General features: G+C 37.7%; 1 non-coding gene and 1 pseudogene across 1 annotated transcript; both read left to right on the top strand.

Annotated features, from left to right (window-relative positions):
- The first annotated feature begins 7,567 nt into the window (after positions 1-7,567).
- Positions 7,568-7,667, top strand: LOC127099586 (uncharacterized; annotated as a pseudogene).
- A 49,191-nt stretch (positions 7,668-56,858) lies between these two features.
- Positions 56,859-56,965, top strand: LOC127099850 (small nucleolar RNA R71). The gene has a single exon (XR_007794317.1). It is a non-coding gene; the product is annotated as a small nucleolar RNA R71 (small nucleolar RNA).
- The last annotated feature ends 15,124 nt before the right edge of the window (positions 56,966-72,089 follow it).

Genomic DNA, 72,089 nt, shown 5'->3' with positions numbered 1-72,089 from the left:
TGAAAGAGGAATGTTGAAAGAGAAGTAATCATAACTGAAACAAAGTTTTCCCCCACACACTTAAATGAAACATTGTCCCCAATGTTTCAAAGAAAACAAAAGAAAAGGAAAAGAAAAGGGAACCCAAACTCAACTCTGCCTTTCGCCTCTTGTTCTCGGACCCGGTGATCTTTGACGAACTTCCAAGTCATCAAACCTGTTGAGCAAGTCAGTGAACCGCTGATCGGTTAGTGCATTCCTCGCTTCTTGTTGTTGTTGCATCTGGCGCATCAGTTGCATCACTTTGTTATTCTGCGCCTGCATGGCATCAATAGCATCCATGATGTCATCATTAGTTGCTGGCCTTCTTCTTCGACGACGTCGGGAGGATGGACCAGTTGCATTATCGGAAGGGTTAAGCGGGGCTGACTGTTGTTCAGGACCTTGATCACCTTGCTCCATTTCCTCAAACTCGTCCTGGAGCGGGTTTGTTTGTGTAGGGTCGGTAGCTTCGGGAGCATTCAGATCATAGATGAATCGGTCGGGGTTGGTGACATCTGTGAGGGCAATGTTGGGCAAAACAACGCTTGGGACTTCTTGGTTATTCACCATAAGATAATACCTTCCGCCTACCCTATTTTTGATTAAGCGGCTAGAGCGACATTAACTTATATCCATAAATAGGGGTGGCAGAGATTGCAAATTTTGAAGTCGGTCCCCTAGATTCAGACCAAGTGCTATGGTGGTTATTAATCCTCCAATCACAAAAGGTTGGCGGCCTCTAGCACAAAGGGTACGAATATGGTGAAGTAAGAAAGAAGCGGCGTTTACCTTTGTATCCATTTCAAAGACGCAGTGGAGGAAGAATAATTCCTTCGCGTTGACTTTGTTGTTGTTGGGTCGACCAAAAATGGTGTTTTACAGAATGCGGATAAAATACCGGATAGTGGGGTTATGTATGTGTGAAGCAAGTAGTGCATCCCAGTTATTGGTTTCCACACCGGATATTTTTCTAAAGAGGTCGAAGGCATTTATGTGCCACTGTGAGTTCGGAGGGATTCTTGGATGGACTTGGCCTCCTACAGGAAAGTGTAGCATGACACTCAACTGGTCCTGGGATAGTGAGTACTCGGTGTTGAACATGCGGAAAGTTGCGGTACCGGTTAAGTACTCGTCTTCACCAGTTGGAGTGATGTATGAATAAGAACTTAAAAATTCTAAGGTGAGTGATGGGTAGGTAGGTTGATTTTGTGAGCAAAGAAAAGTTAAATCAGAAAGCCGAAGCATCCATTGCACACCTTGAAGTAATCCTAATTCTTGTAAACAATTTAAATCAGGATACCTGGTAGAGACGACACCTCGTTGTTGGAACCGATCGAACTGCTCTCGTTGATAGTTATCATCTTCAGATCGGAAGATGATATTTCCGAATTGTTGGTTCTCTGCCATAGTTTATAGGTAGGTTGAAAGAAGGAAAGGGGATGAAAATGTATTTGTATAGAAGTGGTTTGTTGGAAGAAAGGTATTGTAGGTATTTATAGGAAAAGTTTTTGGAATTGGGAAGGTGAGTGGGTGAGAGAAAGATAAATGTGGATGAATGTGAGTGGGATGGAGTAAAGGTGAGTTGAATGGAAAAATGAAAAGATGGGGAGCAACGGTCATGTCCCCAACGTTCACCTATTCTGAAGCTGTCACGCTCGTGACAGAAGGTGTTACGGGCGTCATGTGCATTTGTGTGACGACCGTGATGGCTTGTGTGACGCTCGTCACACCAGTTAGCTTGCAACGGTCACTGGCGCTCGTGACTGCTGACGTGGGTGTTTCATAAATTATTTTTATTAATAATTTTTTTTTTTGTTTATTATATTTGCTATTGTTATATTTTTGAATTGCCATGTATGCTATTCTACTACACACCATAGTGTATATATATATATATATATATATATATATATATATATATATATATATATATATATATATATATATATATATTTCTCTAATAGGCTATGTAAGTAGTAGCATATAGTGAATATCATTACTGGTAATTGTAGATATTGCATAAATCAAAATAAAATAAAATAAACCAATAATGCAAATAGCTTTAATAAATATAATGTAACATTTGAAGACAAAAGAAAACATGGAAAAGCAAATTAAAAGCAATGTTAAACGAAACTATAAATTGCCTAAAACTAAAACTAATTAACTAAAAACTTCTAGCCACTTGTAGGATCTCTGGCCGGAGGAGCAAAGGAATTGACACAGTTTAGCAACTCGTGAAATTGATTTGTCATACTACTCATGTATCCCAGAAATTCATGTCCCATATTAGTTAACTCTTCTCTAATGGCATCTTGTTCTGACATCAAGGCTTGAATGGCGGTGTTATAATCAGTTCCGGGCATATGATGTCTATGATCAGGTATTGCCGATTCTGCGGGCGGGATAGGATGAGGTGGAGAGGCAACATCTTGGTAACCAGTTGGTGTCTGTGGATCAGACTCAGCATAAGGAATTTGGTCGTCACAAATCTCATAATCTTGGATGGATTCAACAGATCTAACAGGAGAAGGTATTCCATTCAGGTTGTAGAGCCAATTATTTCGGTTATGGACACTAGTCATCGGACTAGGCATGGTGAATAGGTAAAGAACTTGGTTATTAATTATTAGTTCAAACTCTTCAGGTCCAAGGTTTCTTATAAACATAGTGTTGAAAAGGAAAGGTATATTCATAGGCTCAATGCCACAAAAAGGGTTCAAGTCAAGCATGGGTTGGCGCAGTCCAATAGCATTAGCAATCATAGTTATCAATCCTCCTATTAGGATCGGTGCACGGTCATCTTGAATAAGGCGGTCAAGACTCGCCAACATATAAGTGGCACCATTCACTGGACGGTTCTGGGAAGCACAAAATATTATGAAGAGTTCATCACGTGATACTTTGGTAATGTTTGATTTCTTCCCAAAAAGAGTGTGTGCTAGGATCTTGTGGAAATAACGAAAAATCGGGTTATGTATGTTTCCAAAAAGAAACTCGTGTTCCTCAGGGTCGTCATTTCCCGTCAAACTTCCCCAAAAATGCTCAAGCTCTCTATATTCAAAAAGGTCTTCTTGGCTCATGGTGAATGTATCAAAAGAAGTAGGGAACCCTAAAAGGTTAGTAAATTCTTGAATGTTATACTGATACTCCATGTTGAACATCCTGAACTGAATGAAACCTCGGCTTATTCCTTTTCCATGGTTTGGTAGATACATCAGGGAGCTAAGGAATTCTAGAGTTAGCCTCCGGTAAGTGACAAATTGTCTTCGAATAGGAGTGGTTTCCCACCCTATTTGACTCAGCAGATACAGGACACTCTCTCTTAGTCCAAGGGCAGTCATTGCCCAATCATCAGCATATAAACTTGGGTGCATCTCTCTCTTTGCTAGTTCTTCAAATTTTTGTCTCTGAGCTCTCCCTCTGAATTTTATACCCATACGATCAATATGTCCCATCAGGTTAATGTTAACTAAAGAAAAGAAAAACAAGAATTTAGTCAGGATTTGGCCAGATGCCGAAAGGAGAAAAGAAGAATTTTTTTATAAAATAAAATAAATGAAGAATGGATACTGAATAAAATCAAAAAGAATAATCAAAGAAAAAATAAAATAAAAATAGAAAATAAAATAGAAAGTTGTGGGTTGTCTCCCACGAATCGCTTTGTTTAATGTCGCAAGCTCGACATAAAAGCATTAAATGTTAATCTATAAATTTTGGAGACAATACGTCTAAGTGCAGGACTTGCGAGTCTTCATTGTTTTCATCATAGTGATAATGTTTCAGACGCTGCCCGTTTATGATAAATGCTTCAATAGATTTTCCCTTAATTTCCACAGCCCCACTAGGAAAGACATTAGTGACTTGGAAAGGGTCTGACCATCTAGAGCGTAGTTTTCCTAGGAATAACTTAAGTCTAGAGTTGAACAAAAGGACTACATCGCCTTGTTTGAAAGTTTTTCTTGATATACGTTTATCATGCCATTTTTTCGTTCTTTCCTTGTAGATTCTGGCATTTTCGTATGCGTCTTGTCTAAGTTCCTCTAATTCGTTTATATCAAGGATTCGCTTTTCACCGGCGGCCTTATAGTTTAAATTTAAATTTTTAATAGCCCAATAGGCCTTATGTTCTAACTCTACTGGGAGGTGGCAAGATTTACCATAAATAAGCCTAAATGGGGTTGTTCCTATGGGAGTTTTGTAAGCGGTTCGATATGCCCATAAAGCTTCGGGTAATTTTGATGACCAGTCTTTCCTTGATGTAGCGACTGTTTTTTCCAATATCTGTTTAATTTCTCTGTTAGATACTTCCACTTGCCCACTGGTTTGAGGATGGTAAGGTGTTGCTACTCGATGTTTTACGCCATACTTAAACAATAATTTTTCGAGTATCTTAGATATGAAATGTGATCCACCATCACTGACGACTATTCTTGGGACACCAAATCTTGGAAAGATTATATTCTTAAAGAGTCTAGTTACTACTCGTGTGTCGTTTGTTGGGTAAGCTATAACCTCAATCCATTTTGATACGTAGTCAACCGCTACGAGTATGTACTTGTTACCGAAAGAAGGTGGAAAAGGTCCCATGAAATCTATTCCCCACACGTCGAAAACTTCTACTTCCAAAATGCCTTTTTGTGGCATCTCGTCACGTCTAGATATGTTTCCTGTGCGTTGACACCTATCACATTTCTTGGCAGCAGCATGCACATCCTTCCATATGTTTGGCCAATAAAGACCGACTTGTAGGATTTTAGAGCAGGTCTCGGATGTACTTGCGTGTCCACCATAAGGAGCGGAATGACAATGTTGGATTATACTTTCTACCTCTTCTTCAGGTATACACCGGCGGAAAATACCATCGGGGCCTCTTTTGAAAAGTAAAGGGTCATCCCAGTAATAATGTTTTATGTCATGGAAGAATCGTTTCTTTTGTTGGTAGGATAAATCAAGTGGAACCACTCCGGCGGCTAAATAATTGACAAAATCAGTGTACCATGGTGTAACGCATACAGCCAAGGTGGTCTATACCTGTTCATCACCTCTATTTTCTTCCAAATTAGCTATAAGTTTATCGTACGAGAAATCATCATTGATCGATGTTCTTTCCGGTTCCAGGTTTTCAAGTCTAGAGAGGTGATCTGCTACTACGTTTTCAGTTTCTTTTTTATCTTTGATTTCCAAATCAAATTCTTGTAACAACAAGATCCACCTTAGGAGTCTAGGTTTAGCGTCTTTTTTTGTTAAGATGTACTTAATGGCAGCGTGGTCAGTGTAAACGATTATTTTAGCTCCGACCAAGTAGGAACGAAATTTATCTAGTGCAAATACTACTGCTAAAATTCTTTCTCGGTCGTGGCGTAATTCATTTGTGCTTCATCTAGAGTTCTACTCGCATAATATATGACATGAAGTTTTTTATCCCTTCGTTGTCCTAAAACAGCGCCTACGGCGTAGTCACTTGCGTACACATTATTTCGAATGGTTCATTCCAATCCGGAGTCTGCATTATGGGTGCGGAGGTCAATGCTTGTTTAAGTGTTTGAAATGCTTCTAAACATTTATTATCGAAGATGAATTCAGCATCTTTCATTAATAATCCGGTTAAAGGTTTAGTTATTTTAGAGAAATTTTTAATAAATCGTCGGTAAAAACCGGCATGTCCTAAGAAGCTTCGTACTTCTCTCACAATTTTCGGAGGTTGAAGGTTTTCGATTACTTCTATTTTGGCTTTGTCTACTTCAATTCCTCTATTTGATATGATGTGTCCTAAAACAATTCCTTCTTGTACCATAAAGTGACATTTTCCCCAATTAAGTACTAGGTTTACTTTTACACATCGTTCTAGAACTCTTTCTAGGTTTTCAAGACATTCTTCGAAACTTTGTACGCATACGGAAAAGTCATCCATAAAGACTTCCATGATGTTTTTGAGAAAATCGGCGAATATTGCCATCGTGCACCTTTGGAAGGTTGCAGGAGCATTGCACAAGCCAAACGACATTCATCGATAAGCGAAGGTACCAGAAGGACATGTGAACGTTGTCTTTTCTTGGTCATCAGGATGAATTGGTATTTGAAAGAAGCCTGAGTAACCGTCTAGATAGCAGAAATGAGAATGCTTGGCTAGTCGTTCTAACATCTGGTCTATGAATGGTAAAGGAAAATGATCTTTTCGGGTTGCTTTATTTAGCTTCCTATAGTCAATTCACATTCTCCATCCCGATTCGATTCGTTTGGTTATAGTTTCTCCTTTTTCATTTTCGATCACGGTTATACCCCCTTTCTTTGGTACTACGTGTACAGGGCTAACCCATTTGCTATCAGATATAGGATATATGATACCTGCCTCTAATAATTTCATTACTTCCTTCTTTACTACCTCACTCAGGATCGGGTTTAGTCTCCTCTGATGTTCCCTAGAAGTTTTACAGTCTTCTTCTAGCATGATGCGGTGCATACAAATAGAAGGACTTATCCCTTTAAGGTCGGTGATGTTGTATCCTAGTGCGGTTGGATATTTTCTTAAGATATGTAGGAGTTTTTCGGTTTCGAGTTTTCCTAGGTCTGCATTGACTATCACTGGTTGTTCAAGTTCTGAGTCTATGAATTCATATCTCAGATTTTTGGGAAGTGTTTTCAGGTCGAGGGTTGGTTTCTTAAGGCATTGCGTAGGATCCGATGTTATTGCTAAACATTGGTTCAGTCTATCTTCTACACGACAGTTAGACAATTCGTCATTTCCTAATTCCGTTTCTTTTATGCATTCATCGATGATATCCATGAAGTAACATGTGTCATCTATTGCAGGTGCTTTCGAAAATTTGGAAAGAATGAACTCAATTTTCTCTTCTCCTACTTCGAAAGTGAGTCATCCTCGTTTTACGTCTATGATAGCACCGACGGTTGCTAAGAATGGTCTTCTCAAGTTGGAAGCGATGAAGTTCTCCATCATGATTTCCAAGTTGGATTTCCTAGGAACGTTATTGTTAGGTGTAGATGGGGTCGGCTTTTGATATCCGGGAGGTATAGCTGGGGCTTGACTGGGAGCTTGACCTGGTGCGTATAAAGCATTATTACTCTTATATAAAAAATTAGGATGGTTCTTCCAGGTTGAGTTATAGGTATGCGAGTAGGGATTTCTTGAGCATAGTTCACTTGCTCTGCTTGGATTCCTGTTAGGAGTTGACAATCTGTAGGAGTGTGACCTTGAATTCCACAGACTTCGCAATTTTGAGTTACGGCAACCACGGTGGCTGGAGGTGATACATTTAAACTTTCAATTTTCTGGGCAAGAGCATCCACTTTTGCATTAACATGATCAAGGCTACTTATCTCGTACATGCCTCCTTTTGTTTGAGGTTTTTCTACCATTGTTCGGTCGCTTCCCCACTGATAATGGTTTTGGGCCATGCTCTCGATAAGTTGATAAGCGTCAGCGTAGGGTTTATCCATAAGCGCACCACCCGCGGCGGCGTCTATTGCTAACCTTGTGTTGTACAAGAGACCATTATAGAAGGTATGAATTACTAACCAGTCCTCTAAACCATGGTGTGGACAAAGTCTCATCATGTCTTTGTATCTTTCCCATGCTTCGAAAAGAGACTCGTTATCTTTCTGTTTAAATCCATTTATCTGGGCTTTTAACATAGTTGTTTTGCTTGGAGGAAAATATCGGGCAAGAAAGACTTTCTTCAACTCATTCCATGTGGTGACTGAGTTGGAAGGAAGAGACTGAAGCCATCTTCTAGCTTTATCTCTTAACAAGAAAGGAAAGAGACGAAGTCGAATTGCCGCTGAAGTGACACCATTAGCTTTAACAGTATCAGCGTATTGGACGAATACGGATAAATGAAAGTTTGGATCCTCGGTAGGATTTCCAGAAAATTGGTTCTGTTGCACTGCCTGCAACAGCGAAGGTTTAAGTTCGAAGTTGTTTGCTTCGATTGCGGGTGGAGCAATACTCGAATGCGGCTCATCTTGCGATAGAGCAGCGTAATCTCGAAGAGCACGAGCTGGTTCTGCCATCTCGGGTATCGGCGAAGGAAGAAGATTTTTGAGATCAGGAATTTCGATTGGAGGAAGATTGTTTGCAGCACGATACTCCCGAATTCATCGTAAGACTCGGAGATATCGTTCAACGTCGTTGATTCGTAAGTAGTACGGTTCGCCTTGTGGGCGAGTGTGTGGCATACAAATCAACGAAAGACAAGGGAAAAATAAAAATTGCCTTAGTCTCTACAGCGTAACAGAAGAGTTACGATATCGACTAAATAAAAGTCCCCGGCAACGGCGCCAAAAACTTGATCGCGACTTTATGAGTCTATTGGGGTATTAACTGCAAGTGCACAGTCTAATCGCGTAGGTTTAAAAGATATCGATCCCACAGGGACTTAATGAATCGATATACCGTTTTTCTAAGGTTACTTCGTAAAGCTAAGGCGGATGATACTTTGTTGATTAGGGGGAAAAGTAAAACTAAAATCGGATCTAGATTAAATATCAAATACGCGGATATCGGTATGTAGTTCGTCGTAATTAGGGAATCAAATCTTCGTTGGTTTCTTAGTTTTAAAATAAGTCTTTTCAGTAGACACTATTGATTAAAAATCTTTTCTCAAACTCTCGCTCTGTTGAATCAGACTATGACTTTATATTAACGTACGCTCTCACTATTTAGTTAAGTCTAAAATCACTTTTTGAAAACAATAGAATTTATAGAAACTCTTTTTATTAAAATACTAACCGTTTAAACACCCTCGTCTCAAACTCTCGCTCTGTTGACTTAGATTATATGATTAAACTTAAATGCTTAACTCTCGTCCTCACATTTAACCTTTAAAAATACTTTTTGAAAATGATTAGAATTTAATTAACTCTAAAAATTGCTTTCGCCCTGATTTAAAGTTAATGTCCAATTTACACTGTCCAGTTAAAAGCTCAAACCATCGTTCTATTGATTTTAACTTCTTTATGTTCTTTACTCTCGTACAAAAACTTTGGTATTAACTCTGTAAATTGAGACCATAAAAAGAGTGACTATATTTTTAAATAAATTTAAACCAACTTAGCTTTGATTCCTTTATTCCGCTTACTTTACATACCGATATCTAAGTTTATTTAGCCAGACATGCTAAACAAGCCTAAATAATAATTATGCTTAAATACAGCCATATCAGACAAACAGTATAGATAAACAGCAGTACAGAGCATATATAAATTAAAACAATAAATTAATGAACCTGTAAAATTAATAGAAATCTTGGTTGTTCCCTAACTTTGATGCTTGAACACTCCACCACAAACCGGTTGGATTTGTTCTTCACAATCTTCGTTCGGACAGGAAAATAAAGGCGAAGGAATAAAATACTATGACCTAACGTAAGGTTAGATCCAGTAAAAACTACACAATAGTTTCCGGTGTAGAAACTAGTGTGAAAGAAAATAAATTCAATGCTTTGGAAATTAACTAGAAAAGAAAAGGAAATAAAAATGCTAAGAAAGTAGAATGCTGTAAAATATATTTTTGTAAAAGCTTGCACGGCGAAAAAGAAAAGGAGAACGCAGACAGAGCACCACTTAAGATCTATTTATATTCATCCCTCATGTAACCGTTTCCCAAAAATTCCTTCAGTAGGTTTCCTCGTGTGTCAACGAGTCAAGCGAAGAAAAAGGGCGAACGTGCTTCTGTTACGCGTCAAAGCCAAAAAAATAGGAGTGGGGGTGTGACGTCCGTCACACCCTGTGTTACGCTCGTAACACTGAGCAGAGGGGCGTGACGCTCGTCACGCCTTGTGTGGCGGTCGTCACAGCATCACAACGCTTCTCCTTTATAGTTGTGGGCTGGGCTTTAGTGGAATGCTTCTTTTTGCACCCCTTTTCTTTCTTTTTCACATATGCTTTAAATAATGTCGCCTGAAATAAATAGAAGGAAAATACCAAGTAATATCGAATAATATAAAATAAATCGGATCAAATAATAATATAATTTAATTAAATCAAGTCCAAAAATGTGATATTATTTCATGTTATCAACATTCACGATTAAAAGCTTAGAGTGACACAACACTTACAACTCAATGAACACCCTAGTCCAATGCAATCATCTTGGTGATAATTGCTTGGCTCACAAGATACACCTAATACAAGACACACATAAAATACAGCAGTGAAGAGTACTGGAACAATGAATGCTTCACGCTAAAAACCCCTGAGTTGCTGAAGGTAGGATTTCCATCCTTTTATAATGCAGCACTTGGGCCTTGTACTTGTATTTCCTAAAATTAAGGTTAAGCAAGTTAACCTAATTTCCACATATTAGGGTGCTAACAAATAGGCTATTTGTTAGGTTCATTAAATGTAGCTCAGTTGTTAGTTTCCTGGATTTTAGCTCAGCTTTGGATTCCTGAAAAATAGCCTGAGAAAAATACTGAAACAGAAAAACTAAGCATCCTACAATTTAGCATATGCTGTCAAGAATGAATGTCACAACATTCAGTTTGACGTCCATAACATAGGCCATATGCTAGGTCTGTTATTTTCCTGAAAACAGACTGTACTAAATGCTGAACTGTAAAAGACCAACCAGTCTATACTTTAGTATCAGCTGTCAGAGATAAATGTCATAACATCCAGTTTGACATTTAGACAATGAGCCATATGCCAGGTCAGTTATTCCCTTGATAAACAGACTGAACTACATACTGAACTGTAGCAGAAAAACCAACCTGCCTATTATTCAGTATATGCTGTCAATGATGAGCGTCATAACATCCAGTTTGACATTTAGACAATAGGCCTTATGCCAGGTCTTTTATTCCCTTGATAAACAGACTGAAGTACATACTGAGTTATAACAGCCAACCAGCTATTCTATACCTCAGTATCTGCTGTCAGGGATGAATGTCATACCATCCAGGTTGACATTCAGTAAATCCTGTATTAGCTAAACCTGTAGCATACTACTCAAGTATGTCATGACATCAGTCAAGACATCAGAGTACACAGAATGCCAATCAAACATCTACAAGGTATGCCATGACATCAGAGTACAGTTAGTGTGTTAACACAAAATGCAGCCAATCAAACATCTACAAACTCCCCCTTTGGCAAATTTTTGGCTAAAACAACTTGGCATCACAACAGAGTTCACAACAGTGAAAACACATATCCTAGCAGAGTAATACCATAGCTAATACACTCAGAACAGCAACACACTCAGCACACATAGAAGTTAAACTTCAAACAACAGCATCACAAGTAGAATGCACACAACACCATAACCTCTTATTTAGAGGACCTTCAATGAAATCTGTTGTCCTGGGGTACATTTGTTACTCCCCCTTTTTGTCAAAAATGTTGCCAAAGCAACACTTAATCTTACAGACCAACAAAAATAAAATTACAATAAAATTTCAGAAACACACACTTGATTTTACTTCACAGTTTCAATCAAGAATACACACTCTTGATCTTGCTTTACAGCTTTGATCAAGACTACACCCACTTGATCTTGCTTCACAGCTTTGATCAAGTAGACACACACTCTTGCTTCACAGCTTTAGAGTGACGAATTTCAGCCACAAATCAGATCTTCAATCAAACACAGATTGCCATTAAGTGTGCAATCACACAACACCAGACATTCACACTGAATGTTCTGTGTATAGGGTGTCATGACATCGGGTCTGACATCCTGGAAAATTCCTACATAATTCCATAATTCCTTTTATAACTTCCAGCAGGTACAATCATATCAGATGCCATGACCTTGTGTATGACATTCTGAAACAAATACTGCATGAACATGATTTTGAACTCCAGCAGGTACATAGGATATCTTATGTTAAGACATCACACATAACATCTTGTGAACACTCTTTGTTTTACCAAAATTGCTCCCCTTTGGCAAATTTTGGCTAAAACATATATCTTTCCTTTTTGTTCACAAGGTAAACTATCAGCAGTTAAATAACATAACAGTAGTTTAAACAGCAGTAGAAGCAACACAATTACTAGCTTTATAGTTACTAGTACTACACACATGCACAAGGGTACTTCTCCTCCCCCTAAATCTGTGCAACAACAACAGAATTACTAGTTAAGGATGCAACTAGTAAGACACGCAAACACACAGGCTCATTCTAATATATCATAATGAGACACACCACATCCACATTTCCTTATGACTGTAAGTTTCAGAAGGAAATAACAATATTGTCCAAGGCAATGTCATGACATCCGGTCAGACATTCTTCTGCTCACTCAGCCTTGACACACACCACATCATCTCAATAACTAACAAGGTGCCATACCTTGTTATCTGAGAACACATAGACCACAAGCTTGATGATTACTTGCAGCACAAAGACATAACTCCCCCTGTCATGAACAACCAACTCTCCTCTTGAAGCTTGGAGATCACACATGAACATATCCAACACCTCAAAGTTGGACCTTCACATACTTCCTGATTCAAAGAGAACCCAGACCACTTGATGTATGGAAAACATAAGACGCATCTTCATGTCTTCAAGAGCACACCCTCTGTTCAACCCTCTTGGCTGAACACATCCACACTCTATGTCAATCTCTCTTCTAACCAGAACAGAAAACCACTTCACAAAATGTTCTAACATTAGTTAGGACATCCTTCACAACATAACAAAGAACACCATCTGATAATCTTCAGATATCACTAAGTCACTAGCTTGATCCAAAAGAAACCAGACACAAATTGGGACATATACATTCTCATCCCATTACAAGAGATAATCTTCCATAGATAGCTCAGAACTCCTACCACAAGCTCCAAGAGATGAATAGAAAACACCTCATTTTGTCTTCAACTTACTATTTTTCTGCTCAAAAGTAATTTGTCTCAGACTTTCCTCAAGAATAATCAGCTGCCATATGTTGATTATCTTGATTCTTCAAACTCACTTCTGAGATAGACCAAATGCCACTGGTTGATTACCTCCTTCATGAATCCTCATATGAAAAAGTCAAATGCCACTTTTTGACCTCTCCAAGTTTATCAGACTTCTCCCAAAGATATTCTGACCTTCCAAGTGAGACTTGAACTTCAAGCTACATGTTAAACAAAACTTAGATTCTATAAGACATGAACATGTAACATCTTCTCCATCCAGCAACTCCAAAGAACTGCAATGAGAACGATCTTTTTGAAGTACCCAATCTACAACTCTGTAGACCCTTCTATCTTAAGTTGATGTGCCACTTCACCAACTAAGATTCTGATGTTGAACCAAATGTCACAACATTGTGTTTTAACATCTAGCTGTTGAATTCAGCTCCTTCTTTTGCCACTTGAAAGAACTTCCTCCCTACATAGAACAAGAGTTCAACGCTCTCATAAACTTGATTGTGGAACCAAGTTTGAGTAAACAACCTCCATCCTGCAGGTTTGCAGTTAAGTCATCCAAGCTCACACCTTGATGAATCCCTGCTTCTTCTCCAAAGACATCAGACACTCTGATGCATGAGTCTTCAGAAGGACCAGTTAGAGACTAACCCTTCAGCTATACCAAGGATTCCACTTCCTAAAGCAAGGCTGTTTCCATGATGTCAAGAATGCTGTCACTTGTTCTTAACTCCACAGTGTGCATTAGCCAATGCACTTCCTTACTTAGATCAGAAATAAACTGATCCAAGTAACCACCATCAAGACTATGATGTCTTCTTCTTCTTGTACACACCAAGGTTGAACATGTTTCTTGCCAGGAAACCTTTTCAGAGATCATATGCTTTTGCTGCCACCAAAGAGATAGATCATAAACCAATGTACTATCCTTCCTGTGATTCTGCACAGGGTCTTGAAGAAGAGATGTTCCAACATCTTTAAGAACATCAGTTATCTAGAGCTCCAAGGATAATCAATTAAATACTTGTACTTGGCACAAGTAGACATTGATCTTAAATCCTTTCCCAATTATCCTTTCAGATACTTCCACCATAAGAATACTTTGAAAATACTCTTCTTGTGTCAACATCTTCTGCTTGCAAGCACCTCAATAGTTTTGAGAATATTTCCAGATTAGATTCACCCTTAGGAATGAGAGAGATGAATCCTTCCTTGCAAATGTGTCACACAACAACCAGAACCCATGTGACACAGGTCAACAGCCAACCAGACCCTAGGCTGACCAAACGTGAGGAGGTTAACCAAAACTCCCCCTCAAATTAACAATCATGGAAACTCCACACCAATATCCATGCATTTTACACAAATGTCTCAACATGACATACACCATCCCTACCAGTGGCAACTAACTCTATGAGTTATACCTACACATACTCCAATAACACCAATCCGACTCCAACTGACCATAAGTACTAGTGAAAAAAAAACAGCACCAGTCAATAGTAGATATGCATTGCCAGAGCATACTACCTCAACCAACCTCTGAATCTTCATATTCTCACTCCTTGAAAGAACTGCCACTTCTGAGCGTGGTGTTTCAATAACAAGATTCATGGTCCTAATCCTCTTAAATGAAATAGCAATTAGGTTACCCCATTATTGACTTCTAACATCCAGGGGACTTGTCTTCCAACACAACATAGTACTTCAGGGAACAACTATCCAACCATGATCAATCTACAGGAATAAGACAAACAACAAGAAATTGCACAATGTCACATCTCAACTAGCTCCACTTCTAGAGATCAGACTTCTAAAAGTGACCTTCTTGAGCACACACACAGTTGACCCTACCCTTGTCAACTTAGCACACACAGATGTCTCCTCTTCCAGGTCAGGAGTAGGTTCCAAACAAAAGTATCCCTTTGTTTGACACCTAAAAACATCTTCTCTTCAACCAGTAGCTGCATACTTGTTGAACAACATGTTCTAACATCACATAGAACATTAGTTCCACCTCCTTGGAACAAACCCTCCTTGAAAGTCTTCAAGGTCTTCATATACACTACCCAAGAGAGTAAAAGAATCAGTGATCAGGTGATTCTTACCATGATGAGTGGACTTGAGGAGACTCAAGTATCTTTGACATCTTCAGTAGATTATGATGAAATCTTGAATACAACAGCCTTTCATCCACATGAGGGGAAACTACATCAGAGTTTGAGTTTTGCCAGGTATTATGCAGCGGAAATCATAATACAACTCAACCTATGAACACACACTTCACCAGATCAGCCTCCAAGAACATACCAAGTTTGAATATGATTCAATACTAGCACAGTTGTCCCACACAAAGGCCAATTGCCAACCTCCAGAGACAGGTACACACAGTTCCTGTCATGAATAGTCCATCCACCTACTTCAAGGGACCATTCAGGGAAATCACAGAACCTTCCACAGGTTCCAACATCAGTACTAACATAACTCCTTGCAAGATACCAGAAAGTATCACCCATGGATCTCATCCAGAAACAGAACATGATGCCTGCTCTGATACCAATTGAAATTCTGGTGTAGTCAGAGTTCAGATGTTCTACTCCAAGTAATGACATCTGATCCAACATTGTTACTAATACAGCAAGACAGTTATACAAATTAAAACCCAGTACTGATATGCACACATTCACAGATGTCACGACATCTGCTACTATATCACCATAGAATGGAAGAACACCCAGTTATGTCCATCTGGTACAAAGACACAACAGAGATCAACATTGGATGTTATGACATCCAATTCTGCACAGACAAGAATGATGCAGAACTTAAATTTAAAGTGCAGTAAATAACACAAGGAATTGTTTACCCAGTTCGGTGTCACACACACCTACGTCTGGGGGCTATCAAGCCAGGGAGAAAATCCACTATTAGCAGTATTAATTCAGGCCTTAAACCACCAGTTTAATCCTATCACTTAATACCTACCCAATGCAATTTCAATCTAAACTAAGACCAGAGTTCCTACTCACTCCCCCTCAATCACCTCAGTGATTACAACCTTTAATTAAGTTTAAAGACAATGGTGAAGTAATACTTCAAACAACTCTTGATTGTGCTTAACAGCTTTAATCAAGATACACAGCACTCACGCTTAAAAGCTTAGAGTGACACAACACTTACAACTCAATGAACACCCTAGTCCAATGCAATCATCTAGGTGATAATTGTTTGGCTCACAAGATACACCTAATACAAGACACACATAAAATACAGCAGTGAAGAGTACTGGACCAATGAATGCTTCACGCTAAAAACCCCTGAGTTGCTGAAGGTAGGATTGCCATCCTTTTATAATGCAACACTTGGGCCTTGTACTTGTATTTCCTAAAATTAAGGTTAAGCAAGTTAACCTAATTTCCACATATTAGGGTGCTAACAAACAGGATATTTGTTAGGTTCATTAAATGTAGCTTAGTTGTTAGTTTCCTGGATTTTAGCTCAGCTGTTGGATTCCTGAAAAATAGCCTGAGAAAAATACTGAAACAGAAAAACTAACCATCCTACAATTTAGCATATGCTGTCAGGAATGAATGTCACAACATTCAGTTTGACGTCCAGAACATATGCCATATGCTAGGTCTGTTATTTTCCTGAAAACAGACTGTACTAAATGCTGAACTGTAAAAGACCAACCAATCTATACTTCAGTATCAGCTGTCAGAGATAAATGTCATAACATCCAGTTTGACATTTAGACAATGAGCCATATGCCAGGTCTGTTATTCCCTTGATAAACAGACTGAACTACATACTGAATTGTAGCAGAAAAACCAACCTGCCTATTATTCAGTATATGCTGTCAATGATGAATGTCATAACATCCAGTTTGACATTCAGACAATAGGCCTTATGCCAGGTCTGTTATTCCCTTGATAAACAGACTGAAATACATACTGAGTTATAACAGCCAACCAACTATTCTATACCTCAGTATCTGCTGTCAGGGATGGATGTCATACCATCCAGGTTGACATTCAGTAAATCCTATATTAGCTAAACCTGCAGCATACTACTCAAGTATGTCATGACATCAGTCAGGACATCAGAGTACATAGAATGCCAATCAAAAATCTACAAGGTATGTCATGACATCAGTCAAGACATCAGAGTACAGTTAGTGTTTTAACACAAAATGCAGCCAATCAAACATCTACAATTATGGAATGTATTTAAAATTGAAGTAGATTTGAATTCTTACCCAGAAACGATCGATTTGTTGATTACTGTTTTGGGCCGGCCAGAGGATCCAAAAAATAAAAGTCCATAATTTTCTTTACCTTTCCACAAATGTAGTTCTGCTAAAAAAAGAAATGGTGGAGGAATTGTTTTTAAAGAGAGTGATGCTTGGATCATATTTGAGCTATTAAACCTTTACTTGTTGCTCGCTCTTGGAGGCTGAAGTCTTTGTTTGGTTCGCATCAAAATGGATGTTGCATACTCTTTTTTGAAAATGTATTCGGGGTCACGCAAGGGCGGTAATTGAGTTTGATTGGTTGAGTGTTTTGTTGGATGACGATTACTCGAATGATCGAGTAAGGCTACTCGTATCCAAGTACTCGAAAAGAGGAATATAAGGCTCTAGAGCATCTCCTTTTTCATTCTTAATTGCAAAACGATTTAAATAAGGTTAATGTATTTTGGACATACGATAAATACTTGAATGACCGAGTAAGGCTACTCGTATCCAAGTACTCGGGGAAGGGAAAATAAGGCTTCAGACCACCTCTTTTTTCGTCCAAGTTTAGTATGAAAATGAGTTTTGACTTAAAGTTTGATTATGAAAAAAAGTTTGGATGTGGCGGGGTCTATTGATCCGTTGTCACACACGGGTCAAAAACGAGTAACTAAAAACGATAGTTTAGGGAAGCGACACTCGAGTATCGTATCACAAGGACTCTTGACAACTTAACCAAATAAGAAAACTAAATAGGGGGTTTCGATTTGATTTAGAAAAAGTGATTATAAAAAGTGATTATGAAATAAGTCGATCTACTGGTTTAGTTTCCTAACTTATCATTGATTAATACAATTTCCATACCCTAAGCGGATTCTAATCTCTTTTCGATTATAGTAACAATAACAATCGCATTGATACTAATATATGATATGTGTTCCTAATTTCTGAATTAAGCAAATAGATTCCGAATTAAGCAAACGGGTTAAGCACACGTGAATTAAGCAAACGCGATTATGGAACATATATCAATCGAAATTAATCAACACATATTCTATAGAACTTGAATAAATCATACAAGATATAGAACAAAATATTGAAAGGGAAAAGACATTTGATTAAAAATTAAGAAACCTCAAAGTATCGGCGGAAATCGATTACAGCAGATCAACCTTGTGAACTTTAGTTCTCCATGAAATCTTCTAAGCAATATTGTATCATGAAAATTCAGAATAGAACTATTATAGTAGTGAAATACCTAATATAATAAAAGGTAAACTTGGAACCTTATGGGGTCTGGCCCGAAAATTACAAAAACTGCCCCAAACTAACTATTTTAATTAAGTCTGGAACTTCAACGAATTATTATACCCTTCTTCACTTCTAATAAGCTTTTGACTTTAACATGAAACTTGTAGCTCTTTCTCTTAACTTTCCAACGCATATTAGAATGCATCAATCTGATTCTTGTAGCTTAAGTTATGGTCTGTATAGTAACAAGGTATCAAATAACTGTTTATACTGAAAATAAAGTACGAAAATAAAATAAAAACAAAAATAAACTTAAATATAAAAATACACTAAAATAGTAAAAATAATAGAATAAACTATAGAAATAACTAAGTACAATTATAGAAGAATGTGCATTAAAATGCACTGATCAAATTCCCCCACACTTGAACTTTTGCACTCCGAGCAGAATTACAATTTCAAAACAAAAGGAAAGAAAACAGAGCATGCACTTCTAAAAGTTTTCAAGATATAAGGTGCAAGCAAAATTCTAAGTCTAAGCTTCAAGAATATGGTGTTAGTAAGCAACTTTTTGTGACATTCAAAGCATATAGAAAAACAGAGTACCAAAGAGTACATCTACAGTAGTAAGATCCTCACAGGATAAAATTCACTCAACTCTGAAGTGTTTAGATTAACTATTTACACTTAAAGCACAACATGAAAGTTAGTACTATCATAAGCTTGAAAAAACTCTAACATCCACAATTGAAATACATGCACACAAAGATCAAAAGGACTTTTATTTGGTCGTAACGTGGCAAAGGTAAGGGTGAGATAAATCCTAAGGGGTACTAGACTAAAATTCAAAGAGACAAAAGAGACTTGAAAGAAACTGCGGAAGTTAAACTTACAAAATATTTCATTCACTTCAACAACTCTATAGTAACTGTTTTCATTCATATTTTTTTCTTATTTCTCTTTTTTTCTTCTTTTTTTTTCTTTTTTTTTTCTTTTCATAAGGAGTATGTATTGACATGTATACATCCTTCTATCTTTTTTTTCATTCATTTTTTTTTCTTTTCTATTTTTCTTTTCTTTTTTTACCAACTTCTGAAATATTACAAACATAATAATTCTACCCCACACAACTCCAAACAAGACTATTTTAACCCTTTGAATAGGGTGATAGCATTGTTTTTCACTTCTCGGTTTGTAATGAATTTTAAACAAAAAATGATAATAGGCTCACGGGGGTTTCAAACAATGGATGATATTATTCAGGGTTGATTTTTTGGATAATGGCTAAAAAAATAAACAAAAATAAGTTGTCTTTATCATATCAATGTGTATAAGTAAACAAAAAGTTTCAACAAGAGTCAATTCAAGTTCTAGAGAGTAACAGACATGAGTGAAATCACACAATAAAGAAAGAGATGGATTTTTAAATGTTATCCATTAAAAGACTCAAAATCTCACAAGGTTAATTGATCTACCACAAATGATGTACAATTTAGAGTTTAGTCTTATCTATCATACTAAAAATGCACAACAGATTTTTCACATCACACCACAAGACTTTAGTTAAGAGAACTAAGAAAAATACTCATAACTGTAACTCAAAAATCAAAGGAAAAAGCATGCAATTTTTTTTAATTTAGAAAGCAAATAAAAACCAAAACAGAGAAAAACTGAAAACAAACAAAGAAAACAAAACAAATAAATTGTTCCCTCCCCCACACTTAAACATACATTGTCCCCAATGAATGAACATAAATATACAATAAGAGTGGGAGAAAGGAAAGAACATACTCGAGGAGTCAAGGCGGGTAAATGATTGCATAAGCAGCCTTTCCCAAAAAGAGCTCTTCTACAACCTCTTCTTCCAAAGTCGGATTCTCATGGAGTAGATTTGGGTACTGTGCATTGACCTTGGAATTTTGATTAGTACATTCGCCTTGTATTCCAGGATCAAAGAATAATCTTCGATAAGTAAAAGTGTTGAATGGGCACGTGAAAGTGATCTCCTTTTTCACAACATCAAGAATCAAAGGATTACGGGACTGCCTCACTGCTTTTGTTTCATCTTTAAGTGAGATCATATGCATACATATGGATGAGCTAATATCATGAGTGTCAGCCAATGTCCCTTCTTATGTTTCTGCTTAAGTTGAAGCTTTGATGAATAATATGAATCCTCCAGAAGTGGTTTAGGCTCTAAAGAAGGTGGTTGTTCAATGGATGGTATGTTTGGGGCAGCCGGGATGTCGAGAATTTCAACTGCATAAATAACTTCATCAACAAATTCACCTGTAGGAGAAATGTTACCCTACAAGGCAGCATCAATCTCAGTACAAACAACACAAAGGTTAGTGTCAGTATAATCATCACATGAATAAACATCATCAAACCCAAATAGAGATGGAAAATCAAGTGAAAACAATTCAGAAAAAGTGTCATCAACCAACTCATATGAAAAACGGAATGCTCCTCCAAGGGATGTTTCATGGCATAGAAAAATGTCAAATGTCGCGACAATGCCACCAAATTCCATGGACATGGTTCCATCGTCAACATCAATTTTTGTTTTCTCCGTTTTCATCATCGGTCTGCCTAAAATGATGGGCGATCTGCTTGAATTTGTTTCTCCATACATGTCCAGAATGTAAAAATCTACAGGAAAAATCAAGTCATTAACTTGAACAAGCACATCTTCCACTATTCCAATAGAGCGAGCATTGCTTCTGTTCGCCAGTTGAATGATTAAACATGTATGATGCAAAGGACCAAGATCAAGGTTATTATGAACAGAAGTAGGCATAACATTAATGCCCACTCCTAAATCAAGCATGCAATTTTCGAATTTACTATCCCCAATGGTACTAGCAAAAGTTCCTAGATCCTTGCACTTTTGTGGCGTGTCCTGAGTGGGGGTTAAACTGGTAAGTGAAGTCTTGGGTTGAATAAGGGCCGAAACATTTCGTCCCAAATTCACTCTCTCATTTTCGGTAAGCCTTCTCTCGTGTGTGCACAAATCCTTCAGAAATTTTGTATATTTCGGGACCTGCTTAATCACATCAAGTAGTGGAATGTTCACTGTCACCTTTCTGAATACATCCAAAATCTCTCTCTTTTTGTCTTCCTCATCAATTTTCTTATTTTTCATAACTCTTTGTGGAAAAGGGATAGGTGGAACATATTCTTTTTTAGCCTTAACAACAACAGAAGGTTCAGATGTTACACTAACAAATTTTTTATTTTTTTCTGTGGCTGGTTCTATAACTTTTTCGGATCTCAAGGAAATTGCACTTACATTAGAGCCTTTCGGATTAACTACTATTTGGGCATGTAGTTGGTTTGATCCTTGAGCTTGTTGCATGGCATTCATTGAAGTGGCAAGTTGTCCAATTTGTGTTTACAAAGTCTGAATACTATAATCTGTTCGCTGCTGAAATTGGAGACTGTTTACAATCATTTGCTTGACAAGTTCCTCTAGTGAAGATTCAGAAGGTATAAAGGTGGTTACTTGGGGAGGGCTATATGGTGGTGGTGGTGGTGGAAAGGGTAGCATCAACTATTTCATTGAAGATGTAAGTTGATCGATTCTAGTTTCTAGAGCTTTGTTGGAAGAAGAAACTTGAATCTCATTCACACCTTTTGCTTGGACCATAAAGTTATCCCTTGTTGTAAACTGTTGGGAGTTAAGTGACATGTTCTCAATCAAGGATTTGGCAGCAGCTGGAGTCTTATCAACAAGTGCTCCACCACTAGCAGCATCTAAAATATTTATTTCCATTGGTAGCAATCCGTCATAAAAGTATTGTATTAGCAATTGTTCAGAAATCTGGTGGTGAGGACAACTCGACACTAACTGCTTGAATCTCTCCCAGTATTCGGCCAATGATTCCATGTCAACTTGTCTAATACCAAATATTTCTTTTCTGATTGAAGAAGCTCTTGAAGTAGGGAAAAATCTTTCTAAGAATATTTTCTTCATATTATTCCAACTTGTAATGGAATTTGGCTCAAGATAATATAATCAATCTTTTACAGCACCTTGTAGTGAGAATGTAAATGCTCTAAGATTGACATGATCTTTAGTAATTCCTTGAGGCCTCAATGATGTAGAACACATAATATGAAATTCTTTTAGATGCCTATGCGGATCCTCACCTGCAAAATCATTAAACCTTGGCAACAAGTGTATTAAACCATATTTCAATTTGAAAGGTACAACAACAACAGGATATTCAATACACAAAGCATTATAATTAACATCATGGGCAACAAGTTCTCTGAGGGTTATTTGGTCATCCATGTTAAACTCAATAGAAAAAAAAATCAGCAAACAATGAGAAAACACAACTAATTCAGCAATGCAACAATAAATAGGAAAATACTGACAATGTCCCTATTAAGGAAAAACAATTGAAATACAGAAAAAAAAACTATTAAAATAAAAGGAAAAAAATAGAAAAACACGAAAATTAATATAATAACGTCAATTAAGAATTTTGAGAATGTTTTCGAAATTTTCTGAAACTACCAAAACAGAAATAAAATCATAAAAAATAGAAAAATAAGGAATTTCGGTTTTTTTAGGGCGACATCCACTATTTAGTATCTAAATAGAGGCTTTCGATCCTTGATTTTTTCCTAATGAATCGACAAAGAATCGGAATAATCTGAGACAATTTTTTTAAGAACAAATTTTTTTAATCCTAAAACGCGAAAAAATCATAACGCAAGAAAGTCAGGACAAAAAATGCTAAAACACAACACCTATGACTATAATAATGGTTAAAATCTACAAGAGTCCCCGGCAACGGCGTCAATTTGATTCGCTGTCGCTCACGGGTCAAAAATTAGTAACTAAGAATGATACTTTAGGGAAGTGACACTCGAGTATCGTATCACAAGGACTCTTGACAAATTAACCAAATAAGAAAACTAAATAGAGGGTTTCGGTTCGATTTAGAATAAGTGATTATAAAAAGTGATTATGAAATAAGTCGATCTACTGGTTTGGTTTCCTAACTTATCATTTGTTAATATAATTTCCATACCCTAAGCGAATTCTAATCCCTTTTCGATTAAAGTAACAATAACAAGCGCATTGATACTAATATATGATATGTGTTCCTAATTTCTGAATTAAGCAAACAAATTCCGAATTAAACAAATGGGTTAAGCACACGCAACTATGGAACATATATCAATCGAAATTAATCAACACATATTCTATAGAACTTGAATAAAGCATACAAGATATAGAACAAAATATTGAAAGGGAAAATACATTTGATTGAAAATTAAGAAACCTCAAAATATCGGCGGAAACCGATTACAACAGATCAACCTTGTGAACTTTAGTTCTCCATGAAATCTTCTAAGCAATATTGTCTCATCAAAATTCAGAATAGGATTACTATAGTAGTGAAAGATCTAATATAATAAAAGGTAAATTTGGACCCTTATGAGGTCCGATCCAAAAATTACAAAAACTGACCCAAACTAACTATTTTAATTAAGTCTGGAACTTCACAGAATTATTCAACCATCCTTCACTTCTAATAAGCTTTTGACTTCAACATGAAACTTGTAGCTCTTTCTCTTATCTTTCCAACTCATATTAGAATGCATCACTCTGATTCTCGTAGCTTAAGTTATGGTTTGTATAGTAACGAGGTATTAAATAACTGTTTATGCTGAAAATAAAGTACGGAAATAAAATAAAAGCAAAAATAAACTTAAATACAAAAACACACTAAAATAGTAAAAATAATAAAATAAACTATAGAAATGCCTAAGTACAATTATAGAAGAATGTGCATCAAAATGCACTGATCATCTATGCTCGACTTTGCATTTGATTTGAATTTGATTTTGCAAAAAGACACGATGTTGGATCGAGTATTTATTTTTATTCTTTTTCGAAAATGATTGATTTTAATCTGTTGTTAACAATCAAATGATATATTAAAGTAAATGAAAGCGGTAAATTTATTATACATTTTGGGAATGGGGGTATAATTTATCGTAAGAAGGCCCCAGAGAAAGCTAAGGGACCTCAAGTAAAAAAATCAAAAATTAAACTACATAATGGGCCCGTTTGTTTTGCCTTTTTTTTAAAAAATGATTTTTATAGTGTTTTATATTTTAGTGTAAAAAAAATTTACAAAGAAAATTTTCACAAGACTCTATGTTGTAAGCAATTTCTGAAGTTAAATTAAATTTTTAACTTCGAAATTGTCACGCATCTGTGAAAAATCGATAGAACAAATAAAATCAATTTTTTCTTTAACAATAAAAACAATCAATTAATTAATAAATAATAAATAATAAATAATAATAATAAACAAATAATAATAATAATAATAATAATGATTGCAATAATGATAAATATAAATAAATAAATAATAACAAATAATAATATATAACAATAATATATAACAATAATAATAACAATGACAATAATAATCAATAAAAATATTAATAATTAGTAATAACAAATGATTAACAATAAAAAATATTAATAATTAGAAATAGTAACCAATAATAATAATAATAATAATAACAATAATAATAGTAATAATAAACAATAACAATAATAAACAATAATTAATAATTAATTAATAATTAATAATAATAATACTTAATCAACAAAATTGATAACCATAATAATAATATTTAACAATAAATGACAATAATAATAATCATATTGACAATAATAATAATAATAATAATAATAATAATAATAATAATAATAATAATAATAATAATAATAATAATAATCACAATAACAATAATAGTGAATAAATATTAAAATATAATAATAATAATAATAATAATAGACAAAAATAATAATAAAAATAATAGTAGTAGTATATAATAAAAATGATATAATAATTAAAATAATAATAATAATAATGATGATAGTGATAATTATATATAAATAAATTAATAATCATAATAATAATATTTAATAATGTACAAAATAGTAATATAGAAAAGAAAAAAAAGGGTGTTCGGTTGCAAATTTGGCAAAAGAGTATTGATTTCCTTTTTAAAATTTTCTTTGAAAATAAAGTCTCCAACCATAAATATCGATAAAACCCCTAAAAGAAAGGATAAGATACGACCATCGCAACCAGTATTAGTGTTTGGGAGTCGGTTACGCAAGGGGAAGGTATTAGCACCCCTCACGTCTGTTGTACTTAACGGTAACCGTTTAGTTAGTATAGAATGAATGTTAGCTTAGGTTAGTTTATAATCTTCTACTTATTTGGGATGGAAAAAGAGATAACAGAAAAGTTTTTGAACTTTTTATTAATGAGAAATGACCTAAATATATTTTCATTATTAAGGGGCAAAAAGGAACTAAACCTAAATTTTTTATTAATGGGCCTGACAAGATTTCGTAATTCTGCTCCTACGTATCTCTAGGTGCAATAGAGAATTCAAGGCTTACGTAGTTTTGGGTAGAAAATGTTTGTTTGTTGGTCGATTTTAGCGAAAGCTATCGTGTATTAATCGACGAGAAACATTGTTTTACCCAAAACAGACGAGGAGCAGACATATACATCACATCGAATGGATTTACATATTAACATTCGGAAAAACGTCACTTATCTCACCTCAACAATTATGGACGAAGCATTGCTTTGCATCATCTTAAGACAAGATATCCTTTGTTTATAAAAGGGTTTTGAAGATTAGTCGCACGGCGGCAAGAAAAGAGTTTGATGTGTTGGACGTATCTTATAGGTGAATGATGAACACTTGATGAGAACGAGACATAAGCCTCGGGATCAATCAATCGGGGTTCCATCGCAATGCCGGATTCCAACGGTCCTTTTTCATTTGAATTATTTAAGAAAATTGTTTAATGGACAACGAACACTTGATAAGAATCAATTGTTCAAAGAGTTGCGCCAGAATGCTTGATCCCAACGGCTCTTATTTGTCTAAATTAATTAAGGTGGTTTAAGAAACTAAAAAAAAGAATGAACGATTAACCCAAAACGCGTGGCTCGGGATCGATCATTCGAGGGTTCTCACCGGAATGCTGGATTCCAACAGTCTTCTTCTTTGGTAGTTTATTTTGAAAAGATTTTCAATACTTTGAGAAAGAAAAGAAACTCGATGTTGATCGAGGATTTTAAAAAAATAGATTTTTCAAATGGTTTGAAGTTTCTTAGAAGTTGAAATTGAAATTGATGGTGAAAATCATTTTGGTACAAAATGTTGGTCATGGTTATTCACAAATACGATAGTATGAACATGGACAAATATAGAGAAATTACCTAATTAAATGATTGAACACAAATAATAAAATAATTCAATTATTAATTAAAAGGAAATTAACTAAATAAAGTCTAATCAACTAAATAAATAAATAACCGATTAACTAAATGCTAATTTAAATTAAACAAGAAAATAATAATAAAGAAGAAAAAGGTGCATGCTTAGATGAGGGGTATAAGTATCACCATTGGCCTAAAGCCCAATACACTTAAACCTAATTATCATAATATAAAAATAAATAGATAACAAAATAAAAAAAAAAATATATATATATATATATATATATATATATATATATATATATATATATATATTTTAAAATGAATAAAATAAATAACAAAGAAAAGAGAAAGAAAGAAAAAAAGGTTTGCATGAGAAGTGGAGGCGTTGCACTTACTGTTGTGCAATTTCTATTTTTTTTTAATTTTCAACAACCACCCAATTAAAAAGAGACACATGGCGGTGTTCAATAAAACCTCTTCTTCATCTCACATACACCCAGAAAGAAATAACATTTTCATTTTCAACTTAAACTTTCTCTTCTATCACACATTAAAATGTAGTAAAGCAAAATATTCTCTCTTCTTCTTCCCTCAATCTCACTTCCTTCATACTCTTTCATGGAAATAAAAAATATAGAATCTAAGCCTCTCTCAAAATTAAATAAAGGAATATTTAAACATTTATGTAAAAGAAAACACAAAATAATAGAATACTAAGAGTAAAAGGAATCTATCGAATCAAAAAAAAATGGTGGTGCAGAAACGACGATGGTGGTGGTGACCTTGATCGGTTCACGTGAGAACTGGAGGATCTATTTTATTCTCTTTCCTCTCGTATCTTATGCACAACACCAATATCTTTAGCTATAACTAATCCATCTTGATTTTGCAGCAAAAAATCTCTTTCTAAAAGTGCTCTTACATTTTTTTGTCTCTTGTAGGTATCCTTTTGAAATAATTATTAAGACTTATGGTTTGCTCCAAAAATAGATGGATGGTGATTAATAGTTTATGTGAGTGAGTATGAGTGTGGAAAAGTGATATATGAATGAAAGGTATGAAATTTGGTAGTTAATGGTTTATGTGAGTGGTAGGATGATGTTTTGTTTGGAAGAAAATGAGAGGTTTTTACTTACTGTATGAACAATCTAGGATAGAAAATGAAGTATGTGCCTTTATCAACACTAGCAGGCATGTGCATCATTTGCAAGTTGTGTGAGATTAAAATCTATTTCATGAAGCCCCTCTTTTTTCTTGTTTGCAAATGAAAAGTGAGATTTGTTTTCGTTAATGAGCCATCGGTCAATTGGTATGTCACTCCTTTCTAGCTCTCTTGCATTGCCATATTATTTATATCAAATTATTAGGGTTTAAAAAAAAACAAATTTCTAAATTGACCTTAGTCTAAATATTTTGAGTGTTAAATGAGTCTAAAACAAATAAAACAAATAAAATTTAAACAATTTTAGATAATCAAAATAATATCAAAATAAAATTACAACTAATTTTATTTAATTATTTTGAACATTTCTACAAAAATGCAATAAATAAAAAGACTCAAAATGAATAAAAATCAGGCGTAAAAATGCTTGAAAAAATAAATTGAATGCACCAAAATGATGAGCGTCGAATAAATCTCTCGGAAACATACATGTTTTGATCAAATTTTGAAGTGGAAAACGTCAGGTTAAAATGCTCATGCGGATCAAAATGTGACCGAAAAATTAGCCGAAAAATAAATCGAGCACATCAGGCTAAACTACATGAAATGTAGATTAATAAAACTGATGTCTGCAAGCTTGATTTTTGAAAAACTTTTGCTTGCTGTATTAACATATATTTGACAATTGATTCAACTGGTTTGCCTGTAAATCTAAAAATTTATTTCGACTGATATTCTAGGTATTATGCGGTATGGAATGCATGTTATGCTATGCAGATATGCAACAACTATGATGAATGTATTCAGTTGTAGATCCAGGGTTAAAATCAGGGCGTGACACTTTTCCTCAACGAAATTGATCCATAACAAATTCTATATCGTTCTAAATCTTGTCTAGTTTCTAACGGTCTCAGTTTCATTCTTAAAAGATCTAGGCAACTAAAGATATAGGCAAATGACTAACACGGTATACTAACCGCAAGTTGCATAAATTAATCGGCATATGATAACAACATTACTTAAACATCTACTATTACGACTAATCATCATATACCATTGGTTCGACATCTGATTTCTCAAACTAAGTACACTTATGTTTAATTTTAACACTAAACCCACATCATGTATACACTTACTACTTTCTACAACGCTATTCATATAAAAATTGTAAAAATATACCATATTCACAATATCTTTCACATGTATAAACATCATGAGGAATTACCATAATCACGAAATTGTTTACACATTTAACTCTCATGAATTCATTGCCTTAAGAAAGATCTATGTCTCAGCTTTCCAACATAATTGACCACACTCTAGAAAGAGTAACAAAACCTAAGCCACGCATAAAACAAGACAACCAATACTGGTTGTAGCGGGGTATTCGTTACCATTAGAGATATTGACTAAATCCAAGGTAAACCATACAAGTCGAGTCGCCACCGCACTTCTATTTATCCAAAGGAATGGTTAGAAAGCGAACAAAAACCTAAAAGTTTTATCAAATAAAAAACTAGTAAAAAAGTCAGAGATCGGGGTAAGGGGGTTGGTTATGCAATGGGAAGGTTTTAAGCACCCAAAACATCCTAGGTACTCCTAGGGAGCCCTTTTCATACTTGTTGTAAGGTTGGTATTTTGTGAAAATTTGTTTGTGCAAACATGATTGAAGAGATGAGAAGAGAATATACAAGTTTATTTACATTTTGTGTTTGGATGGATAAACCCATTGCCTACGTACCATCTTAAAAAAGATTAGGATCAAAACCTCGTAGTTCGGGGTAAAAATCTCAAAATGAGTTGGTGAATTGATTGGTCCAAAAGCCTTAAGGTCTTTTGTTATCCAAGGGAGAAAACTCAACCTAAAACCACAAATCCACCATGTGAGGATAACTTCAACATGCTAGTGAGGGGTTAACCCTATAATAAGCATGAAAAGCTTATTGTCCATCACTAAGGATGTAGGTGAGCATTACATCTATCTCAAGGATAACTCAAACCTAATAGCTAAAGGTTATGAAAATTTTATTTAATAAAATGGCCATTGAAACCACAAAAATACATTTGAATGGGTTATATTTACCAATGAAAAGTATGTACAAAATTTGGTCAAAGTTGACTTAAAGATTCAATTCAAAATAAGTGTTATGAAAAGAAAGTTTGAAAATTAAAAGCATAAGGCTTAGGTTTCTAATGTTTGAAAAAAAGAAGTGTTAAATGTTTGCACAAAAAGTTTTGGCTTGGGTTAGAGTGGAGGGAAGAAGAAGAATGGCTAAGGTCCTAAACATAGAAAAGATAAGGGATAAGAAACAAGACCACAAATGAAGTTCCTCTCTTGAGATCATATTGATGATCCAAGTAGCTCCCATCCTTTGGAATATGCAAGCAAATAAGTAAAAGCTAAAGCAATCAAATTAATCAAGCAAGCTCTTAGAAGATCCCCAATGGCTCTTGTATCTTTCACTTTGGATGGACATGGTGATGGTTCTTCATTTTGGCTCAAATAGGATTCCCTAGCACAAGAGCACACACATCAAAAGTTTTATGAAACAAATCAAGAATGGACAAGAGTGAGTTTAGAGGTTTGGTCCTTCTAAACCATCTTCACATTAAGATCCTTTTACTCCAATTTGCATAGGGAAAGTCCTAGAAACTAAGTCCATTTGTCCATTTCTTTGTATTTTGGTCCACAATAATCAAAACAAAAGCACAAGCACAATAATATATATACAATTATGTGCTCAAGTGAGCAAAAGGCAAATTGCATTAACATAAACATGTGCTCAAATGAGCAAAGGAAAAAAGCAAATGAATAATATGTACAAGAATAGTAAATTGCATAAAAGTAAAGAGCAAAAAGTAAATGTTAATTGTTAATGGTTAATGTTAGTAGTTAGTGTGCCATAAGGCAAATTTAGCGATATGTTAAGCAATCGTAATTGGACTTATGTAGAAGTCACAACTATCTGAGGCCGGTCAATAATAATGTAGGCAACAACACAAGTTAGAAATCTTGATTAGTGAACCAAGTTCCAACAACTTTCCATGCCAAAAAGAGGAAGAGAAATGATCTTGTATTGGTTTAAGTCCTTTGCATGATTTAGAAAGCAACCTATCCTTAATGCAAAGCCATTCACTTGATCATTTGATCAAGATGAATTAGATTTGAATCAAGGAAGATTAAACCTCTCTAATCAATGCTAACTTATCAACCTTTAACTCATTGATCAAATAGAAAAGAAGGAGAAGAAGAAGAAGAAGAAGATGGATAATGGAAAAGAAGAAAATAAAATGCATCAAATGAAAAGAAATGTACCAATCCATAAATGTTGACCAAAGATAGGGAAGATCAAGGTCAAACCATAAAATCATAAATGAGATGAAGATTGGAAGTCAAGAAATAAACAAAATATTTTTGGCATTTTAATGTTTAAAAATAAACTTGAATTAAAATATTAAAGAAAGGTCAAACTTCAAAATCACTTCAAATCAACTTTAAAAAGTCCAAGTGAATTATCCCAAGTTCAACAAGGTCAAACAAAGTTTGACAAAAAATTTCAGCATTTTTAAAAGTCAGAAACTATTTTTTATCAATTAAAAATGAATAAAAATAACCTAATTGAACTAAAATCTCAAATAAATCTCAAATCAATTAATAAATTGATGAGAATATTTTTCATATATCCATCATCATTCAAAGAGGTTAGAAAAATATTTTTGTATTTTTTGGATATCAAAAACTATTTAAAATGAATTAAAAGTAACAAAAAAAGAGAAAATTATTAAAAAATAGCAAATGGTAAAATAAAAAATATTAAAAATCATTTTTAGAAACTAGAAATTAAAAGAGAAATAATGCAATTGGTCCCATATTTTTTGGACCAATAATAAAAGAGATATGGATTTTAGAAATAAAATGGAATTAAAAAATGAAATAGAAAATAAAATCAGAATTAATAAATGGCAAAAAGCGTGAGCCCTTGGATCTGAGCTCATTAATTGAGCTGGCAGATCCAAGCATCTAGAGGCGCGCGTCCAACATGTTCCACGGTCAATGCAGCCACGCGTGGTATTTAAAAAAGTCATAAGAATGGAGCGTGGAGATTAGATCTGGAGATTGAGATCAATGGCTCACAATCAATCTGGAAAAGAGACGGTGGCCAGCGCCACCGTCTTCTCCGGTGAGCTCCGACGAAGGTCAAAAAATGCAGAGATTCAAATGCTCACTAAAATGGACGATCCAGGCACCATTCGAAAGGTGAAGTGATGTACATCACTCCTATATCACTCACTTCCACTCTAGATTCCTATTAAGAGAGAAATCAGAGATGGAAGTTTGGTGATGTTCAACTGAACTTGCTTGATTTCAACAAGTAAGCACTCAATAATAATGCCTCTATAGAGAGGACTTCAGACAACACAATATCAAGGCCAATGGATCAAAGTATAAGGAGATTCGAAGCAAAAAATAGTTGATCAAAAACCTTTGGATTATGAAGATTTGAGTCCCTTTCCTTGGTTCCTTTTGCAAAACAGAACTTCAATAGATCAAATGATGAAGGTCTAGGAACTTTAGATCTGAAAATTCAACCAAATGCAATTGAATTTCGGATCTGAATTTTTGAAGAAAGATGAACTTTTTTCCTTTGGTATGGTTAGGGATTCACTCTTGCAGCATTTCAGGCGCCTTCAGGTTGGAGAATTATGAAGCATAACACATGTATTTATAGCTGGAAAGGGCTGAGTGCATGAGTTAACTCGTGTGCATGGCAAATGGATTTTTCATTGCATGGGCTTGTGTGATCATGTGGAAGGCCCAATGAAGACTGGAATGACCTGCTGAGTTCATTTGAATTGCAAATGGACGTGTATATTAAGTGTAATCAGCTCATGCATGGCAACTTGAATTGAATTTCACAAAATGCACTTAATCTTCATGCCTTCGAAAATGGTGCTTCCAAACTCCAAATGCTACCTCATGAGTAATGGTTAGAAAGCTTGTTGCATAAGGAAGAAATGATATGTTGATCAAAATTTCAATTGGGCCTTGGAACTTAGTGAATTTTGAGTTTAAAGTGTAGGGTGCAAAACATGCATAAGTGAAGTTTCCAAATTTGGCCAATGTTCAAGCCCTTCTGTCTCAATGATGCAAGCTCCAAATGATAAAACCTTCAACATCAAAGTTGTAGATCTTTTCAAGACAATCAATTAGGACTTAAATTTTGCATCATTTGTATTTTTAATGAAGAAGTTATGGGCACTTGAAGTTGGACTTTTTTCCATTTCAATGCATTTGGCCCAAAGTGACCTATAATGTTTTGCATTATCACATGTATTTCTTTTGAGATTTTGAAATTTTTATCAACATAACATTTGAAGTAGACACAATAAAATTTCTAATTCATTTATTTCCACCCCAAAATCATAAAAGATTAATGAGTTATGTTCTTGGGAAGTTGACCCAAGATTAGGGTTTCAGTCAAAATGACCTATAATGTCTTGGAGTGGATGATGATCTTCCAAGCTTCAAATCAATTTTTGATGAACATGAAAGTTGTTAATGTTGTCCTTAAGAACATTTTTTCTCTTGGGATCATCTCCATTTGACCAACACATAAAAAGTTAGGTCTCAGTGCATTTCAAAATAGACAAATGAATTGACTGATCAACTTCTCAAGTCCACCACTCATATCTTGATGAATTGATGATTGAGGGAACTCAAGTAAGTTCAAATATGCATGGAATGATGAATTAAAGAACTTACCTTGATGATATTTGACCATGGGTTGAGTTTGCTTCATGAGCAAGGCACAGTTGATGAACAGATGAATTAGGGTTTCCTTGGGAAACAAACCTCAAACCCCTTGACTTGCTTTGATCAAAATGATGAATTGAGATACTAGGGAGGCATATTTGATGGATGAGAGATTTGGGAACCATTACCATGCTTGCTTTCATCTCCTCTTGACTTTATCATTGTACAAAGGATCTCCTAGAAGCTCTTTAGACCTTGTGGTTGCTCAAGCTACAAACAAGAAATGTTAGTGACATATTTTTGTGCTTTTGGTTAGTAAATAAAAATGAGAAAAGCAATGATATACAATTCAAGCATGCTTGGTGATCTCAAACCACTCACAAGAGGTCCCACCCAAAGGCAAAGGGAACCCAGATGCTCATGATCCTTGAGGCTTTGCAAATGCAATGTTATGATGCCATGAGGGATCTTAGGGCCAAAATTGGGGTCTTACAGATGCCCCTATTTAAGGTCATTCTAGCCGGAGATATGAAGGTTAAAATCTTCATCTCGACGAGGTAGAATGGGCTTAAATAATAACAAAGAGGAAAATTTTGGTCCCTACGAGACCTCATGATACAGATGTATGTATGCAAAAGGGCAATACTTCGTGGGGGGGGGGGTGATATGTGTCCACAAAGAGAAAAGAAGTCAGGAGAAACTGACAATCCATATGAGTAACACACTCAATGGGACAGAGACTCTGGGACTCTTATGGGGATAGAAAAAAAGGTAAATTGCGTGAGCAGGGCACGACTCAAAACTTGGGGAGCAGAATTCCAAAAGAATAAATCAATGGAAAGACCCGAGCTGACTCAAAGGCGCATGTATTGGGGAATATGCCAATACAGCGGAATTATCCACAAAGGCTACTTCAGATGAAAATCCGGACTCAGATGGGGAAAATCCACTAAAGGACCTCGCTGGGGAACATCCAAACAGGACTCCTCTGAGGAAATACCAGGGTGAGGTATTACCGGTTACTGGGTAATAAGCTCAAAGAGACATATGATATGAACACCGGTATAAGGGTGAAAGAACAACATGCTCGGGGAGAATGAATATCTAAGACCGGTATAAGGGTGAGAGATATCAAACATCCAAAATCATCTGAGGAAAACCTAAAAGGTATATTTCAACTCAGGAAAATCTAACTACACGGGGGACAAGAGTCATAATAGGGAGCAGAGAGGAAGGAACACCAGGGATACCGGTTACTGGGCATATAATAGGTGACCGACCAGGGCGTGAATTAGGGAATATTCCCAAGACACTCATCATCCAAAGGAGGGCTAGAAAGCAAACTCGATAGCAGGATGGGTATTCGACTCCGCAAAGGGGATACAAATCTTACTCGACTGGGGAAGAACAAAGACTTCGACCGAAGAGTGCATGAGACATATTATCTATTACCGTCAGAACGTAGATAACATACTCGCATGGAGGATTATCCACAACCGGGTACTGGGTTAATAAAGGATAAATCGACCGAAAAGAAGGGGCATCGGGAATACCAAAAATTGGGTATAAAATGATGACCAATCAAGGGGAGAAACGATCATTACCGATAAACGGCCAATGAAAGATGACTCGCCGGGGATAAATTGACAAAGGCAATGATCCGGGAGACATACTCGAAAAGGGTGAAGGACTATCAATACCGAATATCGGATAATGATAACCGTCAAGGAGGGGACTACATCTACCAGATACTGGGTAGAAAACCACGGAAAAGTAACCGCCATCGGTTAGGATGAATAAAAGGTTAACTCTGCCAAGGGGATAGAAATAGGGTTTACAACTACCAGTATGAGGGTAGAAAACCACAGGCTCCGTCGCGGAAAAGATGGATAATTACTGGTTACTGAGCAATCATTCATCCAAACTACGTGGAACTGCAAGGATAATCTCCAGAAGCCAAATCTAGGAACAAACTAGAGATGCACAATAAAACAAGACTCATCCCTATGAGGATATAACTCAATGGGGGTTCCATCCCAATATATGTGTTGGAAAGAAATAGAAACAACCATCATCCACGAGGACATAACTCGGTGGGGAATGTGGAAGAAAGGATAAACATTTTCTACTTATGGGACTGACTCTTTATGGAGAGATCAGACACAAATAATCTGCTTGGGGAATATATTACCGACTAGCAGAAGATGACAAACAAAGATTTATGGCAAAGGATGCAACATGAATATCTGAATGTTAAAATTATGCATATATGCGTGATTCATGTATGATGAATGCTGACAGGACAAACATATCTAACACAAACAAGTCCGCTGATGATTGAATAAACATCTGGTACTATATCTCAAGAGAGAAGGCCAGGCCCAGTGGAGAACATCCCATCTGTTGAGGATCAGGGGTACATGGACCTCTGCAGGGGAATGATCAACAACCAATCCAACTGGGAACAGGATCACGGCACAGATAAGTTTCGCTGGGGAAGCCGCTCCACCGGGGAAATTATCAAAGGGGATGATGGATCTTTGTGGGGATACGACCATCAATCCGAAGCTTCCATGGGCACCAAACCAAGAGCTCACACCTGCTGAGGAGGAAGGAGGCTGAATACCTTTACCACACACTCTACTCGGGAGAGGAAACCACAAAAAGGCTCCGGAGGAAGAGGATACCAATATGCCAGGAATATGACCAGATGTCTTACCCTGTCGAGAATCCTACCATCCTTGGGAGAGCACTGAAGACATCCCAATATCCTTTCATCATTGTGAATGTTCACTTTGTTTAAAAACTAGTTATGAACAGTTTAATTATTTAAAAACAATGATATTTCTCAATTAAAACATGCAAAACATTTGTTGAATAGAAACAAATAAGAGTGTAAATAATTGGACAAAGGCTCAAAATTTATTTGATGGAATGGTAGTCTGCAAATGGCAAGACTCCATGGATCTTTACAAATTTGAAATTGGTGATATATATTGGAAAAGGGCTACATTGAACATAATGACCATTTCTCCACCAACTTTGAATCCGATGTATTTGAAGCTTCGGTTGATGATGACTGAGCGAGAATCTCTGACGGATGACGGTTTGTAGAACAAAGTCTTGTCAGGATGCAGTTACTTGCCAAATCCCTTTTTTTTTTTGCCTAGAATGCCCCAGGGTGAGGTACTCAATCTAGCGGGATACATATTCATTATTTTTTTATATGTCTCTAACTTTTGCCTGGATCGCCCTTTCGGGTTCTCAATCCACCGAGACGCTCATTTTTGCCTAAGTCGCCCTTTCGGGTTTTCAACCTAGCGAGCTATTATGTTTTTATCTCTAGGCGAAGTATTTCTTGACTGCATCTGAATTCACAGGACGAGTGAAATCCTCCCCATCCATAGTTGTAAGTATCAAAGCACCGCCTGAAAAGGCTCTCTTGACAACATATGAACCTTCATAGTTTGGAGTCCACTTGCCCCTGGAATCGGGCGCGAAAGACAAGACCTTCTTGAGCACGAGGTCACCCTCTCGGAACACACGAGGCTTGACCTTCTTATCAAAGGCTTTCTTCATCCTTGGCTGATATAATTGACCGTGGCACATGGCAGTCAATCTCTTCTCTTCAATCAAATTCAGCTGGTCATAACGACTCTGAACCCATTCAGCATCAGTCAACTTGGCTTCCATCAAGACTCTCATTGATGGGATCTCCACCTCTACTGGGAGCACCGCCTCCATGACGTAAACAAGAGAGAAAGGGGTTGCCCCTGTTGAAGTGCGGACAGATGTACGATATCCATGTAAAGCAAATGGCAGCATCTCATGCCAATCTTTGTACGTAACAACCATCTTTTGGATAATCTTCTTGATATTATTATTAGTAGCTTCAACAGCCCCATTCATCTTGGGTCTGTAGGGAGAAGAATTATGACGCACAATCTTGAACTCGCTACACAGCTCTTTCATCATCTTGTTGTTCAAGTTAGATCCATTATCAGTAATGATCTTATCTGGCACACCATATCGGCATATGAGTTGATTCTTGATAAATTTCACGACACCTGCCTGGTCACGTTTGCATATGATGCCGCTTCAACCCATTTGGTGAAGTAATCAATAGCTACGAGAATGAATCTGTGACCGTTGGACGCTTTTGGCTCTATCATGCCAATCATGTCAATTCCCCACATTGAGAAAGGCCATGGTGACGAAATCACATTCAGAAGTGTCAGAGGAATATGAATCTTGTCCGCATAGATCTGACACTTATGGCATTTCTTCACGTATTTGCAGCAGTCGGACTCTATTGTCAGCCAATAGTAGCCTGCTCTCAACATCTTTCTAGCCATGGCATGTCCATTGGAATGAGTGCCAAATGAACCCTCATGGACCTCAGTCATTAACAGGTCTGCTTCGTGTCTATCCACGCATCTGAGCAGCACCATATCAAAATTTCTCTTATAAAGCACATCTCCATTGAGGTAGAAACTGCCTGACAATCTCCTCAAAGTCTTCCTATCTTTCACAGATGCCCCAGGCGGGTAAATCTGGCTCTAAAGGAAGCACTTGATATCATAATACCACGGCTTATCATCTTGCACCTCCTCTACTGCAAATACATGGGCTGGTCTGTCCAAGTGCATCACAGTGATATTGGGAACTTCATTCCAAAGTCTTACCACAATCATCGAAGCAAGCGTAGCAAGGACATCTGCCATCCGATTCTCATCTCGAGGGATATGATGGAAGTCAACCTCAGTAAAGAACGTTGAAATCCTCCTCGCATAATCCCTATATGGAATGAGGCCAGGCTGATTCGTTTCCCACTCAACCTTAATTTGATTAACAACGAGGGCCGAATCACCATAAACATCAAGATGCTTGATCCTTAAATCAATGCACTCTTCCAATCCCATAATACAGGCTTCATACTCAGCCATATTATTCGTGCATTTGAAAGTTAGCCTTGCTGTGAACGGAAAATGTGTGCCCTGAGGAGTAATAATCACTGCCCCAATACCATTTCCATATTGATTTACAGCGCCATCAAACACCATACTCCATCTGGAACCAGGTTCTGGCCCTTCATCGAGCGTGGGCTCATCGCAATCTTTCATTTTCAAATACAGAATCTCCTCATCTGGGAAGTCATATTGAACTGATTGATATTCCTCGATCGGTTGATGTGCCAAATGGTCTGCCAAAATGTTACCTTTAATGGCCTTCTGCGTCCGATACTCGATATCATACTCAGATAACAACATCTGTCAACGGGAAATCCTCCTTGTTAAAGAAGACTTCTCAAATATATACTTGATTGGATCCATTTTGGATATCAATCAAGTCGTATGATTCAACATATACTGGCGTAAGCGCTTAGCAGCCCAAGCCAAAGCACAACATGTCTTCTCAAGCATTGAGTATCGAGACTCACAATCAGTGAACTTCTGACTCAGGTAGTAGATAGCATATTCTTTCTTCCCTGATGCATCTTGCTGACCAAGGACACAACCCATTGAGTCTTCAAGAACTGTCAGATACATAATCAATGGTCTCCCTTCCACAGGCGGAGACATAATCGGAGGCTCAGACAAATACTCTTTAATACTGTCAAAAGCTTTTTGGCAATCCTCGGTCCAATCATGAGGCTGATCTTTCCGGAGGAGCTTTAATATCGGTGCACATGTGGCAGTCATGTGGGATATGAACCTGAAAATATAATTCAAGCGACCAAGAAACCCTCGGACTTGCTTCTTAGTTTTGGGCGCAGGTATCTCTTGTATTGCTTTGACCTTTGCAGGATCAACCTCAATACCTCTTTCACTAACGATAAAGCCCAATATCTTGCCGGAACGGACTCCAAATGTACACTTGTTGGGATTCAGACGAAGCTTATACTTCCTCAAACGCTGAAAAAGCTTCCACAAGTGCTCTACATGCTCAACTTCCGTTCTTGACTTTGCAATCATATCATCAACATATACCTCGATCTCCTTATGCATCATATCATGAAACAACGTGGTCATAGCTTGTTGATACGTGGCTCCGGCGTTCTTCAAACCGAAGGGCATCACTCGATAACAGAATGTTCCCCAAGGTGTGATGAATGTTGTCTTCTCCATATCCTCGGGTTCCATTTTGATCTGATTATATCCGGAAAATCCGTCCATAAATGAGAAGACATTGAATTTAGTTGTATTATCTACCAACATATCAATGTGTGGTAGAGGGAAATCATCTTTCGGACTAGCTTTATTTAAGTCTCTATAGTCCATACATATTCAGACTTTTCCATCTTTCTTAGGCACAGGCACAATATTGGCCACCCATTGAGGATACGTAGAAGTCACCATAAAACCCGCATCAATTTGCTTCTGAACTTCTTCCTTGATCTTCACTGCCATATCAGGATGAGTTCTTCTGAGCTTCTGCTTCACAGGCACGCACTCAGGCTTCAAAGGCAGGAAATGTTGCACAATATCTGTATTCAGACCAGGCATGTCTTCATATGACCAGGCAAAGACGTCAACATATTCTCGTAGCAACTCAATCAACTCCCTCTTAACAGATTCTTCCATGAGCGCCCCAATTTTCACTTCTCGCACACAATCTTCAGACCCCAAGTTGACTGTTTCCAGATTCTCAAGATGCGGATGAATGATCTTCTCTTCATGCTCAAGTAGACGGGTAATCTCGTCAGGAATCTCTTTAACATCATCTTCTTCCGCCTAAAATACAGGGAATTCAAAGTTGGGAGATGGTGTTGGATCATTATGTTCAATGGGTTTGATTAACCTGCATAATGATTTTGGATATAAAAGAAACTTTAGAATTCAAACAAAGCAAATCATTATGCAGATGAACAGATTGATTTTATTCTTATTTAGGGTTTTTTGTGATCACCAATTTCATGCAAAAGCGAAAAGGGAAAATAATTGGAAAAACAAACATTTAACATGAGTTTATTGAATGGAAATATCATTGTATTTATGCACCAACAATGTCATCACTTCTCCTTTTGGCATGGGAGAAGGGTTTTCAAACACAATGAACATTACTTTGACTTATGGATAACTGTCGGAATATCAACAGCGACCCAATTATTGCAGATCCCTCCAGGGATGATGAAGTTGTCAGAATCCTCTTCGTCTTCTTCCAGAATGGCTGCAGCCTCTTCATCTTGACCAGTGTGGATGAAACCTCCACTCTTGAACAAACCTTGCTTGTTGAACACCCCAGAAGAATAGCCTATGCCAGCCCGGGATTTATTGTCTTCCAACTCAATCATTTGCCCCAAGCCAGCAGTTGCACCATGCTCAATGGCCAACTTTGCATCTTTATAGGAAGCAAATGAAGGAGTTTCCTTCTTAATAGGTTCAGCAATAGATAAAGCTTGGAACAGAGTTCCAACTTCATCCTCAACATCTATATAAGAGAAGGAAGACAAATGGCTAACCAGGAGAGCCTTTTCTCCCCCTACCACCACCAGCTTCTTGTTTTTCACAAACTTCAGTTTCTGGTGTAGGGTGGATGTCACGACGCCTGCCTTGTGAATCTATGGTCTGCCTAGGAGACAACTATACGATGGGTGAATGTCCATAACCTGGAAGGTAATCTAGAAATCACTTGGTCCGATTTTGACTGGGAGATCAACCTCACAAATCACAGTTTTGCGAGACCCATCGAAAGCCTTCACAACTACTCCACTCTGCCTCATGGGAGGCCCCTGATATGATAACTTCGTAAGAGTGGACTTTGGCAATACATTCAATGATGACCCAGTGTCCACCAGCACATTGGACATGGCATCGTCCTTGCAGCTCATAGATACGTGTAATGCCAAGTTGTGGTCTCTTCCCTCCTCGAGGAGGTCAGCATCACAAAAACTTAAATTGTTACAAGCGGTGATATTTGCAACAATACTGTCAAATTGCTCTATCGTGACGTCGTGGTCCACGTACGCCACATCCAACACCTTCTGCAAAGCTTCTCGGTATGGTTCTGAATTCATCAGCAATGATAAAACAGAGATTTTGGATGGCGTTTGTAGAAGCTGATCAACCACGTTGTACTCACTTCTCTTGATGCGCCTCAGCATCTCATCACAATCTTCTTTCGCATTGCCACTCGGGCCAGCAGAAGCAGGAGTTCTCAATGTAGGAGTAGGTTTAGCAACAAGTACCGGGTTCGGAGCGTTCACAGCATTCCCAATCGGGCTTTCAGCGTAATCAGCATTGTTATTCCTTCGAGCGTCAGCTTGCGGCTTTGGCGGAGCCGAGAAAACACGACCGTTGCGGGTCAGGCCGCTGACGTCGGCAATATTAACAACTGACGAAGAGGGCAGGGGCACCTCCTTCCCATTCTCCAATGCTACAACATTGTAGCGATAGGGGACTGCCTTCTCAGAAGAGTACGGTATAGGACCGGCTGGCTTAATAGTCAGAGCAGGAGAAACCTTCAGCTTGCTACCATCATACTTGATGACAACAGGCTCAGGTATCCGGAACACCGGAGAAATCACGTTGACTTCAACAACATCTTCATCAACATTTCTATTTTGAAGGATCTCAATGACTCCCTCATCTAGCATTTCCTGAACATCCTTGCGCACCTGGTGACAACCTCTCTGATTGACAGAACAGACTCGACATCTATCATAATCGTGCTCATAGTGGCTATAGTCACACAACAAACGATGCATCTCAACCAGCGATTGTCGAATATGACTGACGTATTTGACTTCATACTTGCCAGGACAACCCTGGACCATATTGACAGATTTCCCATGCTCGGGCAATGGGTTCTTCTTCACATTCGGACCCACGTCCTCGAAAAACAAAATCCCACTTCTCACAAGGTCTTGCACCTTGGTCTTCAAGGGATAACAATTCTCCACGTCATGTCCGGGAGCACCGAATGATATACGTAGTGAAGTTCAGGCTTGTACCACCACTGGGGGTTAGCAGGTATAGGGGGAGGGTCTCGTGGAGTGATTAACTTTCTATCAATCAAAGATGGATAGAGTTCAGCGTAAGTCATCGGAATTGGATCAAAGGTGACCTTCTTCCTCTCGTAGCTGGTGCTGGCATTGTTGTTATTGTTTCGAGGCTGGTAGGCCTGTTGTTGTGGACGCTGTTGTTGTTGCTGATATTGCTGAGATTGTTGTTGTTGATAATGTTGGGCTTCTCTGAAAACAGGTGTTATATGAGCCACCTGATGCTGGTTGTTAATGGGGCGAGCAATCTTCCTCTTCATAGAGGGTCTTCTCTTGACATGGGAAGACACAGCATGTGCCTCTCCCTCCTTCTTCTTTGCAAAGCTTCCATATCTCTTTGCTGAAGAGCTTTCATCTCGAGTTAAATGTCCTTCACGGACCCCCTCTTCCAGTCTCATTCCCATATTCACCATCTCGGTGAAGTCTGAAGGAGCACTGGCTATCATTTTCTCATAGTAGAATGAACTCAAGGTCTTCAAAAAGATCTTGGTCATCTCTTTCTCCTCAAGGGGTGGCACTATCTGAGCTGCCAACTCGCGCCACCTCTGGGCGTATTCTTTGAAGCTCTCTTTCTCTTTCTGGGACATTGCCCTCAATTGGTCCCTATCAGGAGCCATATCCATATTATATTTATATTGCTTGACGAAGGCCTCGCCAAGATCGTTGAAAGAGCGGATGTTCGAACTTTCCAAACCCATGTACCACCGGAGAGCGGCACCGGACAGACTGTTCTGGAAATAGTGGATGAGCAATTGGTCATTATCAGTTTGCGTCGACATCTTGCGAGCATACATCACAAGATGGGTGAGAGGGCATGTGTTTCCCTTATACTTCTCAAAGTCAGGTACTTTGAATTTAATATGGATTTTTACGTTGGGCACAAGGCACAACTCAGCAGCACTTTTACCAAAAAGGTCCTTCCCCCTCAGAGTCTTCAGTTCCTTGCGAAGCTCAAGGAATTGGTCTTTCATATCATCCATCTTCTCATAAACATCTGGACCTTCAGATGGTTCAGAATGGTAGATGGTAACTTCAACTCTTGGTAATGTGTGCACAACGGGAGGTGGCACTGAAAGGACCGGGCTAGATGCCGGCAAAAAAGCAAGAGTAGGAGTGAAACCCTCTGACATGAAATTGGCAAGCATTCCCCACGGGAACCCGGCCGACATAGATGGCGTAAAATGGGCTGTTGCAGCAGGCATAGTAGAAGTCACGATCTCAGAAATGACCGTCCTCTGGGGAGGAGTTGAGGGTGTTAGAGAAGACTGGCTCTGGGCAGCCATGAATGACTCCATCAGGGCAGTCAATCTGGCTACTTCTTCCTTCAGCTCGCGGTTCTCTTGTTCCAAATGATCCATCAGTTTCGAGGAGTTGGCTCTGGTGTAGTACCGGTGAGTCAGCTTGTCTTCAAAATAAATGGAGAACACAGAGTTAGACCAAAGGAGAAGAAGCCTGGAGAAAAACCTGCTTATGCACATGATACATGCAATGCTTGTGCATATGATTTGTTTTTGTTATCAAAGGAACTTTAGAGTTCTATTTGCAAATGTTGGAAATATTAAACAGTTATCACATATGGAAATACAATATCAATAATATATGGGAAATGTCTTTACATCAAAGAAGTACAGCATTGGTAACCAAATACAAGAGAGAAGGAGAATGATCATCATATGGATCCCTAGAAATAATCATCTAAAGCTCGAGAGACTGGAAGATAAGATGCACGAAGCCTCTCACCTCCTCCTCGTAGGCTGCCTCCATATCCGCCTTCTCTTTGGCAAGTCGATCGTACTTCCTATTGCAAAATCTAGAAGACTGAGGAAGTAGAGAAGTCCATGCATCATTAGGATCATCAATAACCTGATGCTCGAGGAACTCTATCAAAGCATCCTTCTCCTTAATCTGTTGAAGCAACTCTTCTCGTTCACGGATCCAAGCACGTGAATGGTCTTCGTCTCTCAACTCCTCTACTCCTTGGTCAGTGAGGGTTGAAGGCCCAACCATAACCAAAGGTGTAGGTCTCGGATACTCGTAAGGCATGAGGTATTCAACAGCTCTCCTCCTAACCTAAGAAGTATAAGGTTCCAAAGCAATACAATTCTTCGGTTCCAACTCCTTCCTTCCTTTCCTATGGATCTTGCGCCAAGCGCGGGCCATCCTGCCCTTCAGGCCTTGGGGATCTTTATCCTTCTAAAAGAACACACCCTTTAACAGAATGTTATTGGGTTTATCCTTTAGGGGGAACCAAAGTTGACGACGTGCCAAAATAGGGTTGTAGTTAATCCTACCACATGTACCAAGAAGAGGCACATTGGAGAATTCACCACAAGAGTCAATAATCTGCACACCATCATTGTAAGACCCCAATTTTGGCACTAAGATCCCTCATGGCATCATATCATATCATATCATTGCCTCAAGGATCCCTGTGCACCTTGCCTTCTTCCCTGAGGGTGGTTTATCTTTTGAGAGTGATTCTTGATCACCAAGCATGTTTTGCATTTGTATATTATGGCTTTTCATTTGTTTACTAACCAAAAGTACAAAAATATGTCATCTAACCTTGTTACTTGCAGATGAAGCAATCAATAGTCAGGACAGTCAAAGGCATTCATTGAGCAGTAGATGGTGGCCATTCTTGAGAATTTGGGCACCATGATCATTCACAAGAGTTCATATGAGTTATGACATCATTTTGAATCAAGATCCCAAGTGGTAGAGGCTTGGATTTCATCTGATCATAGCCAGGTCAACTAAAACCCTAGAAAAGTCAACACAAGTCAATTGTGCATTCAATCATGGATTTGAAGGTGGTAGATGGTTAGAGAGACCTCATTCATGTCCATACAAGTCTCATTTAACATTTCAAACATCAACAATGAAGAATTTGAGGTCAGATGAAAACTTTCCAAAAATAGTAAGTGACCTGTAATTCAAAATTGCCAAAAATGGAAAGGTCTTCTCCTCAAGATTACATCATCAAGAAAGCTTAAAATGAAATTTTGTTGAACATGAAAGTTAAAGATCTTGCTCTCACCTTTCCAAAATGTCCAAGAACATTAATTTCTAATTTGTGGTTGAAGAGATATGATCAAAACATGGCCAAGTGTGGTTTGAACTTCAAAAGTGCATAACTTCTCAACCAAATGACCAAATGAAGTGGTTCTTTTTGCCAAATTCCTCTCTTGAACTCTATTATCCAAATCATGCATTACATTTCATCAATTACCATCACATGATCATTTCATATTTCACTTGATTTTTGGAGGGAATTTTTAAAGTTTAAAATTGGTGAATTGTGTGAATATTCTATCATTGCCAAAAGCTCTAAAATGCAATTTCAAGTGAATTTAAGCTCAGCCACGTGCACTGTTCATCATGCACACCATGCATAGGGTAAAATGGCCATTTTGCATTTGCACTTCATTTTAGCTAATTCTCATTAACATTGATTAAACCTGATTAGGGATTGGATTAGGAGGGAGTATATAAGCCTAAGCATAACAGAAAATCAGTAACCACACTTCATTTCTCAAGATCTAGATCTAGAACACAAATTTTCTCTCTCAAATTTTCTTCCATTTTCTTCATTTGCCTTTGCATTTCCTGGTTTGATTCTTGTTACTGAGTTGATTTTGAGCAGGATCTTTCATAGACACAGAGGAATTCGAGCAACATTGAAGCATAGGGAAGCTTTGAATCATCCATGGCAGCTCCAAGTTCTTGAAGAATCGTGCACATCCAAGCCTCCAATTCTCATCCAGTTAACTTCATAAGCATTGTAGGAGAGCTTTCAAGTATCACAAGTCCTTGATCGCGACTTTATGAGTCGAATTTGGGGTACAAACTGCAAGTGCACAGTTCTATCGCGTAGTTTTAAAAGATATCGATCCCACAGGGACTTATGAATCGATATACCGTTATCTAAGGTTACTTCGTAAAGTTAAGGCAGGTAATACTTTGATTGTTTGGGGGAAAAGCTAAAACTAAAATAAGATCTAAAATAAATATCTAATAAGCGGATATCGGTATGTAGTTCGTCGTAATTAGGGAATCAATTCTTTGTTGGTTTCTTGGTTTTAAAATAAATCTTTTCAGTTGACGCTATTGATTAAAAGTTTTATCTCAAACTCTCGCTCTGTTGAATAAACTATGATTTTATATTAACGTAGCTGTCACTTATAGTTAAGTCAAAAACCACTTTTTGAAAACAATAGAATCCGTAGAAACTCTTTTTAAGAAAACACTAATCGTTTAAACACCCTTATCTCAAACTCTCGCTCTGTTGACTTAGGTTATATAATTAAATTCAAATGCTTAACTCTCGTCCTCACATTCAATCTTTAAAAATACTTTTTGAAAAAGGTTAGAATTTAATTACTCTAAAAATTGCTCTCGCCCTGATCTAGAATTAATGTCCAATTTACATTGTCCAGTCAAAAACTCAAACTCTCGCTCTATTGCTTTTAACTTCTTTATGTCTTTTACTTTCGTACAAAAACCTTGTTATTAAACCTGTAAATTGAGACCGTAAAAAGAGTGATTTTAATTTTAAACTTAATTAAACCAATTTGGTTTTGATTCCTTCATTCCGCTTACTCTACATACCGATACCTAAGTAAATCAGCTAGACATGCTAAATATACTTAAATAATTATCATGCATAAACAGATTCATCTCAGGCAAATAATATAAATAAACAGTAAAACAGGGCATATATAAATTCAAACAATAATTAAAGAACATGAGAAATTAAATAGCAGTCTTGAACACTCCATCACAGGTTGGTTGGATTTGTTCTTGAATTCTTCAATCAGGCAGGGAAATAAAAGCGAAGGAATAAAAAAACTAGATTCTAACGTAAGGTTAGATCCGGTAAAAGGTAGACAATAGTTTCCGGTGTAGAAACTACTATGCGAAAAAGAATTAATTAAATGCTAAAAAGGAAAATAGAAATTGCAAGGGAAACAATATAAAAATCGTAAAAAGCTATGCTGTAAAAAAATGTGCTCGTACTGCTGGAAAAGAAAAAATGCGAAAAAGCAAAAACAGCAAAGAAATCTGGAAAAAGCGTGGAACCGAGAGCTTTCCAAAAAGCTACTATTTATACTGCTACTTGTGTAACTGCTTCCAAGGGTTTTCCGTGTACACGGTCTTTACGTTCCGAGGGTCAAGCGTGGAAGTAGCTTTCAACGTGGTCTGTTTCAACGTGGTCTGTTGCGTTCCTTGTGCCAAAAATATAGGGGAATGGTGTGACGTCCGTCACACCATGTGTGACGCTCGTCACAGGAGTGTGCAAGGCGTGACGCTCATCACAGCCCTTGTGACGCTCGTCACAGGCACATCGCTTGTGCTTTTTGGGCTGGGCTTTGGCTTTTGATATTTGCTTCTTTTCATTCCTTTTTGCACCTCCTTTTCTTCCTTTTTTACTTGTGCTTCAAATAAACCACCTGAGATAAATAGAAAGAAAATACCGCGTAATATCTGATAAAATGAAATAAATTAAAGTAAATAATAATATAATTTAATTAAATTGAGTCCTAGAATGTGATACTATTTCATGTTATCAAACTCCCCCATACTTAGATCTTTGCTTGTCCTCAAGCAAAATACAGTATAAAACTTGTTTTAAAAAATTTTAGCCAGATGAAATTTCAAAACACACATCAATTCGTACTAGGTTGCCTGTAAACCTTGTTTAGAAGTAACTTGAGTTTAATCTTGACATCAACAACCACCGTCACAACCTCAGATAACCTCACCTTATGTAAACCAGTTCGAGTAATGCCATTACAGCTATCCTAGTTCCTTTACTCTTATTTCACCCGTTTTCATTCTAGCGAAATCACATTAAGCCCTTTATCTTTTCGCGCACATAGTGGAATAACCGGTTAGTGATTCTGATCCCCTTTTAGCTAGAAGTTCTGGTACATAAGTCGGATAACTTCGTTATTCAGTCCATTGCAAATTGCGGGGGATCGGACCGTAGTCCGCCCTACCAAGTTCAGTACCAGATACCTGCTGAACCAACTCATAATGGATCTTTCATATTATGCTTTTGTATGATCTGCGACCTTTAGATTAAATGATCTGGTAAGGATCACCTAACTTAATTAGTGCATTTCCTGATATATATATATATATATATATATATATATATATATATATATATATATATATATATATATATTTTTTTATGTTACTTTGGGAATCATTCACTTATATTCATCGGCCTTCCACGTAGTTTGCTATTAAGATGGTGCTGACTTCTCGTATAAACTACTCGGGGTTACTATAAAACTAAAAGTTCAAGGGATTGGTATAATAGGTACTTATCCTGATCCAACATGTTGAGGTTCTTAGAGCGTTGTTATGGTAATAATTTTTGTCTTGATTTCACTCAAGTTTTATAAAATAAGCGACTTTTATACTTATTGAGTGTGATGAATTTTTGTTATGGCTCATGAAAATTGAGGGGAATAGATAATAGAAAGTTTTCACATTTCGGGACTTAACTTAAAATAAATCTATATTATAAGAAATATTATTATATATATATATATATTTTTTTTATAAGGGAAATAACAATGAAAAGAAAGATACACTTGAAAAGGAAAAAGGAGGATAGAAAGAACATGGTTTCCCCCCCCCCCCCCCCCCCCCCCCCCCCCCATACTTGAATGAAACATTGTCCTCAATGTTTGAAGGAAAAAAATGAATTACAAAAAGAAAGGAAAAAGGAAAAGAAAAAGAGACTAAAGTTAAGGTTGTCTGCCGCCTCTTGTTCTTGGTCCTGGTGATCTTTGATGTACGTCTAAGTTGTCGAACCTGCTAAGCAAATCAGTGAATCGCTGGTCGGTTATGGCATTCCTCTCTTCCCGCTGTTGTTGCATTTGGCGCGTCATTTGCATCATTTCGAGATTCTGTGCTTGCATACCATCAATAGCATCCATGATGTCGTCGTTGGTTGCAGGCCTTCTTCGTCGACGATGTCGGGAGGATGGGCCAGCTGCAGTATCGGAAGGGTTGAGCGGGACTGATTGTTGTGCAGGAGCGTTATCACCTTGCTCCATTTCTTCGAACTCGTCTGCAGACGGGTTTGTATGTGAAGGCTCGGTAGCTTCGGGAGCATTCAGATCATAGAGGTGGCGGTTGGGATTGGTGACATCGGTTAAGGCAATGTTGGGTAGAATAACGCTTGGGATTGCTCCCTTTGATAATTATCATCTTCGGATCGGAAGATGATATTTCTGAAATTCTGATTTCCCGCCATACTGATGAATGGATTTAAAGGAGTAATAAAGAAAAGAAATGTATTTGATATTAGAGAGTGGTTTGTGGTGAATGAAGGAAGGTTTGGTGGGTATTTATAGGAAAAAAAATTTGGAAGTTGGAAAAGAGGTGGTTGAAAAGTGAATAAATGTGGGTTAATGGGAATAAATGGGGAAGGTAAAAAAGGTGAAAGGGTGTAACGTTCGTCTCCAACGACTCTGTAACGTTCACCTAGTTAGAAAGGTGTTACGCTCGTCACAGGGGCGTGACGGGCGTAACAAGTACTTGGCGTGCCGTCCGTCATAGATTGTGTGACGCTCGTCACACAGTCTTTTTGGCATGGCTTCAGCTAGCGTTCTTCAGAATAACTTTGGTAATTTATTTTTTTATTATTTATTTTGTTTTGCTTCAGATTATTTTATTTTGCTATTTAATTTTCCTGCATGCTATTCTACTTTGTTTAATAGTGCATAAATGTATTATGTTCTTAATAATTTATGTAGGCAGCAACAGTAGAGAGCATTTTTTTGATAAATATTGCATAATTCATAATAAAATAGGATAATTCAATAGCTTCATAAAATAATCATAATGTAACAATGGAGAAAAACAAAAATGCGAAAGAGAAACAAATACGAACATAACTTGAAATAACATTAAATAATAAAACTAACTGAAACTAGATAACTAAGAAAAACGACTTCTATCCATCTGCATGATCTCTGGCCGGAGGAGCAAAGGAGTTAACACGGTATAGTAACTCGTGAAACTGATTTGTCATACTGTTCATGTATCCCAGAAATTCGTGTCTCAAGCTAGTGAACTCTTCTCTGAGGGCGTCTTGTTCTGACATCAAAGCTTCAATGGCAGTGTTATAATCAGTTCCGGGCATATGATGTCTAAGGTCGGGTATTGCCGATTCTTCGGTTTGAACAGGTTGAGGAGGAGGATCAATATCATAATAACCAGATGGTGTCTGAGGGTCTGATTCAGCATAAGAAATCTGGTCATCACAAATCTCATAGTCCTGGATGGATTCAGTGGATCTAGCAGGAGAGGGGGTTTCGTTCAGATTGTAGAGCCAGTTATTGCGGTTATGAACACTAGTCCTAGGATCGGGCATGGTGAATAGGCAAAGAACTTGGTTATTAATTATAAGCTCAAACTCATCAGATCCTAGGTTTGCTATAAACATAGTGTTGAAGAGAAGGGTATACTCATAGTAGTAATGCCACAAAAAGGGCTTAAGTCAAGCATAGGCTGACGTAATCCGATAGCATTACCAATCATGGTTATCAAACCGCCTATTCGAATTGGTGCTCGTTCATCTTGGATAAGGTGGTCTAAATTTGCCAACATAAAAGTGGCACCGTTTACTGGACGATTCTGGGAAGCACAAAATATGATGAAGAGTTCATCACGTGAAACTGTGGTACTGTTTGGCTTCTTCCCAAATAAGGTGTGGGTCAGGATCTTATGGAAATAACGGAAGGCCGGGTTATGTATGTTTCCAGAGAGAAACTCATGTTCCTCGGGATCGTCATTTCCAGTCAAGTTACCCCAAAAGTGTTCAAGTTCTCTATATTCAAAAAGTTCTTCATGGCTCACTGTGAATGTGTCAAAGGATGTAGGGAAACCTAAAAGGTTGGTAAAATATTGAATATTAAATTGGTACTCCATGTTAAACATTCTGAACTGGATAAAACCTCTGCTTATTCCTTTTCCATGGTTGGGTAGATAGATCAGAGAACTAAGGAATTCTAGAGTCAGTCTCCGGTAAGTGACAAATTGTCTACGGATAGAAGCGGTTTCCCACCCTATCTGACTCAGCAAATACAGGACACTTTGTCTTAGTCCAAGGGCAGTCATTGTCCAGTCATCAGCATACAGACTAGGTAGCATCTCTCTCGTGGCTAGTTCCTCAAACTTTTGTTTCTGAGCTGTTCCTCTGAATTTGATACCCATACGATCAATTTGTCCCATCAAGTTAGTGTTAGCTAGAGAAAAGAAAAACAAGAGTTTTAGTCAGGATTTGGCCAAATGCCGAAAGAAGAAGAGAAAAGTTTTTAATAAATTAAAATAAATTAAGAATGAATACTAAACAAAAATTAAAAGAATAATTAAGGAAGAAATAGAAAAATAATAATAGAAGAAAATAATAAAATATTTGTGGGTTGTCTCCCACTAAGCGCTTTGTTTAATGTCGCAAGCTCGACATAAAAACTATCAATTATAATCTATAAGTTCTTGAGGCATTTCGTCTAAGTGCAAGACTTGCGAATCTTCATTGTTTTCTGCATAGTGATAATGTTTTAGACGTTGCCCGTTTACGGTAAATGGTTCCATAGATTTGCCTTTAATTTCTACTGCTCCACTGGGAAAAACATTGGTGATTTGAAAAGGACATGACCATCTAGATCGTAGTTTTCCCGGGAATAACTTTAGTCTGGAGTTAAATAAAAGGACTGTATCGCCTTGTTTGAAGATTTTCCTTGATATGCGCTTGTCATGCCATTGTTTTGTTCTTTCTTTGTAGATTCTGGCATTTTCGTAAGCGTCTCTTCTGAGTTCCTCTAATTCGCTTATATCAAGGATTCTCTTTTCGCCAGCGGCTTTATAGTTTAAATTTAGATTTTTAATAGCCCAATAGGCTTTATGTTCTAATTCTACCGGGAGGTGACAGGATTTTCCATAAATTAGCTTAAATGGGGTTGTCCCTATGGGAGTTTTGTAAGCAGTTCGGTAAGCCCATAAAGCTTCTGGTAATTTCAATGACCAGTCTTTCCTTGAAGTGGCGACTGTTTTCTCTAGTATCTGTTTGATTTCTCTTTTAGACACTTCCACTTGCCCACTGGTTTGAGGGTGGTAAGGTGTCGCTACTCTATGTCTTACGCCATACTTAAGCAGTAGTTTTTCGAGTACCTTGGATATGAAATGCGATCCACCATCACTGACTACTATTCTTGGGACACCAAACCTTGGAAATATTATATTCTTAAAGAGTCTAGTTACTACTCGTGTGTCGTTTTTTGGAGAAGCTATAACTTCAATCCATTTCGATACGTAGTCAACTGCCACGAGTATGTACTTGTTACCGAAAGAGGATGGAAAATGTCCCATGAAGTCTATTCCCCACACGTCGAAAATCTCTACTTCCAAAACGCCCTTTTGTGGCATCTCGTCACGTCTAGATATGTTTCCTGTGCGTTGACATCTGTCACATTTCTTAATAGCTGCATGTACATCCTTCCATATATTTGGCCAATAGAAACCGGCTTGTAGGATTTTAGAGCAGGTCTTGGATGTACTTGCGTGTCCACCATAAGGAGCGGAGTGATAGTGTTGGATTATATTTTCTACCTCTTCTTCGGGTATACACCGACGGAAAATACCATCGGGGCCTCTTTTAAAAAGTAAGGGGTCATCCCAGTAATAGTGTTTTATGTCATAGAAGAATCGTTTCTTCTGTTGGTAGGATAAGGTAGGTGGAACTATTTCGGCAGCTAAATAATTGACGAGGTCAGCGTACCACGGTGTAACAGATATAGCTAAAGTGGTTTCTACCTGTTTATCAACTTTATTTTCTTCCAAAGTAGCTATAAGTTTATCGTACGAGAAATCATCGTTGATCGATGTTATTTCCGGTTCAAGGTTCTCAAGTCTAGAGAGGTGATCCGCTACTACGTTTTCAGTTCCTTTCTTGTCTTTGATTTCCAAATCGAACTCTTGTAGCAACAGGATCCACCTTAGGAGTCTAGGTTTAGCATCCTTTTTTGTTAAGAGGTATTTGATAGCAGCGTGGTCAGTGTAGATGATTATTTTGGCTCCGACCAAGTAAGAACGAAATTTATCTAGCGCAAACACTACTGCTAGAAGTTCTTTCTCGGTTGTGGCGTAATTCATTTGTGCTTCATCTAGAGTTCTACTTGCGTAATATATAGCATGAAGCTTTTTTTCCTTTCGTTGTCCCAAAACAGCACCTACAGCGTAATCACTAGCATCACACATTATTTCGAATGGTTCATTCCAATCTGGTGTCTGCATTATGGGTGCGGAGATCAGTGCTTGTTTAAGCGTTTGAAATGCTTCTAAACATTTATTGTCGAATATGAATTCAACATCTTTCATTAATAACCCGGTCAAAGGTTTAGTTATTTTAGAGAAGTCTTTAATGAATCGTCGGTAAAAACCGGCATGTCCTAAGAAGCTTCGTACTTCTCTCACAGTTTTCGGGGGTTGAAGATTTTCGATTACCTCTATTTTAGCTTTGTCTACTTCAATTCCTCTGTTCGAGATGATGTGTCCTAAAACAATTCCTTCTTGTACCATAAAGTGACATTTTTCCCAATTAAGTACTAGGTTTACTTTTACACATCGCTCTAGAACTCTCTCTAGGTTTTCAAGGCATTCTTCAAAGCTTTGTCCGCATACGGAAAAGTCATCCATAAATACTTCCATGATGTTTTCTAGAAAATCGGCGAATATTGCCATCATGCACCTTTGGAAAGTTGCAGGAGCATTACACAAGCCAAACGGCATTCGTCTATAAGCGAAGGTACCAAAAGGGCACGTGAACGTTGTCTTTTCTTGGTCATCAGGGTGAATTGGTATTTGAAAGAAACCTGAGTAACCGTCTAGATAGCAGAAATGAGAATGTTTTGCTAATCGTTCTAACATCTGGTCAATGAATGGTAAAGGGAAATGATCTTTTCGGGTTGCTTTGTTTAGTTTCCTATAGTCAATGCACATTCTCCATCCCGATTCGATTCGTTTGGTTATAGTTTCTCCTTTTTCATTTTCAATGACTGTTATACCTCCTTTCTTTGGTACTACGTGTACAGGACTAACCCATTTGCAATCAGATATAGGATATATGATACCTGCCTCTAATAACTTGGTTATTTCCTTCTTCACTACCTCACTCAGGATCGAGTTTAGTCTCCTCTGGTGTTCCCTAGAAGTTTTACAGTCTTCTTCTAGCATGATGCGGTACATACAAATAGAGGGACTTATTCCTTTAAGATCGGTGATGTTGTAACCTAGTGCGGTTGGATATTTTCTTAAGATACGCAGGAGTTTTTCTGTTTCGAGTCTTCCTAGGTCAACATTAACTATCACTGGTCGTTCAAGCTCTAAGTCTAGGAATTCATATCTCAGATTTTTGGGAAGTGTTTTCAGGTCTAAGGTTGGTTTCTTAAGGCATTGCGTAGGGTCCGGTGTTATTGCTAAACATTGGTTAAGTTTGTCTTCTACAAAATAGTCAGATGATTTATCTTTTTCTAACTCCGTTTCTTTTATGCATTCATCGATGATATCCATGAAGTAACATGTATCTTCTATTGCAGGTGCTTTCAAAAATTGGGAAAGAATGAACTCAATTTTCTCTTCTCCTACTTCAAAAGTGAGTCGTCCTCGTTTCACGTCTATGATTGCACCGGCAGTTGCTAAGAACGGTCTTCCCAGTATAATGGGTGTAACTTCATCTTCTCTAATATCCATAATTATAAAATCAGTTGGAATGTAGAATTGACCTATGCGCACTGGAACATTTTCAAGAATTCCTACAGGATATTTGACGGAACGATCTGCTAGTTGCACAGACATTTTAGTTGGTCTTAATTCTCCCATTTCAAGTCTCTTGCATATGGATAAAGGCATAACACTAATACCGGCTCCTAAATTGCATAAGGCTTTGTCAATGACAAATTTTCCTATGTGACAGGGTATAGAGAAACTACCTGGGTCTTTAAGTTTAGGAGGCATATTCTGGATTATAGCGCTACATTCAGCGGTGAGTGTAACGGTTTCGCTATCTTCAAGTTTCCTTTTATTAGAAATAATTTCTTTTAAAAACTTGGCATATGAGGGAATCTGCGTAATAGCTTCTGTAAACGGAATTGTGACGTTTAATTGTTTTAGTAGGTCAACAAATTTTTTGAATTGGCCCGCATCTTTGGTTTTAATAAGCCTTTGAGGGTAAGGGATAGGTGGTTTATAAGGTGGTGGAGGTACATAAGGTTCCTTCTTTTCTACGGTTTCCTTGTTACTCTCTTCCTTTTCCTTAGGTTCACTTTCCTCCTCAGTTGACTTTTTAGAGTTTTGGTTTTCTATCCTTGGGTCAGACGGTCCTTCCACTTCCGTTCCACTTCTCAGTATAATTGCATGAGCGTGGCTTCTTGGGTTAGGTTGGGGTTGGCCAGGAAATGTACCAGTTGGGGCAGCAGTAGGCGCTTGTTGTTGAGCTACTTGTGAAATTTGCGTTTCCAGCATTTTGTTATGAGTAGCCAGGGCATCTACTTTACTTGCTAGTTGTTTAATTTGTTCGCCAGTGTGTACATTCTGGTTTAAGAAATCTTTATTGGTTTGCTGTTGAGAAGCTATAAAGTTTTCCATCATGATTTCCAAGTTGGATTTCCTAGGGGCGTTATTGTTAGGTGTAGATGGAATCGGCTTCTGATATCCCGGAGGTATAGCTGGGGCTTGATTTGGAGATTGTCCAGGTGCGTATAAAGCATTATTACTCTTATATGAAAAATTGGGATGATTCTTCCAATTTGAGTTATAGGTGTGCGAGTAGGGGATTCCTTGAGCATAGTTTACTTGCTCCGCTTGAATTCCTGTTAGGAGTTGACAATCTGCAGGAGTGTGACCTTGGATTCCACAGACTTCGCAATTCTGAGTTATGGCAACTACGGTGGCTGGAGGTGATACATTTAAACTTTCAATTTTCTGGACCAGAGCATCCACTTTTGCATTAACATGATCAAGGTTACTTATCTCGTACATGCCAGTTTTCGTTTGAGGTTTTTCTACCATTGTTCGTTCACTTCCCCACTGATAGTGGTTTTGAGCCATGCTTTCGATAAGTTGGTAAGCGTCAGCATAAGGTTTGTTCATCAGTGCACCACCTGCGGCGGCGTCTATTGTTAACCTCGTGTTGTACAGGAGACCATTATAGAAGGTATGAATTACTAACCAGTCCTCTAAACCATGGTGTGGACAAAGTCTCATCATGTCTTTGTATCTTTCCCATGCTTCGAAAAGAGACTCGTTATCTTTCTGTTTAAATCCATTTATCTGGGCTCTTAACATAGCTGTTTTGCTTGGCGGAAAATATCGAGCAAGAAAAACTTTCTTCAACTCGTTCCATGTGGTGACTGAGTTGGAAGGAAGAGATTGAAGCCATCTTCTAGCGCTATCTCTTAATGAGAAAGGAAAAAGACGAAGTCGAATTGCCTCTGGAGTGACACCATTAGCTTTAACAGTATCAGCGTATTGGACAAATACGGATAAATGAAGGTTTGGATCCTCGGTAGGATTTCCAGAGAATTGGTTCTGTTGAGCTGCCTGCAACAGTGAAGGTTTGAGTTCAAAGTTGTTTGCTTCGATTGCGGGTGGAGCAATACTCGAATGCGGTTCATCTTGCGATGGAGCGGCATAATCTCTAAGAGCACGAGCTGGTTCTGCCATCTCGGGTATCGAAGGGAAAATATTTTTGAAATCAGGAAGTTCTACAAGAGGGAGATTGTTTGCAGCACGATATTCCCGAATTCGTCGTAAGACTCTGAGATATAGTTCGATATCGTTGATTCGTAAGTAGAATGGCTCGCCTTGTGAGCGAGTGCGTGGCATACAAATCAACGAAAGAAAGAAAAGAAAAAGAAAAGCCTTAGTCTCTACAGCGTAACAGAAGAGTTACGATATCGACTAAATAGAAGTCCCCGGCAACGGCGCCAAAAACTTGATCGCGACTTTATGAGTCGAATTTGGGGTACAAACTGCAAGTGCACAGTTCTATCACGTAGTTTTAAAAGATATCGATCCCACAGGGACTTATGAATCGATATACCGTTATCTAAGGTTACTTCGTAAAGCTAAGGCAGGTAATACTTTGATTGTTTGGGGGAAAAGCTAAAACTAAAATAAGATCTAAAATAAATATCTAATAAGCGGATATCGGTATGTAGTTCGTCTTAATTAGGGAGTCAATTCTTTGTTGGTTTCTTGGTTTTAAAATAAATCTTTTCAGTTGACGCTATTGATTAAAAGTTTTATCTCAAACTCTCGCTCTGTTGAATAAACTATGATTTTATATTAACGTAGTTGTCACTTATAGTTAAGTCAAAAACCACTTTTTGAAAATAATAGAATCCGTAGAAACTCTTTTTAAGAAAACACTAATCGTTTAAACACCTTTATCTCAAACTCTTGCTCTGTTGACTTAGGTTATATAATTAAATTCAAATGCTTAACTCTCGTCCTCACATTCAATCTTTAAAAATACTTTTTGAAAAAGGTTAGAATTTAATTACTCTAAAAATTGCTCTCGCCCTGATCTAGAATTAATGTCCAATTTACACTGTCCAGTCAAAAACTCAAACTCTCGCTCTATAGCTTTTAACTTCTTTATGTCTTTTACTTTCATACGAAAACCTTGTTATTAAACCTGTAAATTGAGACCGTAAAAAGAGTGATTTTAATTTTAAACTTAATTAAACCAATTTGGTTTTGATTCCTTCATTCCGCTTACTCTACATACCGATACCTAAGTAAATCAGCCAGACATGCTAAACAGACTTAAATAATTATCATGCATAAACAGATTCATCTCAGGAAAATAATATAAATAAACAGTAAAACAGGGCATATATAAATTCAAACAATAATTAAAGAACCTGAGAAATTAAATAGCAGTCTTGAACACTCCACCACAGGTCGGTTGGATTTGTTCTTGAATTCTTCAATCAGGCAGGGAAATAAAAGCGAAGGAATAAAAAAACTAGATTCTAACGTAAGGTTAGATCCGGTAAAAGGTAGACAATAGTTTCCGGTGTAGAAACTACTATGCGAAAAAGAATTAATTAAATGCTAAAAAGGAAAATAGAAATTGCAAGGGAAACAATATAAAAATCGTAAAAAGCTATGCTGTAAAAAAATGTGCTCGTACTGCTGGAAAAGAAAAAATGCGAAAAAGCAAAAACGGCAAAGAAATCTGGAAAAAGCGTGGAACCGAGAGCTTTCCAAAAAGCTACTATTTATACTGCTACTTGTGTAACTGCTTCCAAGGGTTTTCCGTGTACACGGTCTTTACGTTCCGAGGGTCAAGCGTGGAAGTAGCTTTCAACGTGGTCTGTTTCAACGTGGTCTGTTGCGTTCCTTGTGCCAAAAATATAGGGGAATGGTGTGACGTCCGTCACACCATGTGTGACGCTCGTCACAGGAGTGTGCAAGGCGTGACGCTCGTCACAGCCCTTGTGACGCTCGTCACAGGCACATCGCCTGTGCTTTTTGGGCTGGGCTTTGGCTTTTGATATTTGCTTCTTTTCATTCCTTTTTGCACCTCCTTTTCTTCCTTTTTTACTTGTGCTTCAAATAAACCACCTGAGATAAATAGAAAGAAAATACCGCGTAATATCTGATAAAATGAAATAAATTAAAGTAAATAATAATATAATTTAATTAAATTGAGTCCTAGAATGTGATACTATTTCATGTTATCAGTCCTCGATTGCAGCTGAATCAAGTTCTGTTTCTACAAGAGGTTACAATTCGACTTTCATAATTTTGCTTTTTATTGATATGATGTGATAGATCTTTGATTGCTGGTTGTTATGAGCTTTGAATCGTGTTAATCCGTGCCAAAATGAGTAAGAACCGATCGATTTAAGTTTAGTGGATGATTTTTATTTCGCTCGATTCATGCATGATATGATGTTGTTTGATGGAATTGTTGTTGATTATTGATGCCTGATGTTAGATCTACATGATGCAATGCTCAATTTGTGTTTCTGTGCATGTTGAAAATTTCTGGAAAATTGTTGATGAAGATCATGAAGATCTTCATCGTGTTCTTGAGTTGCTGCACTTTTCCTGCGAATTTACCTATGGCATTCATGTGTTTCCTGCGAAATTTGTTGCAAGTTCATAAGCTTACCTGCGGATTTCATCTTCCAGCGTGTGCATGCATGCGCTTAGGGTTTGGTCCAAACGACCGCGTTTGGCCTTGGCGCGCTTTGGTTTTTGAATCGTGCATCCATTCGATTCCGGCCTACAGCATTTCCAATTAGGCCATTTGCATTTTATTTCACTTCTTCATTCATCCATGCCATGCTTCATTCATGTGTTTTTATTTTTCTCTCCACTTCCAAAAATCATAACTCCATGAATAATCATCTAAATGACATGAGATTTTTTGCACTTTGTTCCTCATGATGTCTACTTTTTTATGGCTATTTTTCCAGAATTTGTGCTCGATTGGAATTTAAATTTGCCTAGGGTTTGTGTATGCATATGCTATCTTGTACCTTGCTTGCCATTTTCTTTGTGAAATAATGATGGTTGATTCAATGAATGTGAAAATTGACATGCTTAAACTAGACATCCTAATTGACCTTTTGGTGTTGAGTTTGCATTTTTAGCATTTTTGGTTGTTAAGATATGATCTGGTTAATGTAGGTGTGACAATGTGTGTCACACCTTTTCTTGCTCAATTTGTTGATTTTCTTTGCCATGCCAAATAAATGCCAAATAATGTGATTGTTCGCATGATGCTTCCTATGGATGTTAGGATTGCTCATGAAATTTTGTGGAATTTTTGGATCCATTTCTGATTTGTTTGAGAGTTTCTTTGCTGGTTGACCATTTTTGGACTTTTGATGAGTGTTGAACTTTAATGATTTGGGAAATGCTTATGCCTTATCATATGAACTTGAAATTTTGCACATTGTTTCTAGACACATTGAAGTTTGTTGTGGCTTTGGTTTGAGTCATTTATCATTTGTCATCTCTGTTTTAGGATTGCCTTAAGTTGATGTATCAATTTGTGCCTCCTTTGAGCTTGTTTGTGCTTACATTGCCATATGGAATTTATTTTCCATGCTTATACTTGTCCAAATGCCTTGATTTTTGGTGTGTTGATCATGTGATGAGTTCTGTTTATCCATGAGTTTTATTGAGATTTATTGATCCATTTTTGAATTGATGTGGATTTGTTCATTCTGTTGCTTCAATGTGTTTCCAACTTGCATACTTTGCCTTATTGGATTTATGAAATGAATTTGGTTGATGCTATTGACATGAGACATTTTGGATTATGTTCTTAATTGGTTGAGTTTGATTCATGTCAATTTTCATGTTTTGTTTTGGATTATTTCTCCTTCTTTGACCCTAGGCCTTGACCTAGTGGTTTGCTTCTCATGTTTGAGCTTGTTTTCAGGTTAAGAAGTACATGGCCATAAGGGGATTAATTCACATTGCTTGAGTTGGTTTATTTGATTGATATTGACTAACCTTGACTTGTTTTGTAGGATGCTTTTAGCTCATTTGAGTTGAGCTTGTACCTTGCACATTGTAGCCTTGCTTGTTTGATTGTGCATTGCCTGTTGACTGTTGGATTATCTGTTTGACTTTTTGAATTGTATACTGATTGAGTTGGATTGTTTTCAGGTACATTAGTTGCTTAAGTTCATTTTGAACTTGCTTTTTCTTGGTTGCTTAACCACTTAGGTATAATTTCTCTTCTTCATGTAGTCTGGAAGACCTGGCCTGTTATGTGGCCAGGCACCTGTCTGAAGTCCTCCTTAAGAGGCAATGCTTGTGATTGTTTATTCTTTGTGCCAAGCAGGAAAAGTCCTCATATGAGGCAATTGGTAGATAAAAGAGATGTGTAGTCCATCTCCTACTATTCAGTGTGTCATCCCTTTGCTCACATTACATGTTGATGCATTGTGGATCTTAACCCAAGATCTATAGAGTCATTCACTTGTGGAGAGAGTTCCAACTTTCTGAACTCCCACACCTTCTATCATTTGAAGCTCTCCCTGACCAGGGATAAGAGCAATGAGACACACCCCTCATTTCCTTTTCACCTGCTTCACCTTAACTCTCAATGTTAAGGTTAAGAGCCTAACTTACCCCATTCCAGTTGACTGTAAAGTCTAACCTTGTTTGAGCCTAATTGCTTGTATATAGTGTGTGCTATTTGACTTGTTTGTCTGATTGCTTAATTCATCTGTACCCGTTGCTTGTGTGCTTTTGTGCATTTATCATCATTAATTGTTCATTATTTCATGATCATCATTTCATATCTTTGTGACACATCTTTGTTTGTCCATTGAGGAATCAACTGTAAGTCCATTCATTGGCCATTGTTCCTATGATTTGGAAGGGATCGAGTGTAAGACCATTTCATTGGCCACATATGTCCTCTTTGCTTAGTGCTTTTGTTTGTTTGTTGTATGTGAGGATTCAATTGTAAGTCCATGTTGTTGGCATTTGTTTTCCCATGATCATCTGTTGGAGATTAGAGTAAGCCCAGATAGATTGGCATCTGACATCCATGTTTTGTTTGTTTTGGGAGATTAGTATAAGTCCATTTATTGGCATCTGATATCCCTGTTTGTTTTAGGAGATTGGTGTAAATCCATTGATTGGTATCCGATATCCACCTTTGTTTATGAGATTGGTGTAAGTCCAGCAATTGGCATCCGGTATCATTTGTTTTGCTTATTTGTTATTGCTCATTGCTTATTCCCAAGGACACACTTGGATCATCTTCTATATGATTTCAAGAGGTGAACATCTGAGAAGTTTTACACTCCCTCACCCTCCACCCTTTTGTTTCTTCAAACCTCTTTGTACTTGTTGGCTTTCAAAACTTGAAATATTATTGTGCAAACTTTTCACCAGTTTCAATTTAGAAACCTGGGCCTTAAGCCCTTGATTTTCAAACTCCATTTCTTATAACACTTCTTTCTGAATTGAATTTTAATCATACTTTGACCATATTTTGTAAATACTCATAATTGGTTAATCACACTCATTCAATTGTTTTGTGGCTTTGTCCATTGTTGATATGTTTTCGCATATTAGCCATAGGTTTCAATTATCATAGTGGTTGATGTAAGTCTCACCACATCCTTAGTGAGTTGATTATAAGTCTTCCATACTTATCATAGGGTTAACCCCTCACTAGTATGTTGAAGCCATCCTCGCATGGTGGATTGTTGGTCTTGGTTGAGTTTTCTCCCGATGATAATGAAAAGCCTTAGTGCTCTTGTTTTAAAATCAATTCATCTACATTTTGGAAATCTTTTAGCCGAACTACGGCGTTTTGATCCTTACCTTTCATGGAAGGTACGTAGGCAACGGGTTCATCCGTTCAAACACAAAAACAATAAAAATTGTATATTCTTTTCTCATCTTCCCAATCATGTTTGCACAATATGTCATAAACAAATAAACTTTTTTATACAACAAGTGTGAAAAGGGCTCCCTAGGAGTACCTAGGACGTTTTGGGTGCCTAACACCTTCCCATTGCGTAATTTACCCCTTACCCAGATTCTCTGATCTGTTTATTAGTTTTCTATGTGTAAAACTTCTTAGGCTTTTGTTCGCTTTTTAGCCAATCCTTTGGATAAATAAAAGTGCGGTGGCGACTCGATTTCTTTGTATGCTTTGCTTTTGGTTTAATCAATAAATCATAAAGCGACGAATACACCGCTACAGAAAAGTGGCGACTCTGCTGGGGATAAGATCAGCCATTCCTTGGTGGTTTTGCCTACTTTTCACCCTTGTTGTATGATATTGTTTATCTGTTATTTGACATATTTTTGTACAATTTGGGATAATTGTATTGATTGTAATGTTTGAATTGCTTGATATACAATTGCTGTGTGCTTTGGTGATATCTGTGAGATGAGTTCTATACCCGAACTCGAGTGCACTCTAGGATAGGAGAATGGCGTAGTCTTGTCGACTGGTGTGGAGTATTCCTTAGCCAGTTGACTTGCGAGTCCATTCACTTGGTGGAGGTCATGTTGGACTAATAATGTCACACAAGTTATTTGTGGTTAGGCATTATTCTTTCAATCATGTGCCTTAGAAGCCAAGGACCTTAGTTTACCAAGCCCATCTTGGCCTATTTTTAGGACGTAGTGCGGAGGTCGTTCAGATGTCAGATCTGATGCGATTGTTACGCGATACTACACTCATAAGAGTCTCTCTTGAGAATATTTTTGGAATACGAGTATTCGTTCCTCCGATAATATTCAAAAGATGGGATGATGACTATGGGAACCTCTGGTAGAACATGTCTGGCAGGTTTAAACCCTAGTACACTCCCTCTGGGTGGCTCTTAACCGAGACTCCATGCTCGTGACTCTCAGCAAACCCGTGATTCATGGTTGAGTCATTCAGATATCCTTAATATCAATGGAACTTGGGTGTCGATAAGGTGAAAACCATAATCCACCAAAATGGATGATTGATATTAAGGATGATTGAGCCGGTTCATGTATTGTTAATATCAATGGAACTTGGGTATTGATAAGATGAAAACCATAATCCACCAAAATGGATGATTGATATTAGGGATACAATGAGCTTTCCCATGACCTTTGTCTGGTGTGATTTGCTTGATCCTTGAGTGTGATTGTTGCATTCATGCACTCATGCATTCATCTGCATCCATATCATCAAAAAATGAGAATTTTTTTTCAAGGAACTTAAGGGGTTTCTTTGCAAAAATTTTCAGATATGGAAAGACAAAGAATTATCCAATGAGATATTTCCAGATGCGATAAGTGCTTAATATTTTCAAAGTTTGCAAATAAAACCCTCGAGTTCCTTTGAAATAAAAACAAAGCATATGCACAAACATTTCATGCATCATATGCATAAGCAGGTGTTTTGGTCCGGTCTCCCATCCTGTGGTCTGATCCTCGTGCTCTTCATTTATTTTGAAGATGCACTGACTCGCTGGTACTACACTGGGTTATCTCTGCCAGATTGATGGATCATGTTGAGCAAGAGAGTTGTGAACTCAAGGAGGAATTTGCCAGACTAGGTGCTTTTGATGGATTTATTCCTGGTTAGCCACTTGTCTTCTTTCTCACATATTGATGCTGAGGATGAAGTTGGAACGCCGTTCTAAGCTTTGTCTATTGCTGAGCCAATTGAGAAGGGGTCTCCTTCATTTTCTTCCTATCGTGATGCGAAACTGGCCATCGAATGTGGTGCAGTTGCTGGTGTGGGGAAGATGATTGAGCTTGAAGACAATAAATCCCGGGCTGGCATTGGCTATTCTTCGGGGGCATTCAACGAGCAAGGCTTGTTCACGAGTGGAGGTTTCATCCATGCTGATCAACCTGAAGAAGCTGCTGCTATCTTGGAAGAGGATGCAGAGGATTTGAGCAACTTCATCATACCTGGTGGTGTCTGCCACAATTGGGTCCCTGTAGATGTTCCTACAGTCATTCATAGATCAGAGTAATGGTTCACTTTGTTCAAAACCCTTCTCCCATGCCAAAAGGAGAAGTGATGACATTGTTGGCAGCATATATACAATGATGTTTTCATTCAATTAATGCATTGTTAAACATTTATTTTTCCATTTGTTTTCACTTTTTGCTTTTGCATGAAATCAGTGATCACAAAAAACCATAAAAACAAGAATAAAAGCAATCTTTTCATCTACATAAATGATTTGCTTGTTTAAATTCAAAAGCTTTTCATTATCCAGAATCATTATGCAGGGATTTCTAAACCCATTGAACATAATGATCCAACGCCATCTCCCAATCTTGAATTCCCTGTATTTGAAGCAGAGGAAGATGATGTTGAAGGGATTCCTAACGAGATTTCCCATTTTCTTGAGCACGAAGAGAAGCTCATTCAGCTGTATCATGAAAATCAGCAAAACAGTTAAACTGGGGCATTACAAATGTAATGTAAAAAAAGAAGAAAGAGGGTGAAAAATAAAAGAAAAGAAAAAAAATCAAAAATCAAGAAAAAAATTTAGAAAAATAAAAGAAATTATACCCTCAAAGCCCTAGTTGACTGATGTTGAATGGATTCAGAGAATGAAGAAAGCATTCGATAAGAAGGTCAAGCCTCGTGTGTTCCGAGAAGGTGACCTCGTGCTCAAGAAAGTCTTGTCTTTCGCGCCCGATTCCAGGGGCAAGTGGACTCCAAACTATGAAGGTCCATATGTTGTTAAGAGAGCCTTTTCAGGCGGAGCTTTGATGCTTACAACAATGGATGGGGAGGATTTCACTCGTCCTGTGAATTCAGATGCAGTCAAGAAATACTTTGCCTAAAAAAAAAGTATATGCAAATGAAAAACAGAATAGCTCGCTAAGTTGAAAACCCGAAAGGGCGGCTTAGGCAAAAATGAGCGTCTCGATGGAGAACCCGAAAGGGCGATCCAGGCAAAAGTTAGAGACTAAAAAAAAGTATATTTGCATCCCGCTAGATCGAGTACCTCACCCTGGGGCAATCTAGGCAAAAATTAGGGATTTGGCAAGTAACTGCATCCTGACAAGACTTTCTGTTCCACAGCTGTCTTTTCGTCAGAAGTTCTCGATTCATCGCCGACTGAAGCTTTGAATACATCGAGATTCAAATTGGTAGAGAAAGGATCATTATGTTCAATGTAGCCCTCTTCCAATATATATCACTGATTTCAAATTTGTACAGATCTATGGAGTCTTGCCATTCGCAGGCTACCATTCCATCAAATGAATTTGAGCTTTTTATCCAATTATTTGCACTCTTATTTGTTTCAATTCAACAAATGTTTTGCATGTTTTAATTGATAAAATGTCATTGTTTAAACAAATAAATTTTTCAAAATTTGTTGTTTTAAACAAAGTGAACATTCACAATGATGAAAGGATACTTAAGAATCTCTCAGTGCTCTCCCAAGGGTGGCATGGTTTCCAACAGGTAACACATTTGTTCATATTCCTGGCTTGGCTGTATCCTCTTTATCCTGCTTTTGTTGTTGGGGTTGTTCCCCAAGCAGAGCTTTTGTTGTTGGGGTTGTTCCCTAAGCAGAGTGCTTATTGAAGACTTCGTCTCTTCTCCAGCAGTTTTATCTCCCCAGCATGGGTGTTTTCCTTTTGGAAGATTCGATAGTCGGTGGGTTGACACCCCGGTACCCCGTCGCTCTCCCTAGTGCAGTTGCCAGCGGAGTTGTGGTTTTCTCCCCAACATGGTTGCTTTATTTTTGAAGATTCAGTGGTTGGTGGAGTGATATCCCGGTACTTTACCACTTTCCTCAGCACATTCGCCTGCAGCGTTGTTGATATGATATATTACATTTTGATGCTATATCTCCCAATCAGAGTGTTTGTTGAGGTTTTCATCTCTTCTCCCTTCAGCAGAGCAGTGATTTTCTCCTCCTCAACAGTTGTGGGTGTTCTCTTCAGAGAGTCGGCATTTAGTGGTTGATTCCCCAGCTATCTTCCATATCCTCAGTGGGTTCCTCGGTGGATTCCCTGGCTGCCAGTAGATTTGTGGTTTGGTGGATTGTATCTATGCAAAATCCCCAAAAGAGTGGGTATCCCCCCAGAGTTTCCACCAGAGCTGGTATCCTCGACAGAGTTGCTTTTGTGGCAGTTTTCCGCTTGTTGAAACCTCTGTTTCTCCAGTAAGTTCGGTTGGTGGTCTATCATCCAGAGATTTGGTTGATTTCCTGATTGCTTTTGATCCTCAGTAGAGTGGCTTGTTGCAGAATCTACTTGTGTGATCTGTCTTTCCTTAGTGGGTGTATCCCCAATGGAGTGGCTGCTAGTGTTCTCCCCAGGTAGAGTTGCTTGTGCCAGATTCTACGCGGATGATCTGTTCTCCCTTTGTGGGTTGTTCCCCAGCGGAGTTATTTGGAGTTGCTTTCATGGCAATTCTTGCTTGTGCAGTGAGCTCTTGTTCCCCTGCAGATTTTGGGATTTCTTCATTCCCCAACAGATTTGTCTTTGTGGCTGTTTATGCCTGTTGTGACTTTCTGTACCCCAGTTGGGTTGATTGTTGATCCATCACTCAGAGATTTCATGATATCTCTGATCTTTTGCCTCCCCGCAGATCTTTGCTTTTCAGCATTGAAGATCTCCAGCAGATTGGCTTTCCAGTTGGTTTTTCCCCTGGAAGTATAGTACCGGCCGTTTGATTCCTGAAACTGTTGCGTTAGATATGTCTGTTTTGTCAGCATTCATCAAACATAAATTACGCATATTCATGCATATTCATAAACATTCAGATATTCATGTCGCATTTTTCGCCATATATCTTTTGTTTGTTGTCTCCTGCTATGGTGATATAGATCTCTCCAATAGATCTTCCCAAGCAGATGTCAGGTGTTTAAATCTCTCCATATAGAGTCAGCCCCATAAGCAGAGAGTGTCTGTCTTTCCTTCTGCAGTTCCCCACTGAGATATATCCTCGTGGATGACGGTTTCTTCCGTTTCCTCCCAACACATATATTGGGATGGATGTTCCTATTGAGTTATATCCTCATAGGACGAGTTTTGATTCAGTCGGTCTTTTCAGTTTGATCCTGAATTGGCTATTTGTCAACTGTTTCTCGTGCTTCCCTGTGGAATGAATGAATGAATTGCCCAGTAACCGACAATAATTCTTTTTATCCCCAGCGGAATTTTGGGCCTCTACCCAGTAACCGGTAGTTGTAAGTCCTACGTTCCCTCTTCTTGGCGGAATTTGTGGTTATATACCTTTTATTCCTCAGCAAGAGTGGGTGGTTTGTTATAAACCCTATTTTGTTCCCGTGCGGAATTGTGATTCTTTCATTCCCCACGCGGAGTTGTTGGTTTTCTACCCAGTATTCGGTGGATGTAAACCCTAATTTCTTTTATCCTCATCAGAGTTGTTGGCCCCTACCCCGTATTCGGTAGTCGTAAGTCCTATCTCTTTTCCCCTAGCAGAGGTAACCTTTGTGGTTCGTTCTGGTTGATGGTGGATTTTGTGCTGTTGTGGTTTTATTCCCAACGGAGTCTGTGCTTTTTGTGGATAATTTCCGGTTGCTAGCGGTTTTATCCCCAGCCAGAGTTTTGGTATTCTACCCCGTATTCGGTAGTTGTAAACCCTAATTTCTCCCCTTTGCAGAGTTAACTTTGTTGTTCATCCTAACCGATGATGGTTACTCTTTGTGGTTATCTTCATTCAATATTCGATGTTGATATTCCTTCTTTGCTTCTGGACAATTGCCTTTTGCTAGCAATTGTATCCCCAGCAAATCTTCTTCTAGATAATTGTCGTTTGCTTGCAATGTTATCCCTTTTGAAGTCGCCAGCAAGTCCTTGTGGATAATTGTTGTTTATGCAATTTATCCCCAGCGGATCGCCTTTCATTTACCCTTTTGTTGGTAATGTTGTTGCTCCCTTTGATTGGTCATCATTATATACCTAGTTTGGTATCCCGATGCCTTTCTTTTCGGTCGATTTATCCTTTGTTAACCCAGTAACTGGTTGTGGATAATCTTCCATGCGAGTATGTTATCCACGTTCTGACGGTAATGGATAATATATCTCATGCACTCTTCAGTCGAAGCCTTTTGTGTTTCCCTAGTCGAGTAAGATTCGTTATTCCTTGGTGGGATCGAATATTTCTTTGTTTCGGATAATTGCCGGATGCTTGCAATTTATCCCCTTTGAGTTATCTTTCGTTTACCCGTATGCTTGGTATCGATTGTCTCTCTTTTTGGTTAGTCACCTATTATATGCCCTACTCGGTATCTCTGGTGTCTTTTCCTTTCGAGTATGTTATTCACGTTCTGACGGTAATGAATAATATGTCTCATGCGCTCTTTGGTTGGAGTCCTTTGTTGATTTTCCCCAGTAGAGTAAGATTCGTATTCTTTGAAGAATCGAATATCCATCCTTTAACAAGTTTGTGTTTTGGATGATGAGTGTTTTGGCATATATACCAATTCACGTTTTTGGTAGGACACCTATTATATACTTTGGTATCCCTGGTGTTTCCTTCCATGCAAGTATATTGTCTACGTTCTGACGGTAATAGACAATATATCTCATGCGAGTATTCTATCCACGTTCTGACGGTAATGGATATTATATCTCATGCGCTCTTTGGGTTTGTGTCCCCAGCTGAGTAAGATTCGTTTTCTCGTTGTGGATTCGAATGTCCATCCTGTAAGTCGATTTGCTTTTTCAAGCCCTCCTTTCGGATGATGAGTGTTTTGGCATATATACCAATTCACGCTTTGGTAGGTCACCTATTATATACCCAGTAACCGGTATCTCTGGTGTCTCTTCCTTTTCGAGTATATTATTCACGTTCTGACGGTAATGAATAATATGTCTCATGCACTCTTGGGTCAATCTTTTGATTGTTTTCTCCGCAGAGTAAGATTTGTATTCCTTGTGGAATCGAATATCCATCCTATAAACAAGTCTGCTTTTCTAGCTTTCTTCAGGATGATGAGTGTTTTGGCATATATACCAATTCACATTTCGGTCGGTCACCTATTATATACCTAGTAACCGGTATCCCTGGTGTTCCTTCCTTTCTGCTCCCTATTATGACCTCGGTCCCCTGTGGAGTCAGATTTTCCTGAGTTGATGTACCTTTTTCAGGTCTTTCTCAGATGTTTGGTTGATTGATATCTCTCACCCTTATACCGGTCTTAGATATTCATTCTTCCTGAGTTTGTTACCCTTATACCGGTAACACCTCATTCTTGTTGCTTCCTCAGGAGAGTCTCTTTGTTAGACACTTCTCCAGTGGAGTTTCTTGTTGTGATTTTACCCTCTTGCTATATTGGCGTTTCCCCAATATATGCATTTTTCCCGGCAGGGAGGTTCTTTGTGAATCTTTTCCTGGCCCGAGTCCGGAATTTTATCCGAAGTATCCTTTGTGGATAGTTTGAGTCAGCTTGTGTCTTTCCAATGGATGTGTTGTCCTTTGGAATTCTTCTTTTCCCCAGTGTGAGTCCTTCACTTCCCAGTGAGGTCTCTAGTCCAGTCGTGTCTCATTCACGCAGTGTCAGTTTTGTTCCCCCTAATTCAAAGTCGTGTCCTGCTCACGCATTTCTTTTTTTATTATTATCCCCACAAGAGTCTTGTTAGACTCTCTGTTCCTGGTGAGTGAATTACTCCGATGGATCGTCTTTTCTTTTTTTGTGGACCCATATTCCCCACAGAAATTGTGTCTTTTACATGCATACATTTGCATCATGAGGTCTCTTAGGGACCAAAATTTGTCTAATTACTGTTATTTAAGCCCATTCTACCATGTCGAGATGAAGATTTCTAAACTTCACCTCTCCGAATAGAATGACCTTAAATAGGGGCATCTGTAAGACCCCAATTTTGGCCCTAAGATCCCTCATGGCATCATATCATATCATATCATTGCCTCAAGGATCCCTGTGCACCTTGCCTTCTTCCCTGAGGGTGGTTTATCTTTTGAGAGTGATTCTTGATCACCAAGCATGTTTTGCATTTGTATATTATGGCTTTTCATTTGTTTACTAACCAAAAGTACAAAAATATGTCATCTAACCTTGTTACTTGCAGATGAAGCAATCAATAGTCAGGACAGTCAAAGGCATTCATTGAGCAGTAGATGGTGGCCATTCTTGAGAATTTGGGCACCATGATCATTCACAAGAGTTCATATGAGTTATTATATCATTTTGAATCAAGATCCTAAGTGGTAGAGGCTTGGATTTCATCTGATCATAGCCAGGTCAACTGAAACCCTAGAAAAGTCAACACAAGTCAACTGTGCATTCAATCATGGATTTGAAGGTGGGAGATGGTTAGAGAGACCTCATTAATGTCCATACAAGTCTCATTTAACATTTCAAACATCAACAATGAAGAATTTGAGGTCAGATGAAAACTTTCCAAAAATAGTAAGTGACCTGTAATTCAAAATTGCCAAAAATGGAAAGGTCTTCTCCTCAAGATTACATCATCAAGAAAGCTTCAAATGAAATTTTGTTGAACATGAAAGTTGAAGATCTTGCTCTCACCTTTCCAAAATGTCCAAGAACATGAATTTCTCATTTGTGGTTGAAGAGATATGATCAAAACATGGCCAAGTGTGGTTTGAACTTCAAAAGTGCATAACTTCTCAACCAAATGACCAAATGAAGTGGTTCTTTTTGCCAAATTCCTCTCTTGAACTCTACTATCCAAATCATGCATTACATTTCATTAATTACCATCACATGATCATTTCATATTTCACTTGATTTTTGGAGGGAATTTCAAAGTTTAAAATTGGTGAATTGTGTGAATATTCTATCATTGCCAAAAGCTCTAAAATGCAATTTCAAGTGAATTTAAGCTCAGCCACGTGCACTGTTCATCATGCACACCATGCATAGGGTAAAATGGCCATTTTGCATTTGCACTTCATTTTAGCTAATTCTCATTAACATTGATTAAACCTGAT

This window comes from Lathyrus oleraceus, chromosome 6, assembly GCF_024323335.1.
Source record: "Lathyrus oleraceus cultivar Zhongwan6 chromosome 6, CAAS_Psat_ZW6_1.0, whole genome shotgun sequence".
Lineage (NCBI taxonomy): Eukaryota > Viridiplantae > Streptophyta > Magnoliopsida > Fabales > Fabaceae > Lathyrus > Lathyrus oleraceus.
Note: the sequence above shows the minus strand (reverse complement) of the source record. Positions and strands in the feature narration are given on the sequence as shown.